The sequence below is a fragment of the Lactuca sativa genome, chromosome 6 (assembly GCF_002870075.4).
Source record: "Lactuca sativa cultivar Salinas chromosome 6, Lsat_Salinas_v11, whole genome shotgun sequence".
NCBI lineage: Eukaryota > Viridiplantae > Streptophyta > Magnoliopsida > Asterales > Asteraceae > Lactuca > Lactuca sativa.
The window spans coordinates 65346884-65418972 of record NC_056628.2 but is presented as its reverse complement, the minus strand read 5'-3'; the positions used below and the strand labels follow the sequence as shown (position 1 = coordinate 65418972).

Genomic DNA, 72089 nt, shown 5'->3' with positions numbered 1-72089 from the left:
AGAATGAAAAGGCTTCAAATGAGGCTTAAAAAACTTTAAATATGGTTTGTATTTGAGACACTATGGAATTTTACCCAATACTGACGTTAACCGAGGCTTTTCGTCGCACCCGATTAAGTTGTCGTAACCCAATATGGTCGAAACTAAAATTTTTCTAATTACTAGTTTGGGGTGTTTTCATGTGTTTATAACATGTTTGTACAACCATTAAGTCATAATAGCAAACTCAAAATTAATGACTTAATTTTAGAAACAAAACGGAAACAATTCAAAAACGATGAATTTTTAATGACGGAACGGGTTATGATGATGGAACGAACTTCGGTTTGTCACATAATGCTCTGTGGATTATCAAGTTGGGCTAAAACCCATAGGATACTCCATGGATGCTCCATGGTGGTTATATAACCCATGGGTCATGGAAATGAAAGGTCGTGACAATTAGGGTTTACATGGTGTAACCCTAATTGTAACACACTAGATAAGGATCAACATGTTCACCAAAATCGGTCACTTAAGCAAGAGTGAGAGGGCATAGCCGATTTCTAAGTGTGTGACATTTCTCTCAAGTCATTTAAAAAGCATTTGGTGTTATGTTAGACATTTGAGGCATCACACTTGGGGTGCTAGGCTCACAAGGTTTTCAAGGAATCCAAACTACTACAAGGTATGTTTTTCTAGCTTACTTTATGTTGAAAAAGTTCCCCATGTATGCTAGATAGGATTATGAACCTTGGAAATCAATTTTGCATGTATCTTAGTCAAACATAGATCCAAGGTTTATGGGGTTGCATGAACACCTTAGGTGTGTTAGAATGCTCAAAACCCTTCAGGTGACACATGGAGGAACAGGGGGTTCGGGACGTGGATCTGGTTTGGGCTCGGGCACCAAACCAATTGACGAGGGTTTGCACGAGTTCACCGCATATGAGATTATGAGAGGCATCCTTGATGCGACTCGGTGATGTTTGGGTCAATCAAGGAGGGTATCTACGAGTTGATTGAGGATTATCTCCGGACCTTTAGGGTCAAGCTAGTTGTTGGTAAGTATAGGGCCCACACTCTCTCATTCAATAATTTCAGGGGATGTGCGGCGCTACCATTCTTTGGAACGAAGGACCCCATTATCACCAGACGATGGATAACATACATGGATTGTATTAAGATGACTAGCTTCTGCACTGAGGGGTCGAAGGTGAGGTTTGTTGCAGGGTGTCTAAGGGAGCGAGCCCATGATTGGTGGGTGGAGGTTGGTTATACCCTAGGAGCCCCATACATTGAGGCCATGATCTGGCCGAATTTTAGGACTCGGTTCCTAGCGGAGTTTGCACCAGTTGTTAAGGTGCAACAACTTGCAAGGGAGTTCCTGGATATGCAACAGGAAACTGAGACCGTGGCGGAGATCACCACCAAGTTTTGAGAGAGAGCTCTATTGGTACCCAAGTATGCTGCAGACGGGGAGATGAGGAAGACTCGATACCATGACATGATTAGATCAAATATCATGGAGTTTGTTAGCTTTTAAACATGTCTGACATTGGAGGACATGATATCTATGGCCCGGGAATGGGAAATCGATTTGGAGCACATCGAGAAGAGGAAAACGGAGCAGGTGCAGACGACTGGCGTTTCAGCAAAGAAACCCAAGGGTTTTGACTCTAGATCGAGGGGTCAGTTGGGTCGGGGCTGCTGTGTCAATTGCTGCAAGATGCATGACAGAGTTTACAGGGCAGGTGGTTCAGAATTCTATAAGTTTGGCAAGACAGGGCACTTGAGTAGGGATTGCACCGCCAACACTACCCATTTTTCAATTCTGATACGCTTTCATTGCAATCAAAAGGGCCACAAGAGGGTCAATTACCTATGTTTGATTAGAGGAGCGGTTGCAGTACCCACTCTGGCGACGTTAAGCATCACTGATGGCCAGGAGGAAAAACATGTGGCCCTTTTAGTGAAGAGTAAGGCTTTTCAGCTGACGTTTGAGGAGGCGCGTATGTCTCCTGACGTCGGGTATGTTTTCCATTTATTTATGCACTTTTATTATTGTTTATGCTTGAGTTTGATGTTGGTAATGTTTATGGATGTTCTTAGTGAGCGGATTTCCTGCTCTAGTTGCTTTTGATTCAGCTGATACCCGATTGTTTATGTCTGTTGCACTTAGTAATAGGTTTGATGATGCTCTTGGGGATCTGGATTATCTGTTGGAGGTGGAGATATCCAATCTTCTTTCAGTGAGTGTTATCGAGAGTTCATCGGGGTTGTAATCTTGAGCTATTCTGATAGAGGTACCCGATTGATTTGGTTCCTATCGCTTTGTGCGAGAGCAAGGTCATTGTGGCAATGGACTGGTTGAGCCCTAATGGGGAAATGATTGGTTGTGGGCACCAGCTAGTGCGGGTTCGAACCCAGGTGGGGGAGAACTGGATATTTAGGGTGAGGGTGCTCATCATAGGCCAAATATTTGTTCTTCTATGAGAGCTAGGAGATATCTTCAACATGGTTGTTTTGGTTTTGTAGTATATGTATTGGACACCATGATGGAAAGAAAGAGAACGATTGAGGATGTGTTGGTAGTTCGAGAGTTTTCAAACGTATTCGCGGACGACTTTCCTAGAGTGCCTCAGGAGAGACAAGTGAAGTTTTGTATTAATCTGGTACCAAGTGTCGCTCCGATAGCCAATGCACCTTATCGGTTCGCACCGATGGAGATGTAGGAGTTGTCTACATAGTTGCAGGAGCTGTTAGACAAGGGGTTTATCAGACCGAGTAGTTTACCAAGGGGAGCACTGATTTTTTTCGTAAGGAAGAAGGATGGCTCCTACAGGATGTACATTGATTATCATGATTTAAACAAGATAACAGTAAAGAACCTTTATCTGCTTCCGAGGATTGATGATTTGTTCGACCATCTAAAAGGTGTGTCTTGGTTCTCTAAGATCGATTTGTGTTCAGGCTACCACCAAATGAGAGTTAGAGATGAGGATATCCAGAAGACTACTTTCAGGACTCGTTATGGTCATTATAAGTTTGTGGTGATGCCTTCCATGCTCACCAATTCCCCAACCGCATTTATGGACCTCATGTATTGTGTGTGTAGGTTGATGCTGGATCGGTCTGTCATTGTATTTATTCATGATATCTTGGTCTATTCTAAGACCAAGGAGCAACATAAGGATCACATGCGACAGGTTCTGGAGACTCTGAAGAAAGAGAGGCATTATGCGAAGTTCTACAATGCAAGTGTTGGTTATGTGAGGTGCAATTTTTGGGGCACCTTGTCAATGAGAAGGGGATATTGGTTGATTTGGCCATGATCGAGGCCGTAATGAATTGAGAGGTTTTGAAGTCTCCAACTGAGATTTGGAGCTTTTTTGATTTAGCAGGGTATTATCGAAGTTTATTCGAAAAATTCTCAAGGATTGCGGTTCCATTGACCAAGTTGACAAATAAGGCAGCTACTTTCCGCTGGGGGATTGAGCAGTAAGTGGCATTTGTGAATGTGAGACATATGTTATGCGAGGATCTGATCTTGACTCTTCCAGAGGGTGTGGACGATTTCCAGGTATACTATGATGTGTTGATCTCGGGTTTGGGTGCGGTTCTGATGTAGAGGGTTCGTGTTATTGCTTCTGCTTCAAGGCAGCTGAAGCCTCCTAAGGCGAACTATCCCACTCATGATTTAGAGTTGGGGGTGGTGGTTTTTGCCCTCAAGATTTGGCAACATTGCCTCTATGGGGTCCGTTGTACCATTTACAATGGATCACAAGAGTTTGGGGCACTTAATAGATCAGCCAAATTTGAATATGAGGCAACACATGTGGCTTGATGTAGTGAAAGATTATGATTGTGAGATCGTTTATCATCCCGGGAATGGCAATGTGGTGGTTGATGCGCTCAGTCACAAGGTGGCGAGCATACCTATTCGTAAAGAATATGGACGACTCCTACATGATGTACATTGATTATCATGATTTGAACAAGCTAACAGTAAAGAACCATTATCTACTTCCGAGGATTGATGATTTTTTGACCATCTAAAGGGTGTGTCTTGGTTCTCTAAGATCGATATGCGTTCAGGATACAACCAAATGAGAGTCAGAGATGAGGATATCCAGAAGACTGCTTTCAGGACTCGTTATGGTCATTATAAGTTTGTGGTAATGCCTTCCATTTGGAAATGGGAAGAGATCATGATGAACTTCATCACGGAATTGCCACAGACCGCGCGAGGGGTGGGTTCAATTTGGGTCATCGTGGACCGACTGACCAAGAGCTCTCATTTTATTCCCATTGAAGAGAGCGTCCCTGCAGAAAAGTTGACAGACATTTGTATCTAATAGTTGGTGGCACATCATGGGAAGAGATCACGATGAACTTCATCACGGAATTTCCATAGATCGCGCGAGGGGTGGATTCAATTTGGTTCATCATGGACCAATTGACCAAGAGCGATCATTTTATTCCCATTCAAGAGAGCGTCTCTGCGGAGAAGTTGACAGATCATGGGGTTCTGGTATCGATGGTTTCAGGTCGGGATGTTCGGTTCACTTCCAGGTTTTGGAAGAGGTTTCATGAGGATTTGGATACTCATCTGCACTTCAACATGATTTATCATCCACAGATTGATGGTTAGCGCGAGTGAACTATCCAGACCTTGGAGGATATGCTTCGGGCATGTGTGTTGGATTTTGGTGGTAGTTGGGATATGTATCTCCCATTGGCTAAGTTCTCTTACAACAACAGCTACCATGCTAACATTGATCACCCTATTTTTGAGATGCTTTACATGAGGAAGTGTCGGACCCCAATTTGTTAGGGCAAGGTCGGTCAGCGGGTCATGGGTAGCACAGAGGTGGTGCTCTGGACTACTAAGTTGATTTACTAGGTGCGCGAGAGATTGCAGACCACATAGCGCCGACAGAAGAGTTACACGGATAGACATCAGTTAGATTTGGAATTTTAGGTTGGGGATATGGTACTCCGGAAACTGTCACCTTGGAAATGTGCTATCCGATTCAGGAAGTGAGGCAAGCTAGGCCCATGTATATCGGTCTTTTTAGGATTATTGCCTAGGTAGGCAGGGTTGCTTATTTTTTAAAGCTACCCAAGGAGCTCAGTCATATTCACAACACTTTTCACGTCTCTCAGTTGCGGAAGTGTTTGGATGATTATTCAGCAGTGGTTCCTTTGGAGGATATTCAGGTGGATGAGCGCCTTCATTACATAGAGAAACCGATTGTGATCCTAGACAAGAAGATGAATACCATGTGAAACAAGGTGGTGGGTCAAGTGAAGGTGCATTGGTAGCACTAAAAGGGGTCAGAATGGATGTGGGAGCCCATGGAGGAGATGAGAGAGCACCACCTATAGTTGTTTGTGGAGGCAGACTTCGAGGATGAAGTCTGATTCAAGTGGAAGAGAATTATAATTTCCGGTCTTGAAGTAAAATTCCTTAAATTCTAAGTGGATATTGATTTTGTACATGGGTCGAGTACGCTAGGCGTAATCATGGTACGTTGGGTGTACCATGAAAAAACTTGGACACGGGACTTTCCCCTAGTACTCTGGGCGTATTTAAGCCAGGGGCAAACCCTATATGTTAGGGTTTGGACCCTATTTAAGCACTTTATGCCCAAAGGTTCTCTCATTACCAGCCTTCATTGTCACCTAAAAGCTTTATCTCGAAACCCTAAACCATTTTTAGAGAGATTTGATCCTTGTGTGTGTTTGGTGCATGTTGAAGAAAAAGAAGATCTCATTGGAGGAGGATTAGTTTTCTTAGAGCTTAAAGATCCAGCACTATCTTCACCTTTGCAAGCTTTCGTAGGTATAAAACTTCAAACTTTATGACTCCTTAGCTTAGATCTAGATTTGGGATTATATTTGGCATATTTGGGTCCCTTGGTTTGGGTTATGTGAGTAGGAATTACTCTAGAACATGTATTGGTCATTTCTTGGTATTTATGGAGTTATAGAATCATAAAAATGGCATCTTGAAGGGTTAAGCTTAACAATGCATAAGTTGATAGTCTTAATATCATGTTAGAATGTTACAAATGCATGTTGGGCCTCTTGGAGCCATGCAAAGGCGTCAAGTTGAAGACTTTATCGTTTAAGGAATTCCCCAAGAGTTGGATATGCAATTTGGACGTTTGGACCTAAAGCATTAAGTGCTTAATGAGGTTTTAGCTAGCTAGGACGTACGTGAGGCATACATAAGTGTACGTTGAGCGTATGCGCATGTAGGGCGTACATAAGCGTACGTTGAGCGTATACGCTTGACCCCCCGTTTTCCCTTTTTCGGTGAAAGCTGGTATGTTGGGCGTACTTGTGGTACGCTTAGCGTACTTACAAGGAACCCTTTTTATGCTTTAGGTCGTTTGGGCCATTATTAGGCCTTATGCCTTTTTGGGCCATTATTAGGCCTTAAGTCTCTTGGGCCTTGTTGGACCTTAGATCTTTTGGGCTTGGGTAATGGGTTGAAGGGCCCATTAAAGAAAGGGGTAAAATGGTCTTTTACCCCTTGGCATGTTAGATGGTAATCTAGACCTTTTATGGGTTGTTACCCTGATTATTTATTAGGGTTAATTTCGAATATTCAGTGTGAGAAGCCATAGTAGCAGTAACCCGGGGTGTGGTTTGTCTATCTTTAGACTGAGGTGAGTTCTTTGACTGTATTCGTGGGTCGAAGGCACCAATGTCAGACCACTGGATTATATGTGTAGGAATATATTTATCTTTGTGACACTGTTATGCCTATATGTGCTTGTTATCTTTGTGATTCTTGTTGATGATTGTATGCTTAGCTGTAGGGGTTAAATAGACCCTATACCGGTTGAAAGAGACTGAAGGGGGTGAAATAGCATCAATACCGGTTGAAAGAGACCGAAGGGGGTGAAATAGACCCAATACCGGTTGAAAGATACTGAAGGGGGGTGAAATAGACTCAGTTATGTTTTGATTGTTATGTATGTATGGTATAGGGTATTTTGGGGAAACTCACTAAACTTTGTACATGAAGTTTTATGTTTATGGTTTTAGATACTTCCATTTCGAAAGGGACGGACCCGACATGTTTGCACCGCATCCACCCATGTTTTCCGTACTTTTATGATTTTGGGAATGGTACTCTAATGACTATTTTACTATGATATACTTTTGGATGGTTGATATGAATATTTGATGGTTTGGGTTGAATTAAAAATGAAATTTTTACCTATGATTTTTTGGATGTTTCAAATTGGTATTAGAGTCTTGGTTTGAAGAATTCGGGCACACTTTCAGGTGTGTCTGAACTTAAATAACATTAATACTGATATAAAAAAAAGATTTTTTTTTCAAAATTTTTGTTTAGATTTTCATGTGAATTTTTTACTGTATAGATTTTTTATCACAAAATCACATGTAAATGCTTATAATATCCGATTTTTCCAATACTTCTTGATAACTTACATGTAAATTTAAGTAAATTCACTTATGATTATCAGTGTGTGTGTATATATATATATATATATATATATATATATATATATATATATATATATATATATATATATATGCTTAAAAGGTTTAAATCTACAAAATTCACGTGATTATCGTGTACAAAAATCGTTAAAATATGTTGATTGCTTAGTTCACATTCACACTTTGATTATAGATGTGAATTAAAAATATTTATGGGAATGCTCGGTAAAATAGATATATCAAATTTACAAGTGAATTCAAACAAAAATTCACATTTGTATGTGAATCTAACTATATTTAAATGTGAATTTATGTAAATTCACTAGATTTTTTTTAAAGATTTAACCTTTTGATCTTACACAAATCAATCACTATATAGGTGAATTTATTCAAATTCATATGTAAATGATCATTAGTTTTCGGAAAAATCAGATAAATAATAATTCTCATGCAAATTTTTCATAAAAGTTCGATAAAAATCATATTCATATGGAGATCTGAGCTATAATTTTAAATTATCTTTTTTCATCAATATAAATCTTTATTTAAAAGTACAAAAAAATAAATTTTGAAATATTTATTATTTTTTTCGATAAAAATTAATTTTAACTTTACAGAAAACAAGAAAATGATGCAAGATTTTTTTTTTCATTAACATGGATCTCTAATGAAAGAGTACGAAAAAAAATATGAACATTCGTATATTCATATTTTCTTTATAAAAAAATTTAAATGCCAAAAAACAAGTGAACTTTTTTAATATAATATGGTCCTGCCTTTCCAATTTATTAATACACAACGGTACTTGAACCAAGATTTTAAGGAGAAAGGGCACCACCTGATACGGTTGGGTTAGAAATATTTTGGTACATGCGATAGATAAATGGTGAACTTTAGTTATGTTTTAAAATTACATTTTCATATTCATAACGATGATAAATCGGGAATCGTAACTCGTTGACATTTAAAAAGAAATGGGTAGTCTAAATTTCAAAAGGTTTGCTTGAGCCTGCAATCATGGACTTAGAAGCTTGCATATACAACTTCCTCGTATCCCAATACTCTAATTACAGCTTGTTTTTTTTTTTGTCTGTATGGAAAGGTCAGCTACCGGAAACAAGAGAATTAGTGACGACTTGGTCCACACCGCGACCAGTTTATTGTTGCTTCCTTCATATACCGAAATGCATGTGTCAAGTGGTGTGTTGACGCGGTTGCTTCATGCTCATGCTTCAGGGTTTGCTTTATAAAGCATCATCTAAAATGATGTCATATTCCATTGGAACACGCTTGCGTCCGAGTCAAACTTCTACCAAGAGTTTGAAATATATGATTGGTCGAGTTTGGGTTTATAAGATTTGTACTTGATACCTTATTATCAAATTTGTTTTAATTTATCTGTTTTGTGTCAAATTTCTTTTGATAAACACAATTATAGTAGTCATTTTAAGGAGCGTTTAGGGGAACACTTGTTTTTTATAAAAGTATTTACCAAGTAGTTTTAGAAGTACTTACAAATAGATAATAAAAACACATTTAACTATAAGAAAATTAGGCAAAAAAAACCCCACGTCCTTCTTGCCGGTGGCTATTCTCGATCTCTTTGGTTGGTGATGGTCGGAGATCAAGATGTTTTCATGAGGTTTTTGCCGGAGCTCTCTAACGTTTACTTTTTGTATCTTCATTCACGTCTTTTCTCTTTCTATTATATTGGTGCAGACTGCAGATCTGCCCTAGTGCTTTGTGCTTCCTATCAACACAACGCCACTGAATTATTAAAAGTCTTTTCATTCAATATGCTTTTGATAATTCTGATATCCAAGCTTGAATTATTCTCACGCCAGGCTTGAGTGTTGCGCCTATATTAAAATGACTCGTCGGGCTATAGAATTGAGTTGGAACTTAGTCTTATATTGTAAAGTCATTTTATTCCTATGTCAAATGTTTATTTATGCTGTAACGCTTCACTTATACCAACTTACGCAATAAAATGCTTTTTGGCGGTGTTGACTAGAAAGTATACAATAAAATAGCTTTTACGATTGGAGCCCCATGTAATGTAACCCCATATTAAACACAACCATATATTTATTAGTGTATATTACCCCATATTTAGCCCTGTATAGATAGCCCATATATATTGTATTTGTTGTAAGTCCGTTAGGTTTCACTCCTTGTGTTCATGTATATATTTGTTTATGGAATGAATGATCAGTCACGGGAAACTATTCTAAGCTTAATTAATATGGTATCAAAGTTGTAAATGGCTCCAACCATATCTTCTTCCCAATACATTGACACCCACTGTGTCGACCTTTTCTCTGCTGCCACTGCCATCGTCTCGTTCTTCTTCTGTTGCTTCCGATCACTCTTCTTCTTCTTCAACATGACTCTTCTTCTTCTTCAACATGACTGGTGAATCGTCTAATCCTACTGGTGGAAACACCAAGCCATACGCTATCACCAACATCAAAGCATTTGTACCACTCATTCTTGACTTGAATCAACTTAATTATGATTCTTGGAGAGAGTTGTTCCAAACTCACTATACCAGTTTTGGTGTGCATGGCCATCTCGATGGAATCTCAAAGCCGAAGGGAGATAAAGATGAAGAATGGTTCACCCTTGACTATCTTGTCAAGATGTGGGTCTATGGAATTTAAACCCAATACCTTCTCAATATGGTGACGAAACCCGACTGTACTGCTCACACCCTATGGCTCAACATTGAAGCTCTCTTTTGTGACAACAATGAGGCTTGCATTATGGAACTTGAAAACAAAGTCAGACAAATGACCATGGGAGACAAATTGATCAATGAGTTTTATGAAAGAATGAAGGTCATAGCCGACCTACTAGGTATTATTGGTAACCCGGTCACGGAAAGCACTCTTGTTACTTATTTTCTCAATGGTTTGAATTAAAAATATGACCACATTGCTGCTGTGATTCGCCACAAAGAGCCTCTCCCCACATTGCTTCAAGCTTGTTCCATCTTCTCTCTTGAAGAAGTCGAGCCTCTCGTTCTCGTCCACAACTCGCCCATCACACTGATTATGCTTCCGCTCCTACTATGCTCTACACCGGGTCTCCTTCATTTTCCCAATCTCGCAACAACAACAACCGGAATAGCAATAACAATCACCACCGCAACAACTGTGGCAGCACCTCCTCTCGTCGATCTCAAACAACCAATAACAGCCAACAACATGTTGCTGCCCCTTTTCGGCCTCCTCAACAACCTCTATTCATGCACTCTTGGTTGTTCTACCCTCCGACATAGATGCCATATGGATGGCTTGCAACACCTTGGACCGCTCCTCGGCCCACTTCTAGACATGTAACATCCATAAAAATCAAGTCAAATTTAAACTTTTCAAAACATTTCAAACCATTAATTATTACAAAACTTGTTTTTAAAAAAAAATAGTATTTTATCAGAGTATCCCAGACACAGTTCATAAACAAGAGGAGTCGTATGATCGTACATTTGCCTACAGACTGGATTACCCCCCCCCCACCCAAAAAAAAAATACCGATACATAACAACAATACACACAATAACAACATGTAATGGGTCCACAGCTCTACATACTGGATTCCCCCCCCCCCTGGGCCTACAGTGTGAGTCTAGCTTGCCTTTCGGGCCCAAAACTCACATCTGGCCTGCCTCCGAGCCCACAACATAAGTCTGGTTTGCTTCCGAGCCCACAACTTATGGCTGGCTTGCCCACTACAGTCCTAAGACTGTAACATAACTGATCTACCCTTAGTACGAGTCTGGCATACCACTTAGTCCTCAGCTCATATATGGCATGCTAATGACTCCTTAGTATGAGTCTGGTATGTCTTCCCGGCCCTCAGCTCATATTTGGCATACTCCAGGGTTTGTTAGTCACTACACGAGGCAATGAAACCTCCACCCTACCTACACAAACATGTCTACATATACAGCTAATTGCGCATACAAATAATCAAACGGTAACACAGGTAGTCCTACAGATCTACCTAACTAGCATGGCAAACTAGCATGGATAACTATCTCATACTCAACATATCATCAAAAAACTGGGATATCAAATCCAATGGGCCGACCATGGTGCCTTAGCCCCCTTAGTATAATGAGGATAACTCACCTCTCAACTGTCGAATTGAAGTGATAAATCAACTCTCGAACCACGCCCACGAATTCCAACACATATAATTACCATAAGACCCTTTCCATAAATTCCAATTTACCATAATACCCTAGAAGTCAACTAGTCAACCATTGGTCAAAGTCCAAGCCAAAAGTCAAGGTTAACAGTCCATGTTGACCCGACTCGTCGGGCGTAGTTCACCGACTTGTTGAGTCCTTCCCGAACTCAAGAAATTGTGAAATCCCCAGTTGACTCGTCGAGTTTCCCCGAAACTCGCCGAGTTCATGCATGCCCAAATGTCGGGGAAACGCTAGCTGACTCGCCGAGTCACCCTACTGACTCATCGAGTCCATGCAGAAGTCCATGCACGACAATCTTCATTGGACTCGCCGAGTTGGCCATGCCACTCGCCGAGTCCCTTCACTCCTTTCCCCATCCAGACAATTTTAAGCCACTCTAAAGCTCCATAATGCAGATATGAGCTCCTAAGGCATACTTCTTACGTAAAGTTGCAAACGTTACATAAGGTGATAATGGCCCAAATCAAGCTAAAGAAAGGTTCTAAGAGACGAAGAGGGTATTACTTCACTAAAGGCTGGAACTTTATGATCTTACAGGCCAAGATAAACCTAGATCTGAAGTTGCAACTTCAGATCATGGCTAATACCCACAATAACATGTTAATATGGCCAAAGTGGCCCTAATATCATACATACATAAATCTTGATAGAAGAAGGTCAAGGTAACAACTTGTTACCTGAAAAACGATGCTAAGATGAAGAAGAACTCGGATCTACTACCTTCTTCTTGTTTCAAGCTTAAGTACTTCAAGATCTTCCTTCCACAATCCACCAAAAAGCTTAATATCACACAAAGAGAGGGAAGAACGACGATTTAGGGTTTCTAAACTCACAAGGGGTTGTAAGGGAGGCTAGTGACCCTTTAAATGGGGTGCAAAACCTCGAAAATTAGGGTTTCATCCTCCAGGTCCAACTCGTCGAGTCATATCCCCGACTCGGCGAGATGGTCATTTAAAAAACGTGGCCCCAAAAGTTCCTACTCGACGAGTCAGGGCATCAACTCGTCGAGTAGACCTTCCAATATGAAAATAAAGTTGTAAAAGTTAATACCTGGGAGTCGGGGCGTTATAATTCTCCCCCACTTGAATTAGACTTCGTCCTCGAAGTCCGCTGCAGTGAACATCTCTGGATAGTGCTCCCACATCTCAGCCTCCGGATCCCACATCCACTCAGACCCTCTTTGGTTCTCCCACTGTACCTTTACCAAAGGTATCTCCTTGTTCCGTAGAACCTTCACTTTCCTTTTCTAGAATGGCCATGGGTCTCTCCACATAAATGCAGGCGCTCGTCGACCTGAATGTCCTCCAATGATAGTATAGCCTCCTCATCCAATATGCACTTTCGCAATTGTGAAACATGAAAAGTATTGTGGATCTAACTAAGCTCCTCAGGAAGATCTAATCTGTAAGCTACCTTGCCAACTCTGGAAATGACCCTGAACGGACCGATATATCGGGGACCCAATTTTCCCCTCTTTCTGAAGCGGATCACACCCTTCCATTGCGAGAACTTTAGGAGTACCATGTCACCAACTTGGAGCTCTAACTCTGATTGGTGTCGGTTGGCGTAGCTCTTCTGTCTACTTTGTTCAGTCTGCAATCATTGTCTAATCTGCTGAATCTTCTTAGTAGTTTTTAAAACTACCTCTATATGCCCATTACTCTGTGACCAACCTTACCCCAACAGACCGGGGTACAACATCTTCGACCGTACAACAGCTCAAAAGGTGGGGCACCAATACCGGAATGATAGTTGTTGGTGTAGGCGAACTCTGCAAAGGGTAGGTGGGAATCCTAGCTCCCTCTGAAATCGATGAAATAAGCCCTCAACATGTCCTCGAGGGTCTGTAAAATCAGCTCACTCTGCCTGTCGGTCTGCGGATGATATGTTGTGCTAAAATGCAGCCGTGTGCCCAGCTCCTCGTGGAACTTCTGACAGAAGCAGGAGGTGAATCTAACATCTCGGTCGGACACAATAGAGACCGAAACTCCGTGGCGAGCAAGGATCTCGTGGACATACACATTGGCCAACTTCTCAGCCGACGAACTCTCCTATATGGCCAGGAAATGGGCACTCCTGGTCAATTGGTTCCCGATAACCTATATAGCATTCTTATGGTCAAGTTTATCCATAAGAATGGTGCCAACATACAAGATCTAGTCTTTAAGTCTCAAAGGGACCCAAAAACGCATCTTTTCAACTTAATACATTAAGTCCAAGTCTCTAACTTTTAGATCTGAATCAAAATGATGTTTAGATGGATAAAGTTTCCAAATTTATCCATAACAAGGTCACAGACTTTCAAGATCTAAACTTTATGCACTTAAAGTGACCAAAAGCTCATAACATCCAAAACTAACTAGATCTAACAATTTCATCATCAAGATTCAAACTTTATACCTTTAGAAGAAAGATCAAGGTGAACAAAGTCTGGATCTACTAGCTCCAATGCAACCGACACTTCTTCAATGAGTTCATTCTTCTCCAAGACCAAGAACACTCCAAAGCACTTAAAAACTCCTTTTTTTTTGCTCACAAGACTCAATCTAGGGTTAGGGTTTCAAGAGAGGGTGTTGGAGAGGTGGAGGCTGAGAATGGAATGGGTTTTGGGGAGTTAAGGAACTTAAATAGGACTCAAACCATGAAAATAAGATTTGGGCACTGATCGCGTACGCCCAACGTACTCAATTTACACCCAACGTACTAAGGATGCCCTAGTACGCCCAACGTACATGGCTCAACCCAAAACCACCATAACTTCAAACGATAATAACTTCTTCGTTCCAACTCCGTTTTCGACGCTCTTTATATCCACGGAAAGGTTTATTAGATCTCTAAAATACTATCTAAATATATTGGACTAAAAAATTCTTGAACAAAAATCCATATTTCATGCAAGAACCCGGCTTATGACTTTTCCCTTTCTACCCTTCGGCCCAGAACACAGTTAAAGGGTAAAAATCTCTTAACTATCATTACCTCCTTCCACAATGACTAAAATTTGCCTCCTTAAGGTTGAGGAGGCCATGTTTGTTTATATGTTGACAAATGGTGGTGGATTAGGTTGAGGAGGCCATGTTTTGTGCAGTAGGTCAATATACTATGTACGAGCCAACTATAAGCCGTAGGCACGGAGGCCAGGGAAAAGAGGTTGAGTTGAGGCGGCCGACCAAGATACCCGAGATAATCCAGTCTGATGACTGTGGACCCAATATACATTCTTGTATATGTTCTGTTGTGTGTAATATTTTGGGGGAAACTCACTAAACTTTGTGCTTAACTAATTGTTTATGTTTCAGGTGTCATCGGTGATCTTGGGAATGCGAAGATGTGGCTGTATACACTCATTAACAACATTGAGGATTTTGCGTCTATTATATTATTATGGTTTTCAACAAATGTAATTTAATGGTTGTGAAAATGGAACATTACAAAAAAGATCGTTTTTAGTTATCAAAACCCATCAAAAACTGAAGCTGGAAACATCTTATGCTTAGAGAGTATTAAGGCACCAACATTATTTGACCGATTTGTGAATTAACTTTCTGATATAAGTGAAGGACGAACAATGTATGAGAACACGTCATTAATGATTGTCTTATGTAGGATGTCGAGAGCAAAATCTGAAGTAATCAATCATAATGACTAAATGTTTACAAAAACATTAAGAATTAAATGTGTACAAACCAAAAATTATACCACCCTATTAGGTTATTTTTCTGGCTTAACTTGTAATAGCCGATTATAAAGACTGAATGTAGACAAAAAAAAAAAGTTAAATAGTAAATATATAGAAAAAAACTACCGACAAAATATGTATAAATTAAAAAGTACCTAATCATGTTTTTTCATTATCCCAATAAAAATATTTTAGTTGATCAAAATAAAATATAATAATCAAACAGTAAAAAAATAAAAAGTATTAATTTTTATATAATCTACATTTATTATCTATAAAATAGAAAATAACCATGTATTAAAAGCCACCCGAACCACATTCAACCCTTAACAAAACATAACAAATATATATATATATATATATATATATATATATATATATATATATATATATATATATATATATATATATATATATATATATATATATATATATATATATATATATATATATATCAACACATTCAACCACTAAGCTGTTGTTTGTTTTTTTTTCAACAAAAAATTTATAAAGTCTGTAGACCACCTCTGCAGCCCTCTGTAGTAAAAGAGGTGGACCAAACGGCTGCAGACTGTAATAAGAAGCATGTTTGTTTTTTTAACATCTTCATGCTGCTGTAGATATTTTAAAATTAAAATATACTGATTTTATAATCTGAAAATAGTTTTTTTAATACCGAAAATTTAATAATGTATGACATTTCGGTAAGTATTTATGATATTTCAGCAAAAAATAATGATATTTTAACAAAAAAATAAAATTATTTTAACATAAAATAATGATATTTCATCAACAAATTATTATTATTTAATATAAAAAAATTCAACAAGAACAAACAAAAAATGAAAAATATGAAATAAGATTTCAACAATATATAATCAATATTTTAGAGGAAAAAAAAACAATAGATTAGAAGAGACAAAACAAACAGCTCTCTGAAAATGTTTGTTAAAAAAAACAAAAAGCAACTAACAAAAACATAACAAATATATATGTAACGATAAAAGCATAGTAAAATGTCGATAAAAGGTAAAGAAACGAGGGGCCAAATAAAAGTCTGCTGTGCCTTGAGAGAGACATGAGAGCCAAGGATCCAAACCCTAATCAATTTAATATGAAATTACCAAAACACCCCTGGGCCTCTCACCCTCCACTTTACCACCACCACCACCATCATCATCAACGTTCCAGCCTCGCAAGTAACAAACTTGTTGCTGTCCTCCGCAGGAGAAACTCCCCCTCACGCGCACGCAACGCGCCGCCCTAGATTCCTCTCTCAACGCCAGATTCATCGGAAAACTTCAACTACTGCTTCTACTTCCCCAACAATCGATTAATTTCCCGTTGCTCAACGTATTTGAGCATATTCTCGTCGTTTCTCTTGCCCTAATTTTGCTTTCGTCGTTCCAGGGTAATAATTTATTCGTTAGTTTTTATTATCTTCTTATTGTTTATTTTAATCGATGATTATTTGGAGTTTTCTGCAGCTTCTATTTGCAACTTGTCTTTGATAATTAATCCCCCAAATTACTATTTATTCTTTCTCTCTAAACCGTCCATGATTATATGCGTTTTTCTTTATGCTTTTTCAATTTGGATGTTTTGGTGAAGGATAAAGGAAAGGTCCTAAGGTATTGTCTTGGTGGAGCCGAGCCTGCAATTTCGTGCGGGCTGCTGTCGTTATCAGGAAAGCTGGAAGAGGTGTTCGTGAGCGATGTTGTTGGCGTTGAATCGAAATGGTGTTCATTTGATCAACTGCATCCTTCATTTTTCTGAATGGCATCCTTTGGAATTCAGCCACAAATCTAATTAGCTAGGGCATAATTGCCCCCCTTAATCTTCGTATCAGGTAAACACAATCAAATTAAACGTCTGGTGTTGTATATTTATATTCATATTGATTTGAAGTCGAATTCACCTCATTTGATTCTCAATTTCTCAACTCAATCTCTTTTCAGAAACACACGAAGCACTTATTCCCGATATCATAAGCCTCAAACAATCCTTGTTTTGTTTCTTGGGCAGGTTTTGTTCTAGTTAAGCTGATAAAGTGTTTTCTAGATCGTTGAAGTTATTATAGTTCAAGTATCCATGTTTATCAAGGGATACTCTATAGCAAGTGTGGCAGAAATGGGCTGTTGTGGTTGCTTTGGATTTTCATTAAGAAAAAAGCACAAAAAGACTCGGCCCAGGACACACATTGAGAGTCACATTTCACAGGAATTACTCCTAAATGAAGAAGTAGAAGAAGAGGAAGAGGAGGAAGAACACGAAGAAGAAGAAGATGATGATAACTGCTCATATGGTGATGACATATCCGACACTGAAAAAGATGATCATGTTGAATTCAAGAATCCAGCAAAGAGATCAGAAGACATTCTTTTATACAGAACACAAAACGGATTGATTTGCAGGGAGTTCCCTGTCAAGGAAACACACAAAGTTATCCGCTCAGAGGTAATCATCTTCATTCTTCACTTCTTTCTTCCATGGTGGCAAAATTGTAATTAAACTTACATCTAATCTCCCCCTTTCTTTTCTTTAGGATGAGAATGGAAACAAAATGGTGAATGAGTATGTTCGTGAGTATAAAATCGGTTCTGGTAGCTATGGAAAAGTGGTTCTTTACAGAAGCCAAGTTGATGGGAAGCATTATGCAATTAAGGTAATGCATCTAGTTTTGGACTTATGGTATTCAATTATTCATCTTCCATTCTGATCAATTTTATGTTAAATCACATGAATTTAGGCATTTCACAAGTCTCATTTGTTAAAGCTAAGAGTTGCTCCATCAGAAACTGCCATGACTGATGTTCTTCGTGAGGTGTCTAAAGATTTTCCTTTTTTTTTTTTGCTCTGTTTCTTCTTGTGTATCTTTTAATGATGTTTTATAAATTATAAACTGAGTTGCAGGTTTTAATAATGAAAATGTTAAATCATCCAAACATAGTAAATCTGATAGAAGTGATTGATGACCCAAACACAGATCATTTCTACATGGGTATGCAACATTTAACAGTTAACACCACTACTTTCTTTTACCCTTCGAATCCATGTATTTTTTTTAAAAAAAGTTTAAATCTTTACTTTCAGTTCTTGAATATATCGAGGGCAAATGGGTCTTTGAGGGATCTGGACCTCCAGGTGGCTTAGGAGAACAAGTTTCAAGGAGTTATTTGCGTGATATTGTATCTGGTCTTATGTATCTCCATTCTCATGTATGTCCTCTTATATATACTCTTTAATTTTTATTATTATTTTAATCAGGTGTTAGAAAGTTATCCATCTTCAATTGGACAAGAATTGTATTTTTTTTTTCTATTTTTTAAAGATGTCGACAACACTTGCATATATATTCTTTATTAGAAATTAAGAAGAAATTGCCAACTTGCCACTAAAATTTGAAATTTTCTTAACTAACTCTTTTAAATTCCTCAGGTTCTTCCTCTTTTTTTTGTCTTCTAATAAAACATTGTATCTCATGTTTGTCTTTTTATGGTTAACATTTCTTGTAATTTTCTATTTTTGCTATTAAAATCTATTTAATAGTTTGGGATAATCCAAAACGATCTGTTTCTTATGTATTAGTGTAAAGATTGGTATTTAGTCCTTTATTAATATTCCATAAAAAAGTGCTACAAATTATTAATCTTGCATTTTTTTATTTTATTGTGTTAGAATATTGTGCATGGTGATATAAAACCTGATAATCTTCTTGTCACTGCCACTGGGACTGTAAAGATTGGTGATTTCAGTGTCAGCCAGGTTTTTGAGGTAATAAACTCAAATTCCCAAACTACCCTTGTCGATTTTTTTTTTTTTACAAATATGGTGTCATATTTATCTTTTGTTTTAACAGGATGAAAATGATGAACTTCGACGTTCTCCTGGAACTCCTGTTTTCACTGCTCCAGAATGCTGTCTAGGTAAGGCTAAAATAGTCATTTAACAGATTTCAAAATTGTTTAAAGGAAAGAAATAGCAACCTACTTTCTTATCTTCAAAAATCTTTCCAATTATAGTAATGTTGCAGGTTTTTTTTTTTTCAGAAAAAATGAAAAAATATAAGGTGTTTTTCATGAAAAAATAAAGCTGAGGTTTAATCCGAAAAAAAACAGAAAATATAAAGTTTTTTATGAGATTAACCCCTTTTTACAAAAAAAGTTGTGTTTTTTTTGGAAAAAAAGTGAAAATCTGAGGGTTTTTCCAAAAATTTATTGTCTAAAAGGGGCCAAATGGAAAATTGCAAGGTCTTTTTTAGTAAAAAATAAAGTTAAGGCTTAATAGATTGTAGGGTCTTTTAATAAATATAATAAATAAATAATTGAAAGTAATAAATATAATAAAAAAAAAACAGAAAAGTGAAAGTAGATTCCTATTTGTTGTTTTTGATAGGTTTAACTTATCATGGAAAAGCTGCTGACACGTGGGCAGTAGGGGTAACTTTATACTGTATGATTCTTGGACAATATCCTTTTCTTGGAGACACACTTCAAGATACATATGATAAGGTATTTTCAATTTTCATTTTATAATACATGTTAGATTGAATGTTGTGAGGGGCAATAATGTCATTTCATCTTGTTTCTTAGATTGTTAATGATACTATTTGGCTTCCTGATGTTATGAACCCCCAACTCCAAAACCTACTCGAGGGTCTTCTCTGCAAAGGTTAGTTAGTCCGTCAAGTAAATAAAGAAAATGTAATTTTAAAGAAAATTGAGGGGTATTTTTGTAATTTTATTTTTTGTTACTTTGAACAGATCCAACTCAGCGGTTGACTCTTGGTGACGTGGCGGTCCATCCGTGGGTTGTGTTAGATGAGGGGCCGATACGTGAGTTTAAATGCTGGTGCAAGCGTGAGAGGGGAGAAAATGAAAATGTTGATGAGGGTATAACGGGTAATTTTATTGCTATTACTGACTGACTAAAAGTATAAGCTTATTTGTAATGTCAAAATTATTTGTTTTTTTTTTTTTTTTGTATAGTAAACTTTTTGTTTGGTTTTGAGGTTTTTTTTAAAAAAAAGTAAACAAAGGGAGATTGTAAGAAATTGGAAAGAAAGTTAAATGTTATTTGGGATTTATTTGGTTATGAGTTGGCAAAATGAAAGTGAGGACATATGAATGCATCCCTATTGTTTGTCCTTGTTACCAATTATCATAGGTTTCCAAGTTACTATGAAATACAATTTGCAAAAAAAACATTTAAGTTTACAAATCTTTTATGTTTTATGCTAAGAACGATTTTGAAAAATATTGTAGTTTATAACTTTTAAACTTTTGAAGCACCTTTTTTTCAATAAAGTAGTAACTTCTAAGAGGACATATGAATGCATCCATCATAAATAGGCTTTATGTGTTGTGTTTCGTATTTTGGCTACCAAGTTCATGGATTTCATACGTTGTGGAATGTCAACCATCCTACTTCATTTCCTTATAGATGAAGTCAAATTTCAAAGCTTGAGAGTGGAGGGGTTTTTCAATTTTGTATCGATTACATTAAAATAAATGCGTGACTTTACAAATTCCGGTTCGATGCTTCTAATCGATTCCAGAAGGTGTATTGGAATCACCAAATCCACCATCTAACCAGGTTCATGACAATTACATTTTCGGAACATCAATTTCACAATCAAAAATGCAATCCAAGCGAACATGGAACATTATTGTACTGCATTTTGGTACGAACGATCACGATCTGGTACGAAAAAGATGGCACTTCTACTGAATTATAGGGGTGAGAATTATTTGGTCCGGAACCGAAAAACCCGAAAACCAAATCGATTTCAAATCGAACCATATTCAAATTTGGTTTTCGATTTGGTTCGAGACCAAAACGAATTGTGAATTTGGTTTTTGGTTCGAGTTTCGGTCTCATGATGTTTATACCAAATCGAACCGAAAAAACCGAATTTCATAAATTAATTAATTAAAAAGTATATTTTAGATTTTACATTAAATAAAAGTATTAATAATAAGGTAAAAATCATTTTAACTCGTTTATTTTTTGGATCATTTTGTATGAAACTTTAGATATTTCTGTTTGTAACTTTAAGTTTCTATGTTAAAAACATTTTAATTTATGTTTGAAAATTATTTAAGTTTATATTAGGGTTGAGAATTTCAACTTGAATATGACTCAAAAATGACCCGTTTATTTATATGCAAATTTTTTGAATTATTTAAATAAACTAGAAAGATACAAAACTAAAACCATAAGTAAAAGAAAACCTTCGAATTGAGTCGTTTTGTAATGTTGAAATGACTTAGCCGTCTAGATCAAGACTTAATTTCAGTTTTTCCATTCTCTCCCAAACTACCCAGTCTTTTTCACCACTCTTATATCCTCGCGACCTTTTCATCCGCCTCCAACTCCCACTCTTTTAATTTTGTCATCTAAACTTGCTATGATTTCATCTATTCTGCCTCCAAACTATTAGTTTTTCCTCTCCGCCTACCTAACTCCTACTTTTTCAGCATGCTCAATCTTTTAACCTCACATGACACGACATATTTCAAGGTATAGCCCTAGCCCGAAACCCGACGCGAACCCGACACGAAAATAAACGAGTTGACACGACACGACACGTTAATTAAATGGGTCGGGTTAGGGTCAAACATTTTCAACCTGTTTAGTGTTTCGACACGACACAAACCCGACACGACACGATTGCCACCTCTATACCTCGTATCAACATTTGCTTAAGTTTATGTTTTTTTCTTTAATAAAATAAGTTATACTTTTTCTTTTGTTAGGACATACGACATATAGAACATGTATAACAATAATCTAAATGAAACACAAGAGTTACTTTCGACAACAAAGTATCGAAAAATGGTTATCTCCTCATCGGATAAAAAAATATAGTTTTCATCTTTACCAATAACTGCATGTTTTGAAAGTTTAAACCAATATATCAATTAAAATGTACCTCAGTTTTAAAAAAAAATTTATATGTATACTTTGTTAATGTTTTAGTTAATTCTATCATCTATAAAAACATATGAAAACTGTTTTGATAAAAGGGACGCTTCCTCTTTCTGCACAAGAAAGACAATTATCATCCACTGTCTGTTGTTTGAAGTCTTTAGAAAATACAAGTTGGATTGTGACATATCCTTCATGTTGTGTTAAATCATAAATGCAAGAGACGCATGTATAACTATTTTTTACTGTTTTATTAGAAAAGTAAATGTTGTTTGTTGATAAAAGTGGAATTTAAAAACCAATTTTAAACACACCAAAGGTGGAAAATTTGATAACCTTCTCTGCAAAAGATGTAAAACTCTAAAGAAAATGCAAATATAACTTTTTAAACAAATAAATCAAAGAAATTTGGATGTGTAGAACTCACCATTTCACAAACCGATCAATAAGTTGATTCTTTAATTCTTTAAAACCCACCAACAGCAATGAAATGTAGGGATTCAGACATTCAGTATAAAAGAGTGGAATTGAGCATTTTGAATATCAAATTATAGTTAATTAAATGAATAATGAAATAGTTGAAATTAATCGACGTCATACCAAAACTTCATCAAACTAGTTCAAAACCAATGACACAAAATTCAAATGAAAGTAAAATGTCACAAACTGGATATATTAATATCAAAAGAAGTACTAATTCGAGCAACCTTATGAATTGCTACCAAAATCAAAATCAAAAAATGGAAAAGGATACAAAGAAACGAAGCTGCGGAGAGATTGTTTCTTTGAAGCTTCAGAACATTTAAGCCAGTTAGATTCTCAATCTCTCATGGCATCTCACCGGAAAGCTTGGTCAACCTCGCTAATTTTGAAGGAATAAACCCGGAGAAACTGTTATTAGTCAAATCGAACAACAACAACAAATCGGACCCCACAAGAGGCGAAATCGAACCCGAGAATCGATTGTGAGAAATATTCACAATTGTGAGATTCTTCAAGAGAGATTGTTTCAGGAAGAGGACCTTCGAAAGAATTATTATAAAGACTAAGAAACGAAAGCTCAAAAAGATACCTAAATGTATTTGAAAGTGATCCTGAAAGCTTGTTATCACACAACGATAAAGTTTGAAGCTTTCTGTAGTAACCCAAACTCAATGGAACCCGACCCGATAAATCCTTTTGCCTCAGCTGAAGAAAAACCAGATTCTTGAGCTTCCCAATTGTACCCAAAATCTGACCCGTGAAATGATTCCCAAAAAAATCAATTCATTTAACATCGAGCAATTCCTGAACTCAATTGGAATGTTTCCTGAAATATGATTATTGTAAAGATATAATACACATAGCTTCTCTAATTTCCCTATTTCAATAGGAATTTCACCTGTAATCATGTTCCCAAATAGATATAGATTCACCAAATTACTCAAGTTTCCGATTTCAGAAGGTAAACTACCGGAAAAACTATTATTGTTGAGTAAAAGATCAGTGAGGTTCTTTAGATAGTGAATCTCATATGGTATTTCGTTTCCAAAGTTATTACCAGAAATGCCCACCACTTCGATTGAAGAACAGATTAGCACCAGAAAAGGGAAATCGCCGGAAAGACGGTTGCTGGAGATAAACAAATGGCGTAAATTCGAGTCCCCCGAGCACAGTTTCTCCAGGAACCCACCGGTGAAAGAATTGCTAGAAAAAACTAAAGCTTCGAGGTTACCATTTTCAAAAATTGAAATGGGTAATGTTTCCTAAAAGATTGTTACTTGAAAGATCAAGATTCTGGAGCTCAGAAGCCAGAGTAGCTCCGGCGGGATTTCACCGGTCAACCGGTTTCCATGAAAGTTGTATTTCAAGGCGGAAAGGTTAGATAAATCAGGAATAGAGCCTGAGAGGGTGTTGTTTGCTAAATTCAAGATTTCGGGGGACTGAAGTTGTCCAATTCAAGAAGTAATTTGCTTCCATTAAATGACGTGGATAAACATAAATTAATTATTAAATGTCAGGTCAACTTTGTAACCTGGTAACCGGTTAATTTTGAAAAAAATGGCTTAGTTGACAGTTCAAATACGAGTTTAGTAGTCTAATGCGCAAAAACATTACTTTAGTGACCAAATCAGATAAATGACGAAACTTTAATGTGCTACAGTATCATTTTCCCTAAATATAATGTTGAATAAAGAATAAATTATATTATAATGTTCCAATCTTATATTATATATATAGTGTTGGATTATAGTATAACGTTATATATTGCATTGTATTTTAATGTAACACTAAATATAGTGTTGAATAAAAAATAATTTTAGTGTTAAATATAATGTAATGAGTCTAAAAATTTTAAGATTTTTAAAATCTTTTATACTATAATTATAATTATAGATATCGTTTAATAATATTAAAGATCGAAAATAGTCTAAATAGTCTAACTCAGTAAATAAAAGTCAAAACATTGTTGGATAACACAGAACATAGGCAGCAGCCCAAACTCCTATAAGATAATTTGTTACAATATTTTTTGAGTTAATGGAATATGCCATAAGAACTCTTTTTTATATTAATACTACAAGAAAGTTCTATAATCGCGTTCACAATAAAGTTATTCATGCATAAAGATTTCTGCATACAAACGTTAGTCTATAAAGATAAACGATAATATCATACATGTCTCAACGACGAGAGTGATAAACGAAAAACAAAAAAATATGCACACAGAAAACGAATATAAGAAGTAAGTCGAAATTTTGATGATGTGACCTGGGGTTCCGTCTATTTAACATTCTTAAATGATTCATTTTCTATATTACAAATCAAAACATCATTTATAAAATCGACATCTATTCTATTATGCAAATCAGTCTTCAACAACTTCATTACAGAAAAACATCGTTCAACAGTTGTGATTACAACAGTAAAAACCAAAAAGCCGGTAGCTGGCATAAAAAAGTCAGCATAAAGGGGTTCGCCAGTATCAAAAAGTCAATGGCAGCGTCGACAGTGGGTGGGGCTAAGGCAAGACTGACGTATGAAGGATTTTTTTTTTTTTTCTGTAATGTGCAATGTGCGCTGCTTTCCTTCATCCGATTTTATCAAACAAACAATATGGATTGGGCATTTGGGCTTCTTTTTTTCATTTTACCAATTTTGAGATTAAATATGGGCTTAAATTTTTGGACTATCAAACATACATTTTAGGCTACTTTAAACATTTAGTTTGAGCTATTTTGTGTTTTGATTTATTTGTTAGGAGTAACCTATAATTTTTTCGGGGGTAGCACCGTAATTAGAAAAAATCCAAAAAATATATATATAGTTTTTGACATTTGGACGAAATTTGAGGGGTAAGACGACTCCCATGCGGACCACATTGAGTTTCAAGGCCCATATTTGGAAGGCTAGCAGGTGATCCCTTTAGAGTGATCAGTATGGGTCTCGTTGAGACTCATTGTGGCTGAGGCGGACACCAAAAACGGTGTTGCATCTCGTTGTACACCGCCCTCGGTTCTCGTCATGGGGCTTCTCGTTGCTACGAAGATCGGATGCAACGAGCTTAAGTTCATGAAAATTTTGAACTTTTAAAAATATTCAAAATCATCATTGTTTACAAATTGTTTCCAAAATAAGATTCATATAAGAGAAATCCCAAAATCATGAAATAAAAACATGAGGAGGTGCACGATCACGCCTTCACCTTCCCACGATCCTGAGAAGTACTTGAAACATAATCCAACAACTGTAAGCCCAAAGTTTAGTGAGTTTCCCCCAAAATACCAATATAGCAAATAACACAATATAATAACAACATGCAATGGTTCCACAACTTTACAGACTGGATTACCCCTGAGCCCACAACATAAGTCTGGATTGCCTCACAGGCCCACAACTTATGTCTGGCTTGCTCCTCGGCCTGGTCAGTCAACTGATTGAATACTGCTAAGCCCTCAATATGAGTCTGGCATGCCCTGCTCGGCCCTCAACTCGTATCTGGAATGCTCATGAGTCCTCAGTATGAGTCTGACATGCTCTCCCTAGCCCACAACTCATATCTGGCATACTCTAGGGTTTGTTGGCTACATCACAAAGCAATACAACTTCAACCCAACCCACACGATATGTCGACATATAACAAATAGTATCGTAAATAGATAAATAGGCAATTCACAGGTAGTCCTACAGATCTACTAGACTAGTATAGCAAGACTAACATGCATAACTATAACATACTCAACATATCATCAATATCAGGTTATCAAACCAATGGGTCGACCTTGGTGTCTTCGACCTGAAAATATAATGAGGAAGACTCACCTCACAAGTAGCTGAACTGATCTAACTCCGAATCTTAGCTCCCGACTCAAAGCCTACAACCATCATGACCAACCCATCAAAACCTCAAAATACCCAAAGTGCCATCAAAAGTCAAACTTGGTTAACCATGGTCAAAGTCAAAGTCAACAGTCAAGGTCAAGAGTCCATGTTGACCCAACTCATCGAGTGCACATACCAACTCATCAAGTTCCTTTAGTACTCAGAGAAACGGGGAAAACCCAAGCCAACTCGTCGAGTTATCAAGACAACTCGTCGAGTTCCTACAGTATCCAGAAAAGCGGTAAAACCCGAGCCAACTCGTCGAGTTGTCAGGACAACTCGTCGAGTTTTCCCAGATTAACTCATTCAGTCCTTTTTCATCCCTTTTGACGCTCAAGAATGTGAATCTAGAACCCCAAAAGCTGAAAAACCACGTAAAGTTGCTAACTTTACGTCCATGCATAGCACAAACAGGCTAAAACACTTAAAAAGGCTTATTAAGGGACTAGGAACATGAAGGAAGCCTAGATCTAGATAAAGTTTGAAACTTTAAACCCAAGGAGGCCACAAAATGTCTAAATCTGAAGTTATAACTTCATGACATGCTCAAACCAAGAACAAACCCAAAAATAAGCCAATATGACGATAAACTTTCAAGGAATGAGATCTAAGCTATAGATAAGCTATCACACCCCCAAACCAAGGATGACGGAAACGTCCGGGGGTGGAGGACTTCATGTACAGTATCACAACAACGTGTATAATAGTGCTCAAAGTAAATACAACCCTCATAAATATAATTGAAAAAGTTACACCAAAATATATGTTTACATGTTTCAAAATCAATTACATTATGATGACAAAAATAAATTGTTGACGGTTTAACGTCCCATCCTCAAGGCGCTGAAGTTTTCCTGTTTCACTGATTTCCTGATAATACAAGTAGTTTTGAAAAAGTGTCAACAATTAAGTTGGTGAGTTCATAAGAGTTTTGTTTGAAGTAGAAACCATTTTCCTTGTAAAATCGATATTGTTTGATTTCCAGAAAATCCAATATTTTCTTAGTTAAGTATGAATAGAATATTTCTATATGATGCGTTAATAAATCCTAAAATGTCCCGTAGATTTCCCCTATAATCGTCCAGCGTATATAAGTTATATAAGATTTAATTTAGATAAAACGTTGAATATAGTGGGTCTGCCCTAGGTCCACAACCTAACGAGGAACAGGAGATGGGGCGGGCCCCACCAATTCTAAGCCAATCAAGACTAAATTCTTATATGACTCAAGCATATATGCTCAACGATTATGGTTGAAGTCTAATAATTCTAGATGAAATATAGTTTTAATATCAAAATAACTATTCTCTGTGAACCCGGTACTTTGGAATGTACCCCATTCATATGAAAACCTAGTACTTTGGAATGTACCCCATTTAAATGAAGACCCGTTACTTTTCCTCAAAATGTGAAATGTAAGTTTCTATGTTATGAATTAGTGCATCCTAGAATTCCCTATAGATTCCTTCTATAATTTCCTTGTGTATATAAGTTATATAAAATTAAAGTTAGATAAAACGTCGAATGTAATGGGTCTGCCCTAGGTTCACAACCCAACGAGGAACAGGAGATGAGGGCGGAACCACAAATTCTAAGCCAATCACGACTAGGTTCTATATAACTCTAGCATATACACTTAGAAATTATAGCTGAAAACTAACAATGCAAAATTGAATGTGGACTTAAATCCAAAAAAACGGAACCAATCCTAGTGTAGTGTACGAAATAGTAATAGTGGCCGCGAACATAAACTATACATATCTGTAACACCCCGTTTATAAAATAAATAAATAAATGTATAGAAGCCCTAAAATGAATAAATAATTGGGCGATGCGTTAGTTTCGAGGAGTTTAAAGTCATAATTACAGAAGTCAGGGTGCGTTTGGTAATAAATGGATTTAAGTTGAAAAGATTTGAAGGCTTAAGGGACTTATTGGTAATATAGGGATCTATTATGAAAGGAATTTATGGGATCAGGGTTTAAAAGGTAAATTTTGGATTGATGCTGAAAATTATATGGGGAGGAGGGACCAAAAGTGTATTTTTGGCAGTGTAGTTTGGTTTGGAGTTACGGGATATATCCGATCCCTCATCCTCTCGTCAAAGGAGTGCAGCCAAAGGACCCAAACCCTAGATCACGATTTCCACAGCCGCCACTACCCTTATGACTCCCCAGCCGTCGCTTCCCCTTCTCCTCGTTTTTCCGATCAACTCCGAGACGCCCGTCGACTGCCGTTAGCCGCCAATGCTTTGCCGCCGATTCAGGCTGTCAACCGGCACATCGTCACTCTGATGGGCGACTCCGGTGAGGACCTAGAGAGAAGGTCCATTTTCTTGCTGTTGCTGCTAATGTCGTTCATGGTGGAGTTCTTTCTCGGACCCTCGGTGCTACCCCACAGTCGCGTCCGCCGCCACTCACGCGCTTCTTCTCCGCTGCTCTGGTCAACAGTCACTCCAAGGGAGTTTGAGGTGTGTGTTTCATCCATGTAACGCAAGTATGTGTGTATCCGGTGCTGCTGTTACTAGTCTTATGGTTGCGTGGGTTTTCTGTCGAAGGGTAGCTGTAAAAGAACCACCATGGCAGTCGGCCATGGTGGCTGCTGCCGTCATCCTCGCCGCCTGCCGCCACAAGAAGTCTAATGGGTGTGTTTCACGGGTTTTGCTCAAGTGTTGCGGGTTCGGTGTTGCTTAGATAGTAGAGGTGTGCTTTTTGGCCGGAAACCATGGAAAAACCACCATGGTTGCCAACCATGGTGGCTGCCACCCTCTACCACCACCGGTCACCACTAGAGTGGCTGTGTGTGTGTTAGTTAGTGAGTGTGTAATTGTGGATTAAAAACTGTAATTGTAACTAGCAAATTGAATAATAAAAGAAACACAAAACCACCACCGTAAGGTGGTGGCCGCTGCCGTGAGCCGCCATGGACCACCACTACCCGAGGTGGTAGTGGGTGGTGTCCCACAAGCAAAACCCTAATGGGCTTAGAGATTTATTTTGGGCCTATTGGGCCACCTTTGGATGAGGAACCCTAATTAGGGTTTAGAAAACCCTAATTATGAGTATTGGGCCTTAGACTTATTGGGCCACTTGTGGGCCGTTGCGTTTGGATTGTGAATTAAGCCCAAATTATTCCATGCCATTTATCTAGTAGATTAAAGGACTTAATGGATTAAGTCCTTAATGGGCTAATTGAGAAAATACTAATATTTGAGAGATTATCAGCATACACACGAGAATTATTTAATAAGTGAAATATTAAATAACAATCATTGGCATAAATTAATCTAAGCAATAATGGACTTAATGGACTAAGTCCTTAGTAGGTTAAGCCCTTAATGGGTTAAGTGAGAAACACTTAACCCTAGTTATCATTTGATGTGAAACCCTAATTTCACTTGGGCTTTGTGTTGGGCCATCCGAGAATAATCAAATGGACTAGAGTAATTAGTTGGGCTTTAGGGTAAGACTCATATGAAGGATTGGGCCCAATTTGGAAAATTGGGCCATAGATGGGCCATAGTTGGGGCCTAGATGGTTGTAAGATATTGGGCCCTAGAATGATACATGTTGGACTGGACTGATCAATTGGGCCTTAAGGGATGTCCATGTAGAGGTTTGGGCCCAATTTGGAAAATTGGGCCATATGTTGGGCTTTGATCCCTAGTTGACTTTGGGCCTATGGATTGGGCCTTGGGCTTGGGTAAGCCAAGCTAGGGGTAATGTAGTAATTATCCAAAGCATGTATTTTTAGTTATGTGTTAGTACCCAATTATTAAGTGGGTGTTATTTGGTGTTGACAGTTCGGGAATCTGTCAGCCAGCAGCTGGGGTGGAGTCTGCGGAACTTCAGCAGTGTGGGATTGTGTCTACGGGACTTCAGCAGTGTGAGGTGAGTTTCCTTCCAGTAGGAACGGGTCTACGGCCACAATGCCGGCCCGTTTATTTAGTAGTAGTTCCGGACTTCAGTCCGATGCAGTAGTTCAGTATGCTTAATGTCTCTGTGATTCAAGCATGTTTATGTGTTATATGTTCCGGACTTCAGTCCGATGCAGTATGCAGTATATGTGTTTATACTATTGATATGTGTTATGCTATGCTATGATCAGTCAGTTCCGGACCTCGGTCCGATGCAGGGGACAAGGTCCCAGTTAGTCCGGGCTTCGGCCCGATGCAGTTTTCCGGACTTTGATCCGATGCAGGGGACATGGTCCCAGTTAGCCCGGGCTTCGGTCCGATGCAGTTTCCGGACTTCGGTCCGATGCAGGGGAGAAGGTCCCAGTTAGTCCGGGCTTCGGTCCGATGCAGTTTCCGGACTTCGGTCCGATGTAGGGGGCAAGGCCCCAGTTATTCCGGGCTTCGGCCCGATGTAGTTCCGGACTTCGGTCCGATGCAGGGGACATGGTCCCAGTTAGTCCGGGTTTCGGCCCGATGCAGTGGGCAAGGCCCAGTATGTGTTTGCATGTTATTGTATGGTATGTGGTAGTTTGGGGGAGCTCACTAAGCTTCGTGCTTACGATTTTCAGTTTTGGTTTTAGGTACTCAGTTTTTAAAAGAGGAGCTCGGGAAGATTGCAGTGCACACACCATTTGTTCAGCCTGGGATGTTTATACTTTGATATATTTGACAGTTGTTAAGATATTTTGAGATACATTCTTTACGATTCTTATATGACATTTGATGAATATGGTTTTATTACTAATTTAAAACGAAATTTTCAGACTGTGTTTTTGGGATGTTTCAAGTTGGTATCAGAGCCTTGGTTTGAGGGATTCGGGCGCACTTCCGAGTGTGTCTGAACTCAAACTAAGGAAGGGGTATAAAGTTTTCATGAGAAAAACCATGATTACAAAAGAATTTGAGAAAAGAAAACAATTTTAGAAAAATTATAAAGATAAGAGTTTTAGAAAAAGCGAAAAGAGTTTTGAAAAGAGAAAAAGGGTGTGGTGCATGCAATCAGCCGAGCTCAAGTAAGTACTCCCAAATTACCCATACAAGTTTATGATCATTAGTTTCAGTTTCAGTTTTAGTTCCAGTTTCAGTTTCAGTTTCAGTAGAACAGCATGCTAGTTAGGGCTAAGGATCTAGGGAGGATGCCTTATGTGCCTGTTATATGTGTACCATCTTATTGAGAATTTCACACTAGTATTGAGTAGACAGTAGTAGGATAGCCTGTGTAGGTTATGCCTGGTAGTATGAGCTTAGCATTGTATGCTAGTACAATCTCTTGTTATGAGAACAGTTTTGCCTGAGTATGTTTCCTTTATCCGAATGTTGTTTGCTTTGTGCTTTGTGGGACTCTGAGTGATGGGAGTTAGCCATTAGGTGAATACATCACATCACATGTGATCAGGGTTGAATAATCTCAGAGTGCTGGATTTGGCCCTACTGCGCAACTCTTGTTTGAGTCTAATCGTTGTAGGGACGAGACTTTTACTCGAAGGATTATCTGAGCCTCATTGCATGTGATGGCATTCAGGTGGTGGCTAATTGGCATTACAAGGAGGCCTTCAGCAGCTAAGGACTGGTTTTGGTGGAGTCAGAAGTTCCCTAGGGAAAGCCTAGGAAGGTAGTAGCAGAGATCAGTAGCAGTAGAGTGACTTGGTGGAGTCGAGGCAGTTCTTGAGGAAAGTACGGATAGATGTGGAAGGTAGTATGGGCCCGTACTACTAAAAGCATAGGATCCGTACTCGAATCAAGGAAGGCTGAGATGAATCCAGGGAACTTGTAGTGTGTGAGATCCCTCGAGATTGGGTGAGTATTGTGATGTTAGTGATGGCATGTTGCCGAGTATAGTGACGCTACGTGGTAGACCAGATGGTAGTTCTGGTGTCGACAGGGGATTAGGCTCGGACTCTGGAGCCGGGCAGATTGATGATCAGATGAGAGAGTTCATTTCATTTGAGAATTTTGCGCAGTATCACTGACCAGACTCCTGTGATCCTCAGTGTGATCAAGGAGGGCATTATGGAGATTGTGATGAGAGGCCGAGTGCATTCTGCACTGAGATAGCAGTCATGATAGAGACCCGTACGTTGATGTTTCGGGAATTCACAGTTTGTGAGGCTCCAGATTGTCATGGGGGTTAGGGACCCCATTGTTAGCGGCAGATGGTTGGCAGATGTTGCCAACACTTTTCGTACCAGACGTTGTCTCTAAAGGAGACAAGATCTGACTTACTTCCTATTTCCTGAGGAATAGAGCATGAGATTGATAGGAAGAGGTTGGTAGTGAGTTGAGGGATGATGTGGTTGATGCTATGTCATGGGATGACTTCCAGACCAGATTCTGGGCAGAGTGTGCCCAGGCGATTGAGGCGCAGCAGTTGGCACAATGGTTGTTAGATCTCCACCAGAAGACTGAGACTGTGGCAGAGACCACTGCCAAGTCTCGGGAAAGAGCTTATATGGTACCACAGTATGCAGCAGATGAGGAAATGAAGAAGGTAAGTTATCAGAACATACTGTAGAATGATAGCAGGGAGATTGTGAGTATCTCGGGGTGCAAGACCCTGAATGATATGACTTCTAGAGCTCGAGAGCGGGATATGGACTTGGAGCACATTGGTAAGAGGGAACCAAATCAGTTGCTTATAGTGAGGGGTCTCGGGAGGAGACCGTAGATTTCAGATTAGCTTTCGAGAGTCCAGTAGGACTAGATTCGGTGTAGCACTTGCGGGAGTAGGGGGTACAGCGTCATCTTGGTTTATTCCAAGACTGAGGAGTAGCACGAGAAGCACCTGAGGGAGGTGCTAGAGACTTTGAGGAGGGAGAGAATTTTCGCAAGGTTCTCTAATTGTGAGTTCTGGTTGCACGGGGTGCAATTTCTTGGGCACCTTGTCAATCAGAAGGATATTCTAGTCGATCCGGCCAAGATAGAGGCCGTGATGCAGAGGAGAATTCCGAGGTCCCCAACTGAGATTTGGAGTTTCCTGGGTCTAGCATGTTATTACCGGAGATTTATTTGGATTTTTAGAAGTTGTGTGATCTTCTGGATTAGCTAGTGTTGAAACACTAGCAATGGTAAGTGTGGTTTCTAGCAGATTGGTCATGGGTGGTGAAAAGGATTGGGAATTCTTCCAGTTTTGTGTGTTGTAGGGAATTAGCTGAATCAAAGTAAGGGAGAATCGCCCAAAAATTCAGAAGCAGGAGCAGTTTTGAGACTAGGATAAGTTTCGCATCTTTATTGGGAAGGAAGATAGCCCAAGCGGTTGTATGGTTTGAGGATAATGTGAGATGGGAGTTCGGAAAAGCTTGCCAATAAGGAGATCGCGTTCCCGTGATGTTACTAGCCAGCCTTAGGGAATCAGGTTTGGGATTCTAGTAAGGACACAAGTTCACCTGAGTGCGGGGAAAGCGCGTGTTTGATCCAGTATTAGAGTGTTGTAAGCCTGCGAGTGTAGCCGTAGCATTCACTAGCAGTCAGATAGTATTAGAGTGTTGTAAGTCTGCGGGTGTAGCCGTAGCATTCACTAGCAGTCAGATAGTATCAGAGTGTTGTAAGTCTGCGGGTGTAGCCGTAGCATTCACTAGCAGTCAAATAGTATCAGAGTGTTGTAAGTCCGTGAGTGTAGCCGTAGCATTCACTAGCAGCCAGATAGTACTAGAATGACGTGAGTCTGTGGATGTAGCCACAGCCTTTACTAGGTTGGTAGATAGTGTGAGTGCGTTGTTAGGACGCGGGAAGAACAGTAGCACCCACCAGTTCGGGTGTAGCAGTGAGGAAATGGAAATCCACGGATTGGATTTCGTAATTTCCCAGACGGATTAGACTTGGTTAAGCCAGTGATAAGACTGTAGAAGCGACACTATAGAGATGAGAGCAAGGAAGCAGTGGACTGCTTAAGGTCATTTATGACATAAGGCTATAATTGGTGATGTAGCAATCGCGTTTAGCTTTGGGTTTGGTGACTTCAGGATTCGACGTATGGACTCGATCAGTTACATCAGAAAGTTATTAGAGCCCCAGTGGCTTGGTAACTAGCGGTAGCTAGTTCAGAGAAGAATTTCGCTCAGAAATTGTGTGAGGCGACTAAGTAGGGAGTCCTTTGGCTCCGCAGTTGGGCTGGAACCCGATATTTCAGACGATTGGCGGAAAATTAAGACCAGGTAGATCTCGGTAGATGCTGGGAAGCAGCCATGTGTCAGGCAGTTCAGTGTTCAGATAGTTCAGTGTTTCGGATAGTTCAGTGTTCAGGCGGTTCAGTGTTCAGGCGGTTCAGTGTTTCGGGCAGTTCAGTGTTCAGGTAGTTCAGTGTTTCAGACAGTTAGTGTTTCAGGCAGTTCTGTGTTTTCAGGAAGATCAGGGATTCAAACCATCTCGAGACATCAGAATCCAGAGGAAGTAAATGTGAGCTTGTTGCGAGGGATTAGTTCGCCTGCAGATGTTAGGGCTTTGTGATAATTGGTCACAGCTACCCTGAGAAGGTTAGGGTGTGCCCAGGATGGTGACCATGTTACTTGAGTAGTTAGTGTGTAAGGGATGATAAGGAGTGATTTCGAGGACGAAATCTAATTTAAGTGGGGGAGAGTTGTAACACCCCGTTTTTTAAATAAATAAATAAATGTATAGAAGCCCTAAAATGAATAAATAATTGGGTGATGCGTTAGTTTCGAGGAGTTTAAAGTCATAATTACAGAAGTCAGGGTGTGTTTGGTAATAAATGGATTTAAGTTGAAAAGATTTGAAGGCTTAAGGGACTTATTGGTAATATAGGGATCTATTATGAAAGGAATTTATGGGATCAGGGTTTAAAAGGTAAATTTTGGATTGATGCTGAAAATTATATGGGGAGGAGGGACCAAAAGTGTATTTTTGGCAGTGTAGTTTGGTTTGGAGTTACGGGATATATCCGATCCCTCATCCTCTCGTCAAAGGAGTGCAGCCAAAGGACCCAAACCCTAGATCACGATTTCCACAGCCGCCACTACCCTTATGACTCCCCAGCCGTCGCTTCCCCTTCTCCTCGTTTTTCCGATCAACTCCGAGACGCCCGTCGACTGCCGTTAGCCGCCAATGCTTTGCTGCCGATTCAGGCTGTCAACTGGCACATCGTCACTCTGATGGCCGATGCCGGTGAGGACCTAGAGAGAAGGTCCCTTTTCTTGCTGTTGCTGCTAATGTCGTTCATGGTGGAGTTCTTTCTCGGACCCTCGGTGCTACCCCACAGTCGCGTCCGCCGCCACTCACGCGCTTCTTCTCCGCTGCTCTGGTCAACAGTCACTCCAAGGGAGTTTGAGGTGTGTGTTTCATCCATGTAACGCAAGTATGTGTGTATCCGGTGTTGGTGTTACTAGTCTTATGGTTGCGTGGGTTTTCTGTCGAAGGGTAGCTGTGAAAGAACCACCATGGCAGTCGGCCATGGTGGCTGCTACCGTCATCCTCGCCGCCTGCCGCCACAAGAAGTCTAATGGGCGTGTTTCACGGGTTTAGCTCAAGTGTTGCGGGTTCGGTGTTGCTTAGATAGTAGAGGTGTGCTTTTTGGTCGGAAACCATGGAAAAACCACCATGGTTGCCAACCATGGTGGCTGCCACCCTCTACCACCACCGGCCACCACTAGAGTGGCTGTGTGTGTGTGTGTTAGTTAGTGAGTGTGTAATTGTGGATTAAAAACCGTAATTGTAACTAGCAAATTGAATAATAAAAGAAACATAAAACCACCACCGTAAGGTGGTGGCCGCCGCCGTGAGCCGCCATGGACCACCACTACCCGAGGTGGTAGTGGGTGGTGTCCCACAAGCAAAACCCTAATGGGCTTAGAGATTTATTTTGGGCCTATTGGGCCATGTTTGGATGAGGAACCCTAATTAGGGTTTAGAAAACCCTAATTATGAGTATTGGGCCTTAGACTTATTGGGCCACTTGTGGGCCGTTGCGTTTGGATTGTGAATTAAGCCCAATTATTCCATGCCATTTATCTAGTAGATTAAAGGACTTAATGGATTAAGTCCTTAATGGGCTAATTGAGAAAATACTAATATTTGAGAGATTATCAGCATACACACGAGAATTATTTAATAAGTGAAATATTAAATAACAATCATTGGCATAAATTAATCTAAGCAATAATGGACTTAATAGACTAAGTCCTTAGTGGGTTAAGCCCTTAATGGGTTAAGTGAGAAACACTTAACCCTAGTTATCATTTGATGTGAAACCCTAATTTCACTTGGGCTTTGTGTTGGGCCATCCGAGAATAATCAAATGGACTAGAGTAATTAGTTGGGCTTTAGGGTAAGGCTCATATGAAGGATTGGGCCCAATTTGGAAAATTGGGCCATAGATGGGCCATAGTTGGGGCCTAGATGGTTGTAAGATATTGGGCCCTAGAATGATACATGTTGGACTGAACTTATCAATTGGGCCTTAAGGGATGTCCATGTAGAGGCTTGGGCCCAATTTGGAAAATTGGGCCATATGTTGGGCTTTGATCCCTAGTTGACTTTGGGCCTATGGATTGGGCCTTGGGCTTGGGTAAGCCAAGCTAGGGGTAATGTAGTAATTATCCAAAGCATGTATTTTTAGTTATGTGTTAGTACCCAATTATTAAGTGGGTGTTATTTGGTGTTGACAGTTCGGGAATCTGTCAGCCAGCAGCTGGGGTGGAGTCTGCGGGACTTCAGCAGTGTGGGATTGTGTCTACGGGACTTCGGCAGTGTGAGGTGAGTTTCCTTCCAGTAGGAACGGGTCTACGGCCACAATGCCGGCCCATTTAGTTAGCAGTAGTTCCGGACTTCAGTCCGATGCGGTAGTTCAGTATGCTTGATGTCTCTGTGATTCAAGCATGTTTATGTGTTATATGTTCCGGACTTCAGTCTGATGCAGTATGCAGTATATGTGTTTATACTATTGATATGTGTTATGCTATACTATGATCAGTCAGTTCCAGACCTCGGTCCGATGCAGGGGACAAGGTCCCAGTTAGTCCGGGCTTCGGCCCGATGTAGTTTTCCGATCTTCGGTCCGATGCAGGGGACATGGTCCCAGTTAGTCCGGGCTTCGGTCCAATGCAGTTTCCGGACTTCGGTCTGATGCAGGGGACAAGGTCCCAGTTAGTCCGGGCTTCGGTCCGATGCAGTTTCCGGACTTCGGTCCGATGCAGGGGGCAAGGCCCCAGTTATTCCGGGCTTCGGCCCGATGTAGTTCCGGACTTCGGTCCGATGCAGGGGACATGGTCCCAGTTAGTCCGGGTTTCGGCCCGATGCAGTTTCCGGACTTTGGTACGATGCAGTGGGCAAGGCCCAGTATGTGTTTGCATGTTATTGTATGGTATGTGGTAGTTTGGGGTAGCTCACTAAGCTTCGTGCTTACGATTTTCAGTTTTGGTTTCAGGTACTCAGTTTTTAAAAGAGGAGCTCGGGAAGATTGCAGTGCACACGCCATTTGTTCAGCCTGGGATGTTTATACTTTGATATATTTGACAGTTGTTAAGATATTTTGAGATACATTCTTTACAATTCTTATATGACATTTGATGAATATGGTTTTATTACTAATTTAAAATGAAATTTTCAGACTGTATTTTTGGGATGTTTCAATATCATAGTTCATCGGATAGTGATAGTGACTAGTGAACATGAACTATGCATATTATAGTTTACCATAAGTGGTGGTGATGGTGAATATAACCTATACATATCATAGTTTATCAAATAGCGATAGTGGTAGTGAACACGAACTATGCATATTATAGCTTATCAAAAGTGGTGGTGATGGTGAATATAAACTATACATATCATAGTTCATCAAATAGCGATAGTGGTAGTGAACATGAACTATGCATATTATAGCTTATCAAAAGTGGTGGTGATGGTGAATTCCTTTCTTGTAATTAAGTTCGTAGTGTAGATGAAACATAAACTATACCTATTATAGTTTATCACTTTGTTTGTAATATATATATATGCCATACTATACCGATTTATAACTAGCGTGTTCGTTTGTGGGGGTATAATGGGCTTAACTATACTTATTATAGTTTATCATAATTATTCATAGTGGTAATAACCCTTTTGTATGTGTAATACCTTTAATAATGTGTTTATTATGTAAATGTACCCTAAACTATACCTATTATAGTTTATTAAATATTTGTTTGGGTAGTGAGCATAAGCTATACTTGTCATAGTTTACCAATGTTTGTATTTTTAATGGATATAGCCTTGTAATACCATTTATATATTTACCGTACTTATGGAGGTAAGAATCCATTTGTTTTCTGATGTATGTCTATATAATAAGACAAGATGACATATATGGTAATAACATATCATCACATGAAGGTACACACCTTGCTTAACAAGTTACAAGGTGTAAATGTAATTGAAAACATTTTTCTAGTATTTCCATTTCTATTCTGTTTTTAAAAAATTCATAGAAAAATAATTAAAGGTGCAAATCAGAATCCGTAAATTCTGAGAGTTTGGGAAATGAGTCTAGTTTGTTCATAATTTTTATTATAAATTTTAATGACCTCTTACTTGTGTGAAAAAGTCCATAATCACATACTGGTCCGGATTGATGTTTGAAATGATAGGTAGTTTTGTAAAAATCACCATAAATTGTAGAAAAATCGTATGGAGATGTGCAAGTAGTCATTTTAAAGCTAAGAACTGGAACTACTTACACCTAAAACAGTTTTGAAAACAAAAATGTTTAAGTTGTCCAAAATAGTCCGTGAATGGAGTTGAACTTTTCTGATGAAGGCTGTTAGAAAAGTTTAGTTATGTTCTTGGTGTTTTAACTTGTATTCCCCCCCTAAAAACTTGAGAAAACATGAAAATGTAGGGGTATGAACTCACCTTGAGTGATTTCAGTAGATGGATGATGGAGAAGAGAAGTGTTTAACTCAAGAACACTTTTGAAGATTGATTGAAGATTCGAAAATCTAACATAAATATGATGGAGTTTGTGTAAGATATCTATGATTTGAGTAAAAAGGAGTGAAATAATCTTTTGGAGAATGAATATACTTAACAAAAGTGAGAGAAAACTTGGAAGGAGGCCCTTGAATCTCGAATTTTTGGTAAGAGGATTGAGAGAGAAGAAAGTGTTCAATCTTTGATGAAATGGAAGCAAGTGAGTGAGAATGAGGAGAGAGGATGAATGTCCAGCTCTAAGAACATGGGAATAACTTGTGAGAGAGGTAAAAAGTACAAGGAAGTGACAAGGTATGGTGGGGAGGAGTGTGGGTTGGTCATGGAGTGGGTATGGAGTTGCTTGTGTCATAAAATAAAAGAAGGTCAACACTCTACCTTTGTACTTCACCCACTCTCTTTTGGATAAGATTTTATCCTTAAGAACGTGATAAATCATTAATTAAAGGGTCTTATAAAATATGTTAAAATAAAGTTTGGGTGAAAATCCCGTGTTAAAACAATTAAAAACGGGCCTAAAACGCAAAATTAGACAAAAACCGGGAGAAAAGAAGCTTCCCAACGAGACCTCTCGGTCCTGGCCGAGGTTCGGTCCTCCTGAGGTTGGGTCCGAAGCGAGGAGAGGCAACAAGGAAGCGAAGGGCTCGGTCCGAAGTCATCAGAAGCAAACTGGACCGAAGTGAACAATACCTTCGGGTTCGGTTCCAGGAGCCTTCGGGTTCGGGTGTGTAGGCGAGGTTCGGGCCCGAGAGGACCCTTCGGGTTCGGTTCAGTAGCCTTCGGCTCAGAAGGGTTCGGTCCCTAAGAGGGGTTTCGGGTCCTTAAGCCCTTTTTGTCCGTTTTTGCACCGTTTTAAGCCGTTGTTGACCCGGTTAAGGGTCGGAATGACCCGAATGACTCCAAAAAGTTACGGAAACTTTTGAGAGAGATTTGGGAGAGATTTCACATTCTTGGAGAGATTTGACATTCTTGGAGAGATTTCTCATACAAAGAGATATTTGGGAGAGATTTGACATACTTAGAGAGATTTGGGAGAGATTTGACCTTCGTGGAGAGATTTGGGAGAGATTTGACATTCTTGGAGAGATTTCTCATACAAAGAGATATTTGGGAGAGATTTCACATTCTTGGAGAGATTTCTCATACAAAGAGATATTTGGGAGAGATTTGACATTCTTGGAGAGATTTCTCATACAAAGAGATATTTGGGAGAGATTTGACATACTTAGAGAAAGATAGAGTGAAAACGACTAAGAGTGGTTTCATGTGTGACAATTGTGAGTGTTTGGCTCCGCAACGCAAGGTCCGTGAACCCCGTTAAGCCTTGTTTAAGGATCTTACACACTCCCGATAAGTATGCAACATTGATTTATCGGTTTGGCTCGTCACTCACCACAGTTTTAGGTTAAGGGGATCTAGATGTACGTACTTTTCGATTTATGATCTCTCATTAGATTAGCGAGTTGTTTAGTAAATACATAACGTAAGCCCTAGTACACAAGGGTTAGTTGGGTTGACCGGCTTGACTTGTTGACTTTATTTGACTTTGAATTGACCAGAATTTGACGGTTGTCACATAAGCAAGGTGTCAACTTTATACCTCCAAATGACTACAACAATAGAGAAGATCCTGAATCTATAGCCTTCTTTCCACACAACCACTTCAACCTTCAAGCGTATTCAAAAGAACACCAAGAAAACACTTCTTCAAGCTCACACACACACACTCAGATATGGAAGAGAAATCACGAGACTAGGGTTTCTAGATAGGGTAGGCGGGTAAGGAGGCCACCCAAAGGGTATAAGGCCTTTAAATAGGGTGCAACACCCTAGAAATTAGGGTTTCATATTCAGCCACCAACTCGTCGAGTTGGTCTACAAAGATCCGCGACCCGCTAAACCCGGTGAGGAAACTCACCTCGAACTGCTGAATCACACGAATAAATCTTTGGCTGCTGGTCTGACAAATACTTGAGCTATCAATACCAAATAACATCCGATTAATAATTTGATTCCATTCCATAACCATCAATCCATAATTAGGGTAAAAAGATCATTTTACCCCTTAGCTAGTTTGGTCCAAGACTAAGGCCCAAACCTACAATCCAAAAGGCCCAATTACCAAATAATCTTACAAGGCCCAAACATGGCCCAATTTTCCAAATTGGCCCCAAATCCCTTCCATGGCCTTAACCCAAGGCCCAAAAATATTCATAGCCCAAAACACTTGAATTCAGATGGCCCAACAAAACCCTAAACATCTAGTCCCAGATCGAAGACCAAAAGATCTGAGGCCCACTCTGCTGAGTACGCGAGGCGTACTCAGCTCGTATGCGTAGTGTACTTGCCTTAGGTCTTGTACACTAAGCATACCTTCTTGTATGGCCAGCGTACCCTCGCATTCATCCATCTTCTATTTCCAGCTCTTAATCCTTTAAGACATCACTCCACAACTTAGATCTTACTCCTTGGGCTGGTTTATCACGTAAAGTTGCTAACTTTAAGTGCATGCATGGCTTAATGAAGCTCTTAAGGCTCAAAAGAACTTATTAGATTACTTAATGCATGCATGAGGCCATAAACACCATAAAGTTGTTAACTTTATGTCTAAGAAACTCATAATATGTTCAGATCTAAAAGAATAAGCCCAAAAAACAACTTAACCCATCAAGCTAACCCATAAGGAACCAAAAGCATAACAAACCAAGACATGAAGAAATCTAAGCAAGGAGAAGACAAGGTATAAACTTGATACCTCAAAAGACTTGAAAAATGAGTGATGATTCTGGATCTCTAAGCTTGCCACTAAGCAATGCACCTTCAACCTTCTTCAATCCCTTCAAAATGAGCAATATAAGCACCAACTTCTTCTCAAAAGCTCAAGGACACCACAATGGAGGCTAAGGGGCGAGATTTAGGATTTTAGGGCAATGAAGGCTAATAAAGAGGCCAACCCTAAGACTTAAGGACCTTAAATAGGGTGCAACACCCTAAAATTAGGGTTTCATTAACCTCCACGTACGCTAAGCGTAAACCTCGTATGCCCAACGTACGAGGCCTCAGTCCCGCGATCCATCCAACTTAGTATGCTAAGCGTACCACGTGGTACGCCCCGCGTACCGGTTTTACAACTAGTACGTTAAGCGTACCCAATGGTACGACTCGCGTACTACTTCAAGGACCAAAAGCAATAAATAAATAAATACAAAGGGGCTAAAAGGAACATACCAAAATCCAAGTGTTACATATTGGCATCATATATCAATTTCCCGCAACCTTCGTTTCTTTTTTAATGTTGGTAACTAATTTCTTATTTTTTCTAAATATCTTCTATATGATCAATTCCCTATGTGCAATAATTTGTTTGTACTTTTTGACGTCTCCATGGACTTCTTCTACACTCCACATACAAGTTGACATTTTATCAAATATCATTTATTGGAAATTCTCCACAATAAAAGTCCTTATGACGAGACTAACGTCATGAAATGGATTTAGGATCGAGCGATTACATTCACCATTTCTTATCAACGTCATCCTACTTTGGTAGCTTGCTAAAGATGATGAAGAAACCATTCGGAAAATAGAAGAATTAAATTTGCTTCTTTAGGACTAGAAAATGAAAAGGAAAAACCACGCGAACACTTCGTAGGTACCACCTAACACAACATTTAACACATTTGTGAGCTTTAAAATAACATATACACGTTAATCATTTGTGTTTCTCACGAGGTTATTTTTTGAAGTGTTTGCTTCCCATGCAAACCAAGAATAACATGTGTAATACACAAGAATATATTTTAAGTTTCGTTCTCATGTATTTGTTTGTATTGTATCTCATCATTAATGCAAACCGCAAATCATCAAGGAGAGTTCACGTGGGACATTTTTTGAGTAAATATAGCGTTGAATGAATATTATTGATTAACCAAATTTACACACACATTTTTTCTTGATCACGACATGATGGTACATATGTTCAAAACTTGTAGAATAACTAGTAACAAAGGAATATGTCAATAAACCACTTTTCGTCCATTTTCTCATACTTCAGTTTCCAAGGTTCTTCTTTATCGTGCATATCTACTTCGTCGAGCCCAACTTTTGATTCCAACAAAGTATCATCGACTCTACAACATGCCTATTTCTATCCTCGCCCTTAGAGATATGTGAAAACATGTTGAAAGAACATTAGGATGCGTTTGATTGTGAAAAACTGTTTTCATTTTCCAAGAAAAGGTTTTCAAAAAATAGAGTTGAGTTTTTATTTTCATTTTTCAATGAAAATTTTAAAAAACGCATTTGGTTTGAATCGGTGGAGTTTCATTTTTAATCTTAGAAATTTAGAAAACTTTGGAGAATCGTAAAAACCACTTTTCTAATTTACATACAATTTGGAAAAATGTAAATTTTCGTTTTCTTAGAAAACTTTGGAAAAACGAATGAACCAAACACATTTTTAAAATTTCCGTTTTTCTTGAAAAATTTTCCTAGAAAACTATAAAATTTTCCACAACCAAACACTCTTAGGTGTTGCAAAAATGAAAGACGATATAACTATATTTATCTGAATTCCCAAAATTGTTCTCAAAATATCCCTTAAGAGGACGGAGTCATGGCCAACAAAGGGGGAGGAGTTACCACTGGTATCTCCAAGACACTACTCCCTCCTCAGTTAATTGAAAATGATGGGTTGTTTACGTGGTTTCACTAAGCCTCTCTCTCTCTCTTCATGTAAGATTTATATTTTAGTTGTTTTGTATTTTTTTTTTTCATTTAGTGGGTTGACTGAGTTAAAAAAGATACCATTTCCATGTATTGGAAGAGAGAGAGAGAGAGAAAAAGAAAAAAATGATATAAAACTGATATGACAATAGGTTGAATGAATTAGAAGAAAATAACTCTCTCTCCGTCACACCAAAAGAAGCAAACCCCACCACATCAATTGCTCTCTCAAACACGCCAAGTAACTCTCTCAAACGAAGATTAAAAAAATTGCTAGAAAAATATCAAAATATAATGTTAATGTTTTTCTTTTTGGTAATATGCATATGAAATTATTAATGAATGAATATACATGTATCTTTAATCCATATATTTAATCTATTCTATTTGTAGTTCATGTATCAAGATAACCACATAATATAATTCATTTATAAACTTTTAACCAAGCAACAATGACAAGCACTAAAAGGAAAAACACATTACTTCTAAACATAAACCATTACACAAATGAAAACACATTCATGTCCTCCAAACATTACAAACACAAACACAAACACAAACACAAACACAAACACAAACACACAGAGGTTCTCACAACAATACAACATAGTACTTATTAACCTCTGACTTATTGACCCCACACAACTACTACCTCACCCCATTCACTCACCTAACATTCGGTGAACAAACACACCAGCATTTCTCAGACCATTATAAAGACTCATACAGTCTTTACAATAACCACTTCTACAATCAACACCATCATCACATCTCAAAAACAGCTCATCAACATGACAAATGGCACCACTTTCAAACAACTCAAACAATACCTTCAATTGGGCCACTTCTGAATTCATCGAAAGAACAACAAAGTCTCCATCTTTTGCTGTTTCTTTAAACCAGTCAATGAATTCAAACTCTTCTTCATGCAATGGAGCTTCAAGATAATCAGCAGACATCAAACTAGGAATTGTTTTATCTTCTTCAGTAAGACCCGGGTGGTATACGAATGTGACACCAGGTTTTTTCACATGGGAGATGAGAGCAGATATGTCGTGATCAACCACATAAACATTGAAAGAATCGGGATGGATTGGGTAATGTGGGTCGAATTTGTGTCCCCCCATGTTGATGTTAATCAGCCTGTTTCTTGATGAAATGTTTACGAGTTTGGGTAAGTATGAAAGATTTGGATCAGAAAGAGGCTCGATGTATTGAATCAAAGGATTGTTTTTTGAGATAGATGGGCATTCGGAAGGAAGCTTGTAGTTTTCAAAGAAGGTGACACTGTCTAATTGTTTCTTGAACACGATTAGGGTGAAGGGATCTATCCCACAAACGTGAAGAATCTCGGAAGATCTTAAGAGTAATGAAATTGGAGTTGCAGATCTTACTAAATTGAGCATACGGAAGGTGGAGGAGCCTACGAGCATGGCGCCAACACCACCAGGGCGTAATACGCGTTCGATTTCTAGTACAAGAAGAGCTGGAACGGAGACCCTGTTTAGGGTTCTAGAGAACACAAAGTCGAAAGAATTGGAATCGAAGTCTAGTTTGTGTTGGAATTGTTTCTGTAGAAGGGATAGAAGAGGGTTCCTGTGAACACCAAGTGCATTGGAGAATCCGAGTTCTCGCAATGTGAAAGCGACTGAATCTGCTCCATCTCCCACACATAAGGAATTTGCTTCCATGTTTAGCATTTCCTTGTTCATCAGCTCTTTGATCACACTAACAGTCAGATTCATTCCATCCACACACGGAATGGAGACTTTATCAGAGGATTTGAGTTGTGTGTTCGCGATTGAACCGATGTTTAACGAACATTTATCGAAATTTAGCAGGATTGGCTCGTTTGTTCGAATCTCGTTGGTGATATGAGTGAGTGAGAGAAGAACCATGGCTAACACGAAGAACATGGCCCTGAGAATCAAACGCCAGGCTAGAGTCCCTCGTAGGATCTGCCATTTCAGAAGCTTGAAATCCATTTCAGAATTTCGCAATTCAACAGTGTTTGTTGACAATCGTAACAGATTGGACTAAAAACGTTTGTAACTTGTAAACTCTAGAGATTCAAGAGTAGAAATTGAAATTGAACAACCGAAGTTTAAAAAAAGAACAAATCTAGCGAGTGCAAAACCTGGAGGAGGTGTGATTTCCACCCACGAGTAATACTATAGATTTTTGTAACCCTAACCAAGCCCTCACCGGAATTCTCCTCCCCATTCTCGTCTCGAACCAGGTTTGATCCATTCTGCACCTTACATGATTTGGAAATCGAGATTATTGCATAAGAGAAACGAAATTACAACTTACAAGCGTAGTGGATTGGAACTATAGAGAAGAAAGATGGATCTGGATTCTGATGCTTTGGAATGAGTGAGAGAGTTTGAGTTTGAGTGAATTATGTAAAGGGAGCGAAGGGAAGGTTCCTTTCAACGAGTTTGATTGGACCCCATTGATATATGCATGTGACTCTGTTAAATGATTTGTGAGTCGACTCGGTATGACTCGAATCAACAGATATTTTCATTTTCACCCCTCATCTTAGATTTCGGGGTTAGTTTCACCCTCAAGTTTCACCCCCAAAGCCTCAACAATGGTTTTCATAAAAAAATATATCTAAAACTTTAAATATTGCTCATATTTGAAAATGTTATCATCATAAAAAGTTGGTTGTATTCATGTGGAAGTGATGCTTTTATCATTTATTGTCAATGAAGATACACATATTTATGATTTATTTAATTATGGTTGGGGAAACACATAAATATTATTATATTTAATTATTATATTTCAGTTTTGTCATTAGAATCAATTAAGTTTTGTTATTTTTACATTGATCGTTATAATTTGTTATAGCATGTTAAAAATGTTATAATATAAAACTTTTTAAAGATTTAATAGTTTCAATAGAATACGTAGTATCAAAATTTTCACTAAAACTCTTTAATTTAGTAAAATTATGTATTGTAAATTTTTTGAACTAATATAACGGATTAGATTGGTTGGACATAGAAAATATTATCAGTTTTGAACGATTTTTATTGACAATACTAAAATATAACAATTAAACGACAAAAATATTAAAAAATATACTGATCTTGATATATTTTATTTTTTATCTTTTAAATAAATACAACTAAACAAAAGATTCAAAAGTACATAATTTTATTAAATTAAAGAGGAAAATCCAAGACACCTCATAACTCATAAGCCATGTAAGTAGACTACTAATTAACATGTTTATCAATGTTACTTTGGATATATGAATATAACGTTGACACGTTTACGATTAATATTAAAGCACGACGATAAATCATGAAAAAAACGAGATCGTCGTCTTATATTTTATAAAAAGTAATCGGTGTTTATTGCAAGGTATATTTAAGGGTGCCCTTCATGTGAGAAGGTAGTAGTGCTAATTTTGATTTAACATCTTTCTTTTAACTTGTATTTGTGTAGTATCTTTAGCACTAAAAATATATGTACAAGTTTAGTTAACTTTATGCAAATAAGTGTAATTTTGAAAACCAAAAGAATTGTAGGCTAGCGATATCAAATGTATTATAGATGTTCATTCTGCAAGTGGTCAATGGTTAACTCTCATAATAGACAACATATATAGATTTATGAATAGGATTATTTGGTGGATGAGTTAGTCGTTCTAAAAAAAATAAAATTAATGTTAAATGGTGTTTAAGAAAGTTTACAATAAATAAATAAGGTCATATATGAAAGTGGGTATTGAGGTTCATGTATTAAACTACATTATTTACATTGATATTAAAATGTTAATTTCAAAAACAGTTTTACATAAATTTAAAATGTAATTATTTGAGACAAGATATAAAAACAGTCAATATATTTTGTATTTGTTATAGAAAAGGACAAATACATCAAGGTTACGTTCATTCAAAAAAATCATGATATTATTGTTGACCTTTAAAAATAAATAAAAATACCGGTTTTGGATGCTTTGCAGATTACGTCGATTACGTAGTTGTTTTTGGCGTATATTATCACCCACAAATCAGGCAGTCTTGCCTATATTTGTTGTTGCTGGTTTAGAAATTGTATAAAATAATTCAAATTTATCTTTCTTTTTTTTTTATCGGTAAACTATTTTTTATCCGGTTACATGTATAAAAGTCTTATTATTTTGATTCAGTTTATAAAAAAACCCTAAATATTTATTTTACTTCAACTCTTTTACTCTTTCATAAAAAATTTGAAAATTTCTTAGTTCTAAAAAATTGCATTGTTCTAACGATTTGTTAAACTTACATGACTATTTTCTATGATGTAAATATAAAAGGACATTGTCATCTTTCATATTATTTCGAGACCAAGTTCATCATTGTATCACTTGACAGTATAAAATCACAATGTTATATATTGGTATGACATTTAAAACACAATTTTATTTTAAACCGTTAGACGCAAAGATTTCTATAGATGATGACTTGATGTATTAAAATACCTATTTATGACAATGTTATATATTGGTATGACATTTAAAACACAATTTTATTTTAAACCGTTAGATGCAAAGATTTCTATAGATGATGACTTGATGTATTAAAATACCTATTTATGACACGTAGGTAAAACACCTTTTGACTTATTTGGGTTGTAGCTCATCTATATAGTTTGATTTGTTACAATTCATCGAAGCCCAATTTCAAGCTCTAAATCAAATTAATTTTGTTATCTAGTTGTTCTCGTTTCAACATCAAATTGATTCACTTCTTCATATTAAATACAAACTTCATGATATTTATATAATATTTATTGTAAATTTTAATTCGGTTTGTGATTCATTTTTAGTTTTTTGGATTATCTTGTTGGAAGACTTGATCAATTAAATTTTTTTCTCGATTTTACTACGCACGATCTCACCTAACCTATTATTGTATTGATTGGTTTTTCATCAGTCAATAGTTTCTTATATGAACATAACTATTGGTTTTCCGTTAACCTACTGTTAAATAGATTGTAATAAGGTGTTCAATATATAATTTGAATATTTTATAATACTTGTAACATAAATTTGCGTGAGAAATGGATTATATAGACGATGATGAGTTCAAAATGAGGTTAATGTCATTGTTTTGTTGCAAGTAATTAGTTGTAGAGGACTCTCATCATTATTTTTATAGAGCTTAATGACGTTTATTTCTATTCATAACTTGACCCAAGAAATTTTCAGATTTTTAGTGAAATAGTAAAAAAGTTGAAGTAAAAAAAAATTAGGATTTTTTCATAAACTAGGCCAAAAAATAGGAATTTTCTAGAGGTAACCTGGTAAAAAATATTTTACCAGTAGAAAATTGTTGATTTAAAAAAAAAAAATATCTGGTATCCAAGACTATTTTGTTAACAAAATAAGATTTAGGATTTTTTGTAAAGTTGGCCAAAATATTATGACTTTTCTAAAGATTTAACTTAGGTTAATTAGTTTCTTAAGAAGCATAAACTTCTTTGTTACTGAAACTACCGTCGAAAATGAGTTTTTCTTCTAGTAGTGTAACTCCTAAATTTTTTATGCAACCCTATATTTTCTTCATGGGTCATGCCAAAATATAATGTCATGCAATGATGCATGAATGAAGCATACATGTTGAATGGATTTAGCTTTTTCTAGTAAGGGCTCCAAGGAAACCACTGTGATACATACAAAAGGAAGAAAAAAAGATATATCATAGCATCATTTTCATGTCCCAAAGGCTTTATTTTTTCTCAAATCAAACACACATGTCCCCAACATTCCATTGTGCCTTAGGTAAAGACTATAGACCACCATCAAAGAAGTATCTTTGTTAGATGACCTTTTATGCATCTTTTCTATAAGCTTTTAATAGTGTTTTTACCGTATTTTATGCATATGTTTCTACATTAGTGTAAATAATGGTCAGGTCATTTTTTTCACTAGAATGCTCGTATTGCTCATGTTTTGATGTCTTTTCAAGTATTTTGAATAGGATCAATATATAATAAGCTTTTGGAAGCAACTTGGAGCATATTTAGAGCTAAACCACATGAGGAATTCGGAAGTTGGATTAAAGTAGCTAAGACTGGAGAATTCAAGTCCAAAAAATTTAGGATGCTAGAAAATTACAATAAAATAAATTTTCTTTAAATTGATTAATTAGTTATGTAAAAATATGGTATTTTTAAAAAGGGGAAATTGGTCAAATTAGTAATTTGGCGATTATAATGGAATAAATTGCTAATTATGCTATGAACACAATCTAAAAAAAAAAAAAAAAAAAAAAAAAAAAAAACTATGAGTTTAAGGTGCATGTGGTGGAAATATTGAAGTAAATGTTTGATAATAAGTGAAATATGGAAGTTTCACAAAATGGTAAGTGTCATACTTTGGAGCCAGAGAAATCTAGTCTAAAGCCGTGATAATTGTAATGTAAAATTTCCAATATGTATGTGATTTGTGTTACATGTTCACTACTCATGAGTATGATTTTTATATAGGGGCAGAACTAGGAATTTCTATAAAGGGTAGTACATATTTAATTTCCCGATAAAACATAAAGTGTAATACTATAGATAGTTTCTTAACTATTTGATTACTTCATAAAAAATAGCGGTTTTAGGTGTAAGGGAATTTTGGGAAACTTACCATATTTTCAACAATTTTATTAGTATAAGGAGTCTTTTAGGTTGGTATAAATAAGGGCACATATGTTATATGTTTTTTAATTAGGTCGTTTCCTTCAGTTATCAATGAAGGTTACAAATCAAGCAATTTAGTCGTTTTCTATTTATTCTTCACTTCCTATGTTCTCATTTTGTTCTTGTGATCGAAGTAAGCCTCCAACAGTTGCAAACTTACACTTCTTACTACATGTTATATTCGTTATTTCTTCCTACTTTACCTTGGTCCACAAGGTGAAACTACAAGTCAACCCCTATCATTAAAATTGACATTGAAAGCAGCGCCTCTAATTTAAATTAACACACTCAAAATCTATAATTTTCAAACTTAACTAGGAAGCCACAACTGGCTTCCTAATATTGATTATTTGATGTGGTTTTCCTATATGATCCTAATGATAGATTACAATAATGAATCTAACAAGAAAATGTAATCCACATAGAAATAAATAGATGATATACAAGTTAAATCCAACTCTTTATAGTTGACCATGGATTTGTTTTCCTAAATTTATAAGTTGACGGTCACCATTTTTGCAGACATGAGATACGTGCTTCTTCAGAACTACTTGTACAACTATATTATAAGCATATAACTGCATGAACCACAAACTATACTAATAAAGTATGACAACCGATAATAACATTGATCTTGCAATTGAATTCTTTATGAATAGATGATGATTAGTTGACAATGATTAGGTCCTAAAAATGGAATCTTGAAGGAGTCAATCTAGTCTCTATATTCCAATAAATATTAGCCTTTTTTGGTTCGAATACCAAAAGTATAAAAAATAATAAATTACCTACATTTTTTACACGACTAGTTGTATGGCATGCATATAATCAGAACTTAACCTAAGTATTGGTTAATTGGGCAAATTAATAGGAAGTTATGTTTCTAGGCAATAAATTTGAGAAAAAGAACAAGTATCTTGGGGCTAATTGATAGGAAATTATGTGTATTGTAGTAAATTTGATGAGAAAACTGATAACAAGCCATCTCACTTTAGGGATTTGGAAATCCCTAAAAACGATTGATCAAACGCACATTAAAATCAAAATAGCCAAATTGAAACGATGTTAAGATATAGAATTAAAAAGTTGGTGATTAGGGATTTGATACATACATTATGTGAAGAAGTTGTTGACCTAAAGATGTGAATGTTGTTATTCCTAGGGTTCCTAAAACATCTTGTTTGGAGAAATTTCTTATTTTGAGATTGTGGAAAATAAATGGATCAAGTAAAATGTCTTGGGCTTTCAATGGAATGGGGTTTAGACCTTATTGGATGATGACAATGTTGGATAAGTGATTAAAGACTTGGTTTGTGTCTTGGAGTCAAAGGGGCAAAATGGGAAAAGTGATGTTTTAGAATTCTTTCATGAATTATGGTTTTTATTTCGACATTTGTTAATCCAAAGTTAACTAGATAGAAGTATGGGGCTCATCAATACCTTTCCGTGGATATAGAGATCGCCAAATACAGAGTTGAAACGAAGAAGTTATGATTGTTTGAAGTTAAAGTGAAATTGGGTGAAAACCCGTTCTCACGAGGTGAGAAGTAATTCTCATGACGTGAGAGTACTCACGAGGTGAGAATGTATTCTCATGGCATGAGAACTGCACATCCCAAAGCCTATAAAATTTTTAGGGGTTTCAAAGTATTTAAAGGTAGGATTCATCTTTTAGGGTATTTTCTTATCCTCCATCATATCTCGAACCTCTTGGGAGAAACCCAAGCCACCATTTTCAATATTTTAGCCTCCCCTCTCCTCTCCCATATGTTTTTGGTAATTTTGGAGCAATGTTTTCATACAAGATTGATCCTTGAAGCTTGGAAATTGAAGATCTCAACTTTCATCTACCTTCTAGACCTTTGTAAGTTATAAAGTTCCAAACTTTATGACATATTCATCTTGGATCGAAGTATATTTGGTGTTTTGGCCTATTTTAATGAGTTTTAAGTGAGATTTGAGAATAAAGTTAGCAACTTTAGTACTCTCCTAGGTCCCAAGAATCTTGTATGTTTTAGATCTAGACTCCAACACCTTTTGATCAGTTTAGAATGTTTTCTTGGATCTCATGGACTAGGAAAGTTTTGATCTTTTGCCTTCCATTTCAGTCATGCAAGTTATCTTGGTCACTTATGTCATTTTGGTGTATTAAAGTTTAGATCTTGAAAGCTTGAGACAATATTATGGATAGAGTTGGAAATTTTATCCATCTAAACATCATGTTGATTAAGATCTGAAGGTTGGAGTGTAGTTTGAATAAATCGAGTAAAGTGAAAGAAATCAGAGTACAAATCTAATAAAGAATACAAAACATAAATAAGATATGTTTGGCTCTATTAATACTTCATTACGAGTACAAGATTATGAGAGAGTAAAGTGCACAAAGTTGCAGACTCATTCCTTTTACCCTAGTACTAATCCTTATTTATAGGAACAGCTGAAGTGAACAAAAAAATACATAAGGGCGTAAACATGAAAGCTTTGAAATCTAAACTACCCTTACAAAATACATGCACTCGAATCTAACATACAAACTTCGAATATTGGAAAGCTACAAATGACTTTGACACCTCACAACCAAATTCGAACTCAACATTCTCCCCCTTTGTGAGCAGTGTTGAACTTAAGTCATTAACAACTTTGTAGCTTGATGAAGTATCCTATGAACCTCAGTATACCATGTAATTATCTTTCTAACTTCAAATATATCTCCTGTATTATTCTTCTTACACTTGCTCATACGAACCAGAAGATTAGTTTACTGTGAATTCATATACTTCTCAACATCACATACTTGAAAAAGAAATTTTTTCATCTTGTTATTCTTGTTTTTCCCAACAAACACTAGACCCAAAGGTTTCAAAACTATCTCCCCATCATCGAATTCCTTTAAATTTCCTTGACCCTTTAGCATCGATTGCGGTACTTTTACTTGACGTCCCATTGCTAAAGCTAACTCCACATCAGTTAACTCTAGATAATCATAATAATTGCCTATGAACAACTTGATATGAGCAAATCCAATCAAGAAGTCTTCCTTGTTATTGACTTGTAGCTTTGATACATCCACATATCTTATAATCTTCGCAACGTTGATGAGGTCATTCATGTTCATTAAGGGAAAATATATCACTTAGAAATCACAAGCAACGTTGTTAGCTCTGACCACGTAAAATCGATAATTCTGCAACACCCCTTCGGAAAAAAAAAACATCTTTCAAAATATTGAGAACATTCACTATTTTCACCAATGACCAGATATCCTCTTCTCTTTTCCCAATTACTGCATGAAACCTTAACTTCAATCTTTTATATTCTTCCTTGTCTTCGAACTTATCCACAATCTGATACTGAGCTGAAATAAACATCATTTCATTGATAGGAAAATCCAACTAATTGAAATCAATATTTTCAGTATCAAAGCTCTTTTTAGGAACCTTCTCAAAATCATGCATGATCCTATTGAAAACTATATCTTCAATAATCTCGTAACAAAATGGATTAGTTGGATCACCCTTCTCAAGCCCTAGAGGATCATTTTGCCTTTCACAAATTATACGATGTATTTGCCTTTGTCTTTCGATTTCAGCCTCTTGAGCTTTCTTCTTTTCTTCTATAGAAGGCTCAATACCCTTTCCTTTATCACATTTGTCTTGCTTCAAATATGGTGGCTAAAAAATCGAACCTCCATCGGATCAACGAATGACAATACCCTTGGTTAAAGGCTTCGAAGTCATGGTGGTTGAGGTTGTTGACAACGAAGTAGATAGTGAAGTTGTAATTTGTGTACTTATTACCTTCCCTACAACTTTTCCACTATCAGAATCCTTCGATGAACCAGTACCAGCTCCTTTCGAAGATCCCAAGCCAACCCCTTTTTCTCCCCCCTTACACCACATGAGACATTATAGCGCTCGGTTCCTAGTACGTACTTTAAATATGAATTTTTGTACTTTTACTCTAGGACTCGGCGAGTTGGAGGCCCCAAATCTTCGAGTAGAGGTGAAACTTGGACACGGGTGGAAGGACCTACTCCCCGAGTCAGATGCCTCGACTCAACAAGTAGGCCTGTCTGGAGGAAACCCTAATTCTAAGGGTTTGCACCCTATTTAAACACCTTAACTGGCTTCCTTTACAGCCTCCAACACCCTTAGACCCTCCTCACGAAACCCTAGCCCATTTTGAGTATTCTTGAGCCATAGTTGTGTGTTTGTGGTGATTTTGAAGCTAGAGAAGGAAGAGAAAGCACGAAGGTTCTTGGGGAAGCAAGTAGATCCAGAGATTGTGCCACTTTTCCAGCTCATTTGAGGTATAAAGTCTATACCTTGCTTATTCCTTCCTTAGATCCCTCCATGGGGTAATTTAGGGCTTTATGGAGCATTTTATGGAACCATTCATGCGTGCAAGCTTGATTGGGAGTTACAACTTCGGATCCAGAGCCTTAAAGGGGCCACATGGCATAAAGGTGCCAACTTTGTGGCCATGGGAGTCCCATGCATCATATAAACCTCTTTTTAGGACCATTTGAGCCAAATACCCCATGCATGAACATTAAGTTTGTAACTTTACATGTAATATGGACCCTAGGAGGTCAAATAGATGTTTTGAATGCATTAAGCCAAACTAAAGTCGACTGAATAGTTTTGGAGATGGAGGGATGCGACGAGTCACTCATGTGAGTCGGGTCGTAGTTTTCCCCAAACCCTTTCTGATAATGAGCAATGTGTTAAGTTGGAAGAAGACTCGGCCAGTTGGGTTGATTTTTGGAACTGAGGATCAATGAACTCGGCGAGTTCAAGAACAAACTCAGTGAGTTCAAGACTAATTCCCAACTGCATGAAGGAGAACTCAACGAGTTCATGGAGAACTCAGCGAGTCTAGGTCTAAATGTACCAAATTGCATGAAGGACTCGCTGAGTCCAAAGACGAACTCGACGAGTCAGTTGTAGAAGGTCCCGACTCTGTATGAAGGATAACTCGGCGGGTTCTGGAAAGACTTGAAGAGTACGATCGAAACTTGTAGCATTGGTGTATTATGGAACTCGACGAGTTGGTGGATCAACTCGGCGAGTTGGGTTAACCAGATGTTGACTTTGGCCCAGAGTTGACCTTGACCAAGGTGTTGGCCTTGAATTGAACTTTGACCTGAGCTGACCATGAAGGGGTAATTAAGGAAGGTTGATATGTGTAGGAGCTCGAGGGAGTTGATTACAACATCGAGGACAGTTCGATTACAACACGACTTTAAAGTGAGTTACCTTCCATTAGAAGTGGGTCGAAGACACTAATGCCGGCCCACTAGTAGTTGCTTATAGTTGAGATGATTGTCTTTATGATAATTGATTGGTTTGCCACTATCTGCTATGTTTACATGCTAGTATGATATGACATTATGTGAAAGTGGAAGTAGGGGGAATAGTCCCCATATCCGGTCGTTAAGACCAAAGGGTAGGTCGGGCACCCCGGTATGCCTGACAGTATGATTATGTTATGTCTTTATGTGGTAGTAGTAGGGGTGAAATAGTCCCCGTAACTTGTTGAGATAAAACAGAGGGGTAGATCGGACACCCCGGTATGTCTGACAGGGGTAGGTTAGGCACCCCGGTATGCCTAGCGAGGGTAGGTTGAGCACCCCGGTATGCTCAGCAGGGTAGGTCGGGCACCTAAATATGTCTGGAAATATGTGTTATGTATGGTATGTAGTATGATGGGGGAACTCACTAAGCTTTATGCTTATAGTTTTCAGTTTTGTTTCAGGTACCTCTTTAGCGAAGAGGAAGGAGCTGGCTCGCTAGCTGCACATCACACACACACACACAAGATTTCCGTACTATGATGTTCTTGGGATTGTACTCTGACAATATTACTATTTGTATGATATGGTTTTGAGACACGTGATTATGTTTTTATGAAAGGATGTTAATCGGTGATGTTTTATTACAAATGTTTTTATAAACCGCTTTATTAAAATTAAATTTTTTGTCTCAAAATTTGGGATGTTACAAACATATGTGGGGCATCTGTTGACATCGAATTCACCATTCAAAAAAGAGGAGCAAATTCAACTTTAAAACTATTTTCTAAGGAAGAAAACAACTTCAAAAGAGACTCCCGAGAAATTGAAGATGAAGGAGAAACATCAAGCTTTGAAAATGATTCCATCAAACTCCCCAATAATTCTTTTAGCTTGGCAAACACCTTCGAATCATATTCATTCTTAGTATCAGCTTTAGTACAAAAAGAGTTGAAGTGTTCTAAAACCTTGTAACTGCAACAGTAATTACATCAACCTTGGTATAAAGATCAAAATAATTATGACCGAGTTTAACAATATCGTTTGACATCTCTGTTTGGATCGCCTCAACTTTGAGATTAACAACCTCCTTGACTTTATTTACCTCTTCAACAAATAGAATGTGAATTTCTTTAGCAACAACCCTCAAATCCTTAAACCTCATATTGAAAAGAATCAGCATGATGCTTTAAAAGCTCTTCATGCTTTGTTGTAAGTCCCTAATCTGCTTGTGTATCAATCAGATATGTTTGATGGTGCGGAATCCCAATCAAACGGATGATGTCAGATGAAATAGAAGAGAAGGAGAAGAAGAAGAAGAAGATGATGATGAATCTATGTATGATATGATTAAAATGAAGATCCGGATACAAAAGATTCACACACACAAAACTTCTCTCTAGTTTCTCTCTCTAGAACACCTTTAAATGCACACACTTAAGCTGCTCTAGTGTTCATCATTCTATTCCTCATACCCCTCACGCCTATATATATATATACATGAGAAACATGGGTTGTAAATGGGTTTACGACCGGGGCGTAAACAGGGTTTACGACCGTAAACCTGTTTGCATCCGTAAACACCCACCTGGCCATAAACCTGACCGTAAACTCATCAAATATTACAGAAAAACACAATTGCCCAGAAAAGCAAAGTATAAACCATATTTTTGACCCAACAATCTCCCCTTTGGTTTATAGCTTTCTTTTCTTTTCTTAAATGACCCAACAAGCTCCCCCTAAAAAGTAGCTGGCTTTTCTTGTTAATCTTCATCGAGAGCTTGGCTTCAGCATTTATCTTCAATGAATGACTTCATCTTGAGCAGTTGGGCTTTTCTTCAAAATTTTGGCATTGAACGCATATTGGGTGAGGAGGCTTGACGTACTGATTCTTGAAAGATAACGCTTTCAGCTTGAGAATCTTCAGAGATAACATCAGAGAGAACAAATCTTCTGGATCACGTCAGCAGGTTTAAGATAGCAGCAGACTGATTGAGGAGGCTTCAATGCAATCTGTCACATAATCTTCAAGTCAGCTTGACCTTTCTTCTGGGGTTGAAGGATTGAATGTTGAAAGAATAATCTTCATTTCTTGCTCCTTCGAATGCGAATTCTTCACTGCTCACGGATGAAGCCTTGGCTCAGAAATTTTCGACACAAACTTCCATGAGTTTCATCTGCACCTGAATTCACTATTCAAAACTAAACTAAACTAAAAGAAAATTTTAGCACACAATATTTTTGGATTTTTTTTTTCATATTTTCTGAAAAAAATTAAACAAAAATAACACTATTTTCTGATTTTTTTAATTTTCTGATTTTTTTAATTTTTATTTTTTTAAATTTTTAATTCTCCCCTGATATTTAAATTAGAAGAAAACTATGAACACATTTAGCATATCTAACTTTAAGAATGATTTGGGATCAAAGTTTTTAGACAACCTTTATCCGCTTGTCGGTACCTTCTATCTTCACGTCTTTGTCTGGTCGATCACCGATATTGTTGTCCACTTAAACACGAAAAATTGTGACAAAATTAGGACATACTATCAGTGACAAGACAATGTGATCCTAAGTTCCTAGATAATATTCCTTAAGGACCATTCAGCTGACGACGACCAAAGATATTGTTGTCCACCTAAATTGAGCATCGAGATCTACAGACAATCTGTATGTGTACAATTTTAATTGTACTAGAACATGTTTTCCACTTCCTGATATGCCCCAGCAATCAAAGACTTCCAGAATACTCCTTACATCGGGTGAGCAAACAATTATAAAGAGAGAGGATAGATTTAGAATGCATATGCTATACACCCAGGTCGGATCCCTTCCAATCACGCAGAGGGTGAAACATATGACTAACTTAAGTTTTAGAGGGATTGAGAAGTAGAATGGTGCATATACTGTGTACCAGGTCGGATTGTGAGTCACGCAAAGGAGACAGTATATGGCTAACAGATAGAAAGAATTGCATAGATAGAAGATGCAGAGAAATAGAATTGCATATGTTACAGTCCAGGTCAGATTTTGAGTCACGCAGAGGAGGTAACATATGACTAACAGACAGATAGAGAAAGAAAACAATTTTCTACAAACCTAATTCATCGGAACTTACCAGTCGCCCCATCAATACCGGAATTAAGGACAGAATCCGCACATCGAGGAAAAATTAATCCACGGTTCCAAGTACAGGTTCTTTAATGTGACCAATAGATTCCCATATATATCTCCCTGCTCAACCTATCCAAGCGTCGTATTGTCAGGCAAAACGAATCTAACTAGGTCAAAATTTGTCAAGTCTATGAATTCCTTAAGTTCAACTCTGCCTAGTCATGTCCATTTAGAATCTTTCGTGCCTACCAACGCATCAAACCCAAAGCATAGACAATTCAATTTTGGGTACGTTACGCAGAATCAGATTGCCTGTTATCACTAGATAATATCAGTTCCCAAAACATCTCTCTCAAGCACATTTCATAACCAACATATTCTTTTGATTTTTTGATTTTCTAATGTTTTTGGATTTTTTAAAATTTTAAAAAATTTTTGTTTTGTTTTTATTTCTCCCCCTAAATTTGTGTATAGGAGGTAAACGAAAGCAAATGCGCAAATTTAAACTATCATAAAACAAAAATTTGTCTTTAAAGCGAATCAGCTTAAGAAAAACTCAGGAGTATAGAGAAGAAAACTCAAACCGTAAGTCACCAATTGAATTTGCATCCAGAAGGTCTGAGAACAACACGCGTAATCTCAGAACAAATCCGAAAATTCTTCATATCATTAAGCACTAACCCCATGAGTGATCTCTTCCTTTCTTCCTTTCCCACAAAAGGACACATACTCTCAAACAAAGGTTTGAATGTTGTACAATTGAGAGATGTCCCATATCATGTGCCTCGAACAACCACTAACAACAAACTGAAGTCTGGTGATATGCCTCCATAGCTGCTCCAGCACAGAGCGGGATTAGTTGGTCTTTGGAACCCATACCATTATGAAACTGGGTCGACCTTTGTCATCCATGCAAGGTACTCTCTCCCATGACATGTCCTGCTTATCACAAACAGAAGATGTAGAAATATTAGAGTTGTTAGTTGATTTGGGAGATTGAACCTTTGGTACCCATTTGGAGTTGGGTTTAACCCATTTCTTTTTCGATCCGATGGGTGCCTCGATACTTGCTTTTGAACTTGATGTCCGCCGTTGAGATGACTTTGATTTTGGCTTAACGGGAGCATCTCTTGGATTGGACTTCTTGGCTGACATTCCCTTCTTGCCCTTGGGATTCAGATTCTCGGCCTTTTGGGTTTGATTTTTGGCCTTCTGAGTTGAATTCTTGGACTTCTTGGCACTCTAGTCGTCAATATCTGATCGTGATCTCGAGGGGTATCTTTTGCAGTATCTCCCTCTTGGCGCGTTCTGCCAGCCTTGTGCGTAGTAAGGAATGTATGCGTGATTTGGACAGTTTCGGGCAATGTGTCCAGGTGTTCCACAGTGAAAACATGTCTTTTTCTTCACTATGAAGTTGTTTCTTCCTGCCCCTGGTGGTGTATCCTTGCCTTGTCTCTTGTTGTTCCCACATGCACACTTGCAACAAGAACTCTGTTGCGTTGGAATTGGTGGCCTGTATTTCTCAACGGCAGGTTGATCAGAAGCAGTTGAGTTCGAAGCAACAAATTCAGAGTTCAAGGAGATGTTGGTTTGTTCAATGGTGTTCTCCTTGTTCTCATCCTCTGCTACTTTACCTGCACATAAAGTAGAAGCATTAGTATTTTCAACTTGAATACCTCCTTACACAAATCCAGCTGGTTTGCCATATCGAAGATGTACCTCCCTGTCAATTTCTTCCTATGTCATAGGGATGGATGTGTAGTTATGATTGAAAGGTGGAGGAACACTATCATACCCTAAACCCTTGTTTTGATTATCTTTGAATTTTAATTGGGTTTCAAATAATAAATCGACTGTCTTACTTGACACGGTATAATTTTTGAAACTAACATATGTTTTTCCACACTTAGTTTTCAAAGCGTCAAGTTCTTCGGTTACAACATCAAATTGTCTCTTAATATAGTCATAAAGTTCACATTTTTCACTGTATTTTGTCTGAATTCTCTTAAAATCCTTTATTTTAGTTTCTAACTGGGCCTTTAGGGGTTTCTGTCCTTTCTTGAGTTGATATCCTTCATATCTCAAGTCCTCAACTTCTTTTTTTAATAAATCATTATGTTCACGAAGAAGTTTAATCGTAGCTTCACATGATTCAAAACATGAAACTTTACATAATTGAGAACATGAAACTTCATTGACCGAAAGGTTTGCGGAACTCATTGTTTTTCGACAATTCAAAGCGTCAAGTTCTTCAATTATATCAGCAAGACTAAGACGATTGAGAATCTTTTGTCTTCTTGATGACCGCCACGTTCATATCCCACAATTTCGGAAGTGAATTCAATAGCTTATTGTTTATCTCATATTTGGTCAAGAAGATCCCAACTATATTCATTTCAGTAGTGAGTGTGGTAAATCGCTGCAACTGAGCTTCCAGGGTTTCTCCATTGATATAATCGAACATGTTGAAGTTTTGTCTTAGCATCTCCTGACGACTCTCTTTCATGTCTTCAATTCCCTCGTAAACTTCAAAAAACTATTAAAAGCACAACTAGAACTTAAAAGTCAAACTTAAATTTAAAAATGCCCTTTGACTATAAACCTCAAAAGTCAACCTTAAAAGTCAAATTTAAAAAGTCAAACCGAAAAGCTAAATTTGAAAATTTAAAAGTCAAATGAGAAAGTCAAAGCTTAAAGTCAAAGATCAAATTTTTAAAAGTCAAAGTCAAAATTTTAAGAAAAAAAAAATCAAAAAAAAATTCAAAATTTAAAAACTAAAATTTTTGGTTGAAAAAGAAATTTAATATTAAAAGAAAATCAATTTTGGGCTAAAAGTGTGAAATTTGCGAAACTTGGAAGCGACGGGGAGAGGTTAAGTTTAAAAATTCGAAGTTAAGTTACAAAAGATCGGTTGGTTGAGTTGGCAAGGCACGCTGACCGTGAACTAGAGGTCCCAGGTTCGATTCCCGGCAACCCCCAAATTCGCCTCCCTTTATTTTAGTGTATGCGAGGTGAAGATGCTGCTGCAAGGACGATGCCGATGACGCAATGCGAGGACGGACGAGGCTGCTAATCGAGAAGGCATGCGAAGCTGCTGATTTGATGCGAGGCTTGCTGCTGCTGAGAAGTGTATAAAGTTTAAACGATCAAACTATTTAACAAGATCCTTTGTAGCTCAACTGGTTAAGGCGCGTGGTTTGAAGTGTTGGAGGTCCCGAGTTCGAACCTCGGCAGCTCTAAATCCCCTTACCTTTTATAATAAAGAGCTGTTGATGCGAGGACGAGATGGCGAGCATCTGAGCCGGCTACCCTAGCCGTTCACCGAGCCGAATTCCGCGCCGAGGCCGTAAACTCCGGCGATTGTAAACACGTTTACGGCCGTAAACCCTTCAAGGACCGTAAACACCCTTTCTTTTTATAATAAAGAGCTGTTGATGCGAGGACGAGATGGCGAGCATCTGAGCCGGCTACCCTAGCCGTTCACCAAGCCGAATTCCGCGCCGAGGCCGTAAACTCCGGCGATTGTAAACACGTTTACGGCCGTAAACCCTTCAAGGACCGTAAACACAACTTCAGATCGCGAAAAAAACGATGTTTGTCACCATTTTTGCTCCAAAACTCGATCAAAAACTCGTTTTTAAGAAAAACGCAAAGAAACACCCCCCCCCCCCCCCCCCGAGTTTTCCGAGATCTATCCAAAAACGCAGGAATCTTTCCAAAATAAGATCAAATCGGCTCCAGATCTGACAAAGATGAGTGATACAAACCAAACTCTGATACCAATTGTAAGTCCCTAATCTGTTTGTGTATCAATCAGATTCGTTTGATGGTACGGAATCCCAATCAAACGGATGATGTCAGATCAAATAGAAGAGAAGGAGAAGAAGAAGAAGATGGTGAATCTACGTATGATATGATTAGAATGAAGATCCGGATACAAAAGATTCACACACACAAAACTTCTCTCTAGTTTCTCTCTCTAGAACACCTTCAAATGCACACACTTAAGCTCCTATAGTGTTCATCATTCTATTCCTCACACCCCTCACCTCTATATATATAAATGAGAAACATAGGCCGTAAATGGGTTTACGGTCGGGCCGTAAACACCCACCTGACCATAAACCTGACCGTAAACTAATAAAATATTACAGAAAAAACACAATTGCCCAGAAAAGCAAAGTATAAACCATATTTTTAACCCAACATTTGTTTCAATCTGTTTCATAACCGTTTTCAAGCGACGTTCTTGGGCTTTCAGTAAAACATCAACTTCGATCCCAAACACAATATTTCTACCCCTAGTGTCAGCCTGAAGCTGTAGTAAACAATTCAGCTTTCGATTGAGGATCTTGAACTGCTTATCAGACATAAACATATTATCTAGAATATTGTCCTCCTCTGGATCAAATTGGATATGAGCAAAAGAAATCATCATCATCATCTTGAATGTCATCAGGAATTGATTTTTCTCCTTCGGTTGATTGTGAAGGAAAAAAAGAAGTGATGGGTTGTTCCATAATGTTTGAAAATGTTAGTGATATAGTTGAAACATGTAACGAAGTGGGAGTGGGTGTTATAAATGGTGGTAGTGAAGTTGAAGTATCGATATTGGTGTTGGATTAGTGTCTAAGCCCATAACTATTTTGGTATGTACTTGACCCGATGGTGCATGGTCCTTTTGGGTTGCCTTCACCAAAGCAACTTGATAGGATGAATTATGGAGAGAGAGGATTAATTATAATTTATTAATATATTATGAGAATAATATATTAAAGGAGAAATCATATTGTTTAATTAATATTAGTCAATAATTAATTAAGAATTAATTTTATGGCTAAAAGATATTAATTAAACTTAAGGGCTAGAACTGTCAATTGAGTGATAGTTGAATATTGGGCTAATGGACTCCATAGAGGATGGAGTGGACGAATTCTATGGGAAAACCCATTAGAAATCGTCCAAGGCCTCTAAGGAGGGAGTCCATGGGCTGCTTAGGGCCTAAGCAGTCAAATTAGGGTTTCCTTGTTAGATAACCCTAATAGCCTCACTATTTAAAGGACCCTTGAGACTCAAAAATGTGGTAAAGTGATTCCTTAGGGTTTCAACACGTTTTTGGGTGCCTCCTCTCTTCTCATTCTTCATCCTCTTGTTGTTGGTGTTTGTGAGCCATTAGAGGAGTGACACTTGTGACTCTAAGTTTGCTAAAGCCATTACAATGAGGATTTGAGATTATTATTGCTACATAACAATCAAGGTAAGATCTAAAACCCAATTCTTATGTTAATATTGATTATCACATGCTAGATCTAGGGTTTAAAGTCTTGGATGAATTGCATGTATAATAGAGAAACCTAGATCCAAGCATTAGGGTTTGCATGAGCACATAGGATGTTCTTATGGCTAAAACCCATCAGTGGTATCAGAGCCTTGATTGGTTTCTATTGTATTGATGCCTTGTTTATTTGTTCAAGCTTTAAAATTGATTTTTATGCTTTCTGCCTGATGAACTCGATGAGTTCCATGAGGAACCCGACGAGTTCCAAAGTGGACTCGACAAGTTTAGCTGTCAGACAGATGGATTTTCGGGATTTCTGTCTATTTTGACTTAGGATAATTGTCATAATTGTTTCAAATTAATAAAATACGATTTTTATTGATTCCTTATGATTATCCTTCCCAAAATAAAAGATTTTTGTCATCTAATTAGATAATTGTTACCTTATTTGATAAATGTTAAATTATTTGATCTATATCTTGCATGAAAGTGGATTAGGTCAAATTTAGATAATCATTAAATTAACTGTTTAATTTAAATTATTTCTATTTGATCCTTTGTTTTTTGAAAAGTTTCAAAACTTGCCCTCAAGTTTTGGAATTTAAATTTTTGATTAAAAGGTTTGATTTTGAAATATTTAAATTCTAAACCCTAATGATCTGAAATGTTTCAAAACTTGCCCTCAAGTTGTGGAATTTAAATTTTAATTAAAAAGTTTAATTTTTAAAATGTTAAATTCTAAAACCCAAAGTTTTGAAAAATTTCAAATTGCACCCTTATGGTTTTATTAAATTAATTAAGTGTATAATTAAAAGAGAGTTAATAAATCCATAGTGATATGGTTTACATTTAATTAAATTAAAAGTATAATTTATTAAATTAGACCACCTAGTATTCTTAAAAGGTGTAAAATACACCCTTATACTATATATAACATTAAAAGTCTAATATTATATATGCATAACTTAAACTGTTAGTCTTACCGTTAGTAGGTCTCACTCACGAAGCCGATCTATAAGGGGGTATAAGGTTATGGCCTATAAAATGGTCGTTTAATGGGTGTCCACTCTCACCCATCGCTTCCTTGATTGGTGGAGGGTCGTTAGCCGAACGGGTAGGATAGGGCAAACCCTTTCCATTAAAAGTATAATGAAGTATAAAGTAACTAAATGCTTTATACAAAATTCTCAATCTTAGTTACTTTAGGCAAAAGTGAATTTGATGCAATTCCATGAAATTACACTTTGTACCCATGCGAAGATGTTAGTAGAGCATGTGTGGTTAACCGGCACACTAAATGGTTCTAAGCAAAGGTAGCAAAGGGTGACTCAATGTTTGTCATAGTTCGGTGGAGCGTGTGTGGTTAACCAACACATCGAATAGGTGACTGTAACATTGGGGGCACCATGTAAGTTTGCATGGTTATTCATACCCTGTTTTGTGATCCTCGGCATCCCAGTCACAAATCGAGGGGCATATCGAGATTTAAACATGCCATTGAAAAGTTCAATGAATCTCAAAGGATCTAGGAATTTTTCAATACATTTAAAACCTAATCTCTTTTTCGTTTTTCATGGTGGAAAATCAGTGAATCGTCATTCCTTACCTTCAAATATTCTGCAATTTGGGTTACAACATCCCTCTCCCAAGTTGTGGAATATTGTGTTGGGTCCTAGCCTTAATATCTCATTTGGGTGATTTATTAAGGACTCAAACGACCTTCTGAGGTCAGATCCGCTTCACTAACTCCTAGATCCAGTCTCCTAAAGCTTATTGACCACGTAAAGTCCAAGTCTTGATGCTCATCAAGCATTGAATAGCTCATGAATGGTGTTTTAGCCTCAAATACATTGATCCCAAGCCAAAACCTCCATGGATGCACATAAAGCTTTGGCAATGAGGTGCTCTGGACCTCTATGGGTCCAGATCCAAGACCTTAACTCGCTATGGGACCATGAGGACACTAGATCTAGCCACAAATGGGTCCAAAAGCCCTAAATCTACATGAACATCACAACAACAGAAAATGATTCGAGATTGTACCTCAGATGTGATGTTCTGGACCTCAAACCTTCAAGAATCCACCCCTCTCTTGCTTCCTCTTGGCTAGATCTCCTCTTTCCTTGCTAGACAACAACTCCAAGATCAATAATGGCTCCTTCCCTCACTTGAATCACTCAAAAGATCTAGGGTTTCACTCCTGGGGACTGATGAGTGCAAATGACGGCCATAAGGCCCTTTAAATACGCCTCAAACCCGAGAAATTAGAGTTTCATTAAACAGCGTGGACTCGCCGAGTCCACTCTTGGACTCGTCGAGTCCGGACGCGAACCCGCGTCCAAATCCGCGAACATACTCGGCAAGTCTAGGCTTCAACTCGCCGAGTCCCCTCACCAATTACCAAAATAAATAAATAATACCTGGGAATCCGGGCTGTTACAACTTTTGTATCGGTTTTATGATCATCTTAATGATTAAGAACCATATCACAATTGATCCTCTAAGAACATCTTAGTGCACTGGTATGGCTAAGAAGAGGTATCAGGAATTGATGAAATGGTTAAATCAAAAGGATGAGTCATACTTCATTCCAAAATCAAATCTTAGAATTGTACTCCAAGATTGTGAATTGAGTGACACACACTCATCAAATGTGAAGTAGAAAATTGCTTTTCCTACTCTTACACATTTGAATTTGGTATGTTGTGATGTCTTGAAGAAGCCAAAGACCAAGTAAGACCAAATGTGTGTAATGTTTTGTGTTGATATAGACACACACTAACTCTTGGATATTTGTTTATCAAGAAATGTTCTTGATAAGAGAATCTAATGTGTCAAGAGGTCAGTGGGAGTCTGAAGATCTTGAAAGGATTCAAGAATTAATCAAAAGTAAACACTAGCGCACAACTTGAGGTTGTAACCTATCGTGTTGACAAAATTCTATTTCTGTGCCAATCCTGTTGAGTGATTATGCATATGAGTTCTACGAGTTCTCAATAGACTGCATAAGGCAAACACCTTGTTCAATGAAAGTACATTGAATGGCATAGGTGAGCTGCTAGATAACTTGGAAGCAATGGTGGGACCCTTGTTGGCAAGAAATTAAGAATGAACAAGTTATGTCCATAAGAGTTTGAATTTGCCACAAACATTATCTTTCGATTATGATAATGGCAAATTCACATGGATAGGAACACATACACCATAAAATCTAAGTGTCATAAGGTTTCTCTCCTTCATGAAAATGATTGTGAGGAAACGCTTTCACTAAGAGAGATTTTAAGGAGATAGCAACTATGTAAATTGCATTCTCAAATTCGATTATGATTACAGCATCCCTTTTCATAGTTCGAATTGTGAAATTTGGCAATTAGTCTGAACATTTAGGACTTAGTAAGATAAGTTCTGAATTAGTTTAGACACACATATGAGCTGTCTAAGGAAAGGTGTGTGATTTTGAGAAGCTTAGATAAAGGCTTATCGAAGCATATCATATTAGAAACAATGAACTTTGGAAGTCAATAAGTATTGATTTCTAGAAGTTTAGTTGGTTCCTAAATACGTGTCAAAGCTAGTGGGAGCATAAGGGTTATGCTAGAATGAATATAATCATCATGTTAGTGGGAGCATGATTATTATTTAAGTATTGCAAGTTGGCAATATTAATTATAGAAAAACAAAAGTTTCACTTTGCAAGGTTGTAAGGGTTGAAGAGATGTTTTTGCTATAATTAAGGGAGAGAATGTTATACTTCATTTTCAATCTAAAAGATTAGATCGAGAAATTTAATTGTATTTAGTCAAGTGTATATTTATTATTTGCATTCTCACAATATGATTATGATTACGACATCCCTCTTCATAGTTCGAATTTTTGAGAACACGGCAAATAGAAATATTATGACGATATTATAGTAAGAAATTGGTAAAGTATCATGTTTTTATTATGAATTGCATCCCATACGCTTCGGGTATAGGATCAATTGCATATGATATAATATTCGACCGTTCTAAAATTTTCCAAATGTCTGGGGCATTTAGAGGGAAAAAGGAAATAGAACCGATTTTGACTAAAATAATTAAACAACTGCCAAGGACAATCTAAGGTTCACCAAGGATTGGTCGCTTGTGGACAGTTGAAAGTATAGTCATGGATGGACCATATTGACATTATTATGAATAGATAAGATTCTATTTAGAATGAGTTGTCATGTGGAAAATATGGAAACGTTTCCATATTGGGAGTTGGATATCGAGAATAAATGTCTAGATTAGAAACTTTTATGCAAGAAGGATGTTCAAAGGAATGTACTTTGAATGTGAAACTTCATCACTGTGGAATTGTCTTCCATTAGAGTATTTTTGTAATTTCATTGGCCGAGTCTTGGTGACTTTTGTGCCATGACATTACGAAAAGGACTGTTGCATAAAATGTTAGAATCTAACATATTCTAGTAGTGGCAAGAATTTTGTATTTTTACACTAATGGATTAGGAATTGTGAAATGAGTGTGATTGAAGATGTTATTCAATTATACTATTTCACAAAGTAAGGACCATAGGTAAAGATAGTGTTCATGCTAAGAGCATGGAACAATTGTTGTTATAATTCAAGTAAGAAGTTGATTATCCTGAAACAACAAATAATGAGTAATCAATATGGTGATTAAATAAAAATGTTTTATTTATACCCAGAGTTTGGGGCCATATGGGATTAGTATTATTCTTGTGTTTCACTTTGAATGATTTGACTTCCTGAATAATTAAATTATTTCAGAATAATCAAATTATTCAAACGGTCCACAGTCGCTCATATGTTGGAAGTAGGTATGAATGAAGACTGTCGTGAATTGGTGTGTGGATTGTCTAAAGTGAATTAGACATAAGCAAAAGTTTGCTGCAACGTTCACGGGTGCTTATGAATATGATTTGAGCATTGGATGAAACCCACGCTCACTTGGATCACTTCATGGATTTTATCACAAGTGATTGATGAGACGATAACATCTTATATTCTTGAAACTGAGATGTGAGTTGTATCTTGTGAATCGGTTACACATTGATAATATGTAAACACACCAGTAACTTGGTGTTATAAAACATATTGTTATGTGTGATTCGGTGAGTGAGTGCAAGCAAGCATTGAATCAAAGTTTATCCATTCCTTTTACCCAAAGTGGGATAAAAGCGATATTTGTGGGCCGTCGATGATTTAATGATGACACCTAAGCGCTTGGCCAAGCCAGGACTAAGTTGATGTGTTCACTTGTAGTCTATTGTCAGTCGTCATAAATCGGAAATCGGGAAACAACACATAGACAGAGAGAATGATTTAAATCCATGTCGCAGTCTATACGATATCTAGAATGGAGGAATATATGATCCCTTATCTAAAGGACACGTATCTGATAAGATCAGAGTTGACAACGACTTTTGAAAGCTACGATTGCGGATCACGATCTCAAGTAATACGTAGAATAGTTATTAGACTTCCAAGTGGGAGACTGTTGGATTAGTGTCTAAGCCCATAACTATTTTGGTATGTACTTGACCCGATGGTGCATGGTCCTTTTGGGTTGCCTTCACCAAAGCAACTTGATAGGATGAATTATGGAGAGAGAGGATTAATTATGATTTATTAATATATTATGAGAATAACATATTAAAGGAGAAATCATATTGTTTAATTAATATTAGTCAATAATTAATTAAGAATTAATTTTGTGGCTAAAAGATATTAATTAAACTTAAGGGACTAGAACTGTCAATTGAGTGATAGTTGAATATTGGGCTAATGGACTCCATAGAGGATGGAGTGGACGAATTCTATGGGAAAACCCATTAGAAATCGTCCAAGGCCTCTAAGGAGGGAGTCCATGGGCTGCTTAGGGCCTAAGCAGTCAAATTAGGGTTTCCTTGTTAGATAACCCTAATAGCCTCACTATTTAAAGGACCCTTGAGACTCAAAAACGTGGTAAAGTGATTCCTTAGGGTTTCAACACGTTTTTGGGTGTCTCCTCTCTTATCATTCTTCATCCTCTTGCTCTTGGTGTTTGTGAGCCATTAGAGGAGTGACACTTGTGACTTTAAGTTTTCTAAATCCATTACAATGAGGATTTGAGATTGTTATTGCTACATAACAATCAAGGTAAGATCTAAAACCCCATTCTTATGTTAATATTGATTATCACATGCTAGATCTAGGGTTTAAAGTCTTGGATGAATTGCATGTATAATAAAGAAACCTAGATCCAAGCATTAGGGTTTGCAGGAGCACATAGGATGTTCTTATGGCTAAAACCCATCAATTGGCAATTTCAATGGTAGATGATAACATAATAGAAACAGGAACTGATGAAGTTTGAATTGAAAAAGTACCTTGTGCTTCGGAAGTCGACATCCCATCACCCATATTGACATTTGTGTCCATATTAGATATGTTCACAGTGATGCCTGAAGTTCGAACCTCCTCAGAAACTGATTCGGTCATCGAAACTTCGGGTGGTATGACTTTAGTCTGCTCAGGGATGGAAGTAGTAGAAGGATCACCCAGATTAGTGGTTGTGTTCGTAGTAACTACTTTCACATTGCCACCAGTACTTCAAGTCGCCTAGAAATTTGACTTGACAGGAGAGCCCCTATGAGGTGATGCATAGCCCATGTCTTCATTTAGAATAGGAGACGGAGTACCCATCGTCTTCGAAATTAGTCTCCTCAACAACTTCTTCAATTGATTCTTCTAACCGCCTCTTCTTCTTTTTAATCTTCTTTACCATTAGAGATGCACAAAACCCGAATCCGAATCCGATCCGGTTTCGCTTACGTCATCAAAAATCCGATCCGGTCAAAATCTGATCCGGTTCCAACCAAAATCCGAATCCGATTTGAAACCAGTTTAAACCGATTTTAATGGGTTTTAATTGGATTTTGGGGAGGATTTGGATCCGGTTTTTAGCGAATCCGGTTTACGATCCGGTATCAAATCCGATTTGGAATATAGGATTAGGATCCGATTGAAAATCTGGTTTTAAATCCGATTCGATCCGGTTTGGTCAAAACCGGTTTTGACCCAATCCGGTTTCGGATTGGATCCGGTTTTGAAAAGTGAAACTGGTTTTTGTGTACATCTCTATTTACCATATTATGTGCTCTTCATTTCTTAGAAGCAGGAGAAACATGATAAGGTATTTCATGAATAAGCACACCCCATTGATTTATCTGGGGTTTTCGAATCTTCTTGATTTTTGATATAGAATCCCCCTTAAGTGGAGAAAGAGACTGCTCAGGAACTTCTTCGACAATAGGCCTCCTTTATGGTGAATGACGAGGTCTATGAGCAGGATTTTTTGTTCTCTTGAGAAAACCTGTTTTGGAGGACACTGTTTCTTTTGGAACATCCTGAACAATAGGTTCTTTGACATGCTTCATGTCCTCCTTCTTTACTTCCTTAGGTACAGATTTAG

At 37.6% G+C, this 72089-nt stretch overlaps 2 protein-coding genes and 1 long non-coding RNA gene across 3 annotated transcripts; 1 reads left to right on the top strand and 2 right to left on the bottom strand.

The window, feature by feature from the left end:
* Positions 1–16423: 16423 nt before the first annotated feature.
* LOC111897739 (serine/threonine-protein kinase GRIK1) lies at positions 16424–20456 on the top strand. Its single transcript, XM_023893685.3, has 12 exons — positions 16424–16773; positions 16974–17211; positions 17388–17819; positions 17908–18027; positions 18112–18186; positions 18276–18363; positions 18456–18580; positions 19041–19136; positions 19222–19288; positions 19758–19873; positions 19955–20033; positions 20126–20456. The coding sequence occupies exons 3-12, from the start codon at positions 17454–17456 to the stop codon at positions 20287–20289; spliced, it is 1296 nt and encodes a 431-aa protein (XP_023749453.1). The 5' UTR covers positions 16424–16773; positions 16974–17211; positions 17388–17453; the 3' UTR covers positions 20290–20456.
* Positions 20457–22850: 2394 nt separating this feature from the next.
* LOC111897814 (uncharacterized) lies at positions 22851–24284 on the bottom strand. The gene is made up of 2 exons (XR_002852392.3): positions 23674–24284; positions 22851–23601 (listed from the first exon to the last, which is right to left on the bottom strand). It is a non-coding gene; the product is annotated as an uncharacterized LOC111897814 (long non-coding RNA).
* Positions 24285–44716: 20432 nt separating this feature from the next.
* Positions 44717–46673, bottom strand: LOC111897811 (uncharacterized). Its single transcript, XM_023893757.3, has one exon. It carries the CDS (start codon positions 46236–46238, stop codon positions 44916–44918), a length of 1323 nt encoding a protein of 440 aa, XP_023749525.1. The 5' UTR covers positions 46239–46673; the 3' UTR covers positions 44717–44915.
* Between the last annotated feature and the right edge of the window lie 25416 nt (positions 46674–72089).

Bases quoted from the DNA above. Each gene is read 5' to 3' on its own strand.
- LOC111897811 (XM_023893757.3), bottom strand. From the start codon at position 46,238: ATGGATTTCAAGCTTCTGAAATGGCAGATCCTACGAGGGACTCTAGCC.
- LOC111897739 (XM_023893685.3), top strand. From the start codon at position 17,454: ATGTTTATCAAGGGATACTCTATAGCAAGTGTGGCAGAAATGGGCTGT. The intron at 18,028-18,111 runs GTAATGCATCTA...ACATGAATTTAG, and splicing joins GGAAGCATTATGCAATTAAG to GCATTTCACAAGTCTCATTT. The intron at 19,874-19,954 runs GTATTTTCAATT...CTTGTTTCTTAG, and splicing joins TTCAAGATACATATGATAAG to ATTGTTAATGATACTATTTG.